This window comes from Sorex fumeus, unplaced genomic scaffold (genome assembly GCF_029834395.1).
Source record: "Sorex fumeus unplaced genomic scaffold, SorFum_2.1 ptg000007l, whole genome shotgun sequence".
Lineage (NCBI taxonomy): Eukaryota > Metazoa > Chordata > Mammalia > Eulipotyphla > Soricidae > Sorex > Sorex fumeus.
The window spans coordinates 12,120,312-12,192,400 of record NW_026606064.1 but is presented as its reverse complement, the minus strand read 5'-3'; the positions used below and the strand labels follow the sequence as shown (position 1 = coordinate 12,192,400).

At 44.8% G+C, this 72,089-nt stretch overlaps 1 protein-coding gene across 2 annotated transcripts; it reads left to right on the top strand.

The window, feature by feature from the left end:
* Positions 1–31,892: 31,892 nt before the first annotated feature.
* API5 (apoptosis inhibitor 5) lies at positions 31,893–69,293 on the top strand. Of its 2 annotated transcripts, none has more exons than XM_056133048.1 (14): positions 31,893–32,106; positions 43,702–43,863; positions 45,012–45,105; positions 45,885–45,950; positions 46,560–46,711; positions 51,017–51,223; positions 52,572–52,676; positions 54,103–54,192; positions 55,938–56,119; positions 59,079–59,172; positions 60,256–60,312; positions 63,296–63,372; positions 64,158–64,294; positions 67,217–69,293. In XM_056133048.1, the coding sequence occupies exons 1-14, from the start codon at positions 32,038–32,040 to the stop codon at positions 67,237–67,239; spliced, it is 1,515 nt and encodes a 504-aa protein (XP_055989023.1). In that variant the 5' UTR covers positions 31,893–32,037; the 3' UTR covers positions 67,240–69,293. The 2 variants fall into 2 exon arrangements, with proteins under 2 accessions (XP_055989023.1, XP_055989014.1); XM_056133039.1 differs by having other exon boundaries at positions 67,212–69,293.
* Positions 69,294–72,089: the final 2,796 nt, after the last annotated feature.

Here is a 72,089-nt window from a genome sequence, read left to right as displayed (position 1 = left end):
CAAAAATTTGTAAGTCTACAACTGTACCTCATGGTGTTTCACTAATAAATATTTTTAAAAAGACGTAAGAAAAAATAATAATAAAGTGACAAATATGTAATTCAAAATGAAAAAAACATTTGTGTTTTACTAGTCTTCGCTCTATCTGACAACTTCTGATTATTCCGTTATAGTCATAGTTTTCAATTTTCCAGAATGTCATATAAGTGGATCCATACAATATTAAGCAGTTGTTTTTTATTTGTTTGTTTCTGGCATGGCTCAGTGGTTACTCCTTGCTCTGCTATCAGGAATTACTCCTGGTGGTACCCAGGGGACCATATGAGAATTCCAGAGATGGTACCCACATTGGCCACATGTAAAGCAAGCACCCTACCTGCTGTATTATTGCTCCAGTCCCTAAAACTTTTTTATTCATTTAAAGAACTGTGATTTACAAAGTTATTGATAATTGAGTGTTAGGCATAGAATATTCGAGCATCAATCATTTGTGAACGTAGTCCCGACCTACATAATCCCATCAATTTCTTAGTACAGCTCTACCAGTCTACTCAAAGGTGACCTGGGTTAGGCTGACTGGGCCATTTCGGTGACTGAGGCTGAGAGGTGGTTGGGGCAGGGGCATGGTTAGGGCAGCTGGGTGGCTGGAAGGTGGCTGGGCAGGTGAGTGACTGGGCAGCAGGGCAGCTGGGGCAGGGAGCTACAGGGAGAGAGAGTTTTCCACGGCCTTCTCCAATAGCACTAATGTCAAGTTCAAAGCTCAGAAACTACAGTTGATGTCAGGAAACAAGCTGAAAGCCCTGAGCCCTGAGAAATGAAGTGAATGAAATGGGAGAAGATCATGGTGGCTGCATTTTCCCCTCAGCTAGCCTACGGTCTTCCTCCTCCTTTCAGGGGTTCAACTCTTGAGAGGTAGGGGAAGCCATGTCTGAAGGTGCTGAGAAGCTTACTCCAGGCTCTGTGCTCAGAAGCAAGGCATGTTGGTGAATGATGGGGCCATACGTGGACTGGATTATATTCCTGATAACAGCCAGGAGTAAGCCCTGAGCATCGCTGAGTGTGGCCCCAAAATAAAACAAACAAAAATAATTCTATCCATCATTATGGAATGTCATCCTTGCGCAAGAGCCATCCCATCAACGGCCAAGACTCAGAGACTATAAAAACCAGCTCCCGGAAGAGAACAGTGCAGTCTCCTGCCCCCATACCTGGCTGTCCTCGCTGGGGCCCCTTGGAGGGGAGCGGGTTGAGCTTTCCTCCCCGCCCCGACCAGGGCTCCTGCAGCTGAAGACCTCCAGGATCAGCCACCACCATGCTGAGACCACTCTCCGCACACCTGAAGGTACCGGCAGAGGAACAAAGGCAAGCGGGTCCTGGGGCTGAGATCTCCAAGCCTACTTGGATTAGACTACTCCAAGCCTACTCGTACATCTTATTATGACATCTTATTATCTCATTCCTACTTTGGACAAACTGGCAGGCTACCAAATGTAACCTGCCCACACGGCAGAGTCTGGCAAACTCCCCGTGGTGTACCCAATATGCCAAATACCAGTAACAATGATGGGTCTCATTCTCCTAAAGAGCCTTAAATATAGCACTTTCTTAAAAATCTCGGGGCTAGGATGAAGGAGACGTTACTGGGGCCTGCTCGAGGCAATTGACAAATAACAGGATGGTCGTGATTTGTGATTATGGAATGTGGGCTGGAGCGATAGCACAGCAGGTAGGGCGTTTGCCTTATACGCAGCCAACATAGCCGACCCGAGTTCGATTCCTCTGTCCCTCTTGGAGAGCCCAGCAAGCTACCGAAAGTATTTCGCCTGCACGGCAAAGCCTGGCAAGCTACCCGTGACATATACGATATGCCAAACACTAGTAACAAGTCTCACAATGTTACTGGGCCTGCTCAAGCAAATTGATGAACAACGGGAGGACAGTGACAGTGACAGATTATGGAATGCATGATACAGAACATTTCCACCACCTTAAAAAATCATTTGCATTTTTCCTAGTCTTCCTCCTATCCGACAAGTTCTGATTATTCCGTTACAGTCATCACTGTATCACTGTATCACTGTCATCCTGTTGTTCATCGATTTCCTCAAGCAGGCACCAGTAACATCTCCTTCATCCTAGCCCTGAGATTTTAGAAAGTGCCAGATTCAAGGCTCAGGGAATGAGACCCATCATTGTTAATGGGTTTTGACATATCGAATACACCACAGGGAGTTTGTCAGACTCTGCCGTGTGGGCAGGATACTTTCGGTAACCTGCCAGGTTCTCCAAGAGTAGCTCTAGCATGCTCTTGGAGAGCCCAGTAAGCTACCAAGAGTATCTCGCCCGCACAGCAAAGCCTGGCAAGCTCCCCGTGACATATTCGATATGCCAAACACAGTAACAACAAGTCTCACAACAGAGACGTTACTGGGCCCACTCGAGCAAATCGATGAACAACGGGAAGATAGTGCTACATAGTGCTAGTGCTAGAATGCCCTATAATTAGAGCCATACAATATGTAAGTACCTGGGGGGAGGGGATGCTAGCTGCTTGCAAGGCTCCTCTGTGGCACTCCTTGATAGGGACTACTTATGTGATCCTGAAAAGCAGCACCATGCCTGGGAAAACATATCCCACACTCAAGTTCCAGGTCTGCCCTCACTGGATCTGAACTTGGAGAAAGTCTGTGAGTCTCACCAGACCTCCAGTGCTCTATCTATGAGTCCCAACAGGCAGAGGGAGGAGGGCTGACTCCGAGGAGAGCCAGAGCAGGGTTCCTGCTTAGCTTTTCTGAGCATTCCATTTTCATCACTCCAGAGGAGAGCAGCAACCCTCCCCTGGTGGGCTGCTAAGAATATTACATGGGGCTGAAGTGACAATAAAGGGGCAAGGCGTTTGTCTTGCACCCAGCCAAGTACCTTCAATCCTTTGCACTGCATATGATTCCTGAGCACCAGCAGGAGAGATCCCCGAGCAAAGTCAGGGGAAGCCCAGAACACCCCTAGATGTGGCCCAAACACCCCAAGAGAGGAAAAGAGCATGACATGAGCTAAGTCTCTAAACCACCAGATCTCTAGGAAATGCATTAAAACTATCATACTTCAGGGCTGGAGTGATAGCACAGCGGGTAGGGCATTTGCCTTGCACATGGCTGACCTGGGTTCAATTCCCAGCATTACATATGGTCTCCTGAGCATCGCCAGGAGTAATTCCTGAGTGCAGAGCTAGGAGTAATCCCTGTGCATGACCAGGTATGGCCCAAAAAGGAAAAAAACTATCATAGTTCTTTTATTGATTATTTATGATGCACTTTGAACATTTCCCAGTCCACCACCTGACACAACAAAGAAGCGTAATGTGAATCCCATGAGATGCCCCTCAGCCCCCCTACCCTCTACTTAAAACATTCAGCACAAGTAGACTATAGACCAAACATGATTGCCACTCATTGCCTCTTTTGCAAACCACAACACCCAATAGGAGAGAGAGAACAAAAGGGAATGCCCTGCCACAGAGGCAGGGTGGGATGGGGGGGTGATGGAGGGTGGGAGGGATACTGGGATCCGTGGTGGTGGGAAATGGGCATTGGTGGATAGATGGGTATTTGATTGTTGTATAATTGAAACCCAAGCACAAAAATTTGTAAGTCTACAACTGTACCTCAAATTTAAAAAAATAAAAATAAATAAAAAAATAAAAAATTCAGCACAGAGGTATGGGAAACCTCTGGTCAATACATATATATATATATATATATATATATATGTCACTGTCACTGTCCTCACGTTTTTTCATTTTTTATAATTTTATTTATTGAATCATTGTGAGAGCAGTTACAAAGCTTTCAGGTTTAAGTCTTGGTCATACAATGAAACACCCATACCTTCACCGGTGCCCATTCTCCACCCCAAAAAACCCCAGTATACTCCCATCTCACACCCTCCCCCTACCTGTGAGGCAGATGATTTCCACATTACTCTCTTTCTACTTTGATTACATTCAATATTTTGACACTAGATCCACCATTATTATTTGGGATTTTACCCCAACACTCAGATCTGCCAAAAAGGCAACAGCAGACAATTTGTGTTATATTGCTGGTTATGAATAACATGATGCCGCATGGCTTCAGTAGTGGCCACGTGATTATGAAATTCCAAAATTTTTACAATTAAATATGGACGGATTTCTGCCCAAACCGGCTGGGTTCTGAGATTTCTTCCTGAGTCTCTTGGATCACAGTTGTTAAGCAGCTTGATCAGGATCCAGAGAGGCCGTTCGTGGGCAGTGACTCAGAGTCTTGTTGGGATGGGGAGGAAAAAGTCGGCTCCAACCCCATCCTGTGAGGCCCCATGTGTCTTGTCACTGAGGACCCAAACCTGACTGTTCAGTGGCCTCTGGAGGATGGCGGCCACCGGGCCGCCAGGGGGAAAAGGTCAAGGCATGAAACCTATTCCCACCTGGGGTGACCCATCGCTGGTAGCCTACTGCAGGGACCGGATGCATTTCTGCCAAAAGCTGCTGGGTTCCAAGATTTGTTTCTGAGTCTCTGGGATCATGGCCATTAAGTGGCTTGATCCGGAGCCAGAGAGTCCATTCATGGGTGGCAAGTCGGGGTCTCGCTGGGTGGGGAGGAAAGGACCGGCTCCACCCTCATCCTATGAGGCCCCACTTGTCTCATCACTCAGGCCCAAACCTGACTGTCCAGTGGCCTCTGGAGGATGGCAGCCACCGGGCCACCAGGGGGAACAGGCCAGAGCCTTGGCTTCTTGCTTCCCTATTCCTTCTGCCATCATTTTCCTCACCTGCTGATCCTCGGGAATTTGCCAATGGAAATTCACCAAAGCAAACCTTCTGAGTCTGCTTCCTAGGGATTTTCTTTGCAATGCTTACCTGTTGATCCTTTCCAGCAAGACCTCATGTCCCAGGCTGTTTCCTCCCCACCAGCCATAAGAGAGGCTATGAAACCAACTCTTTCTCTTACCAGTCACTCTGGGCCTTTGGCAAGGGTGTCTGAAGACTCAAGATGAGGGGAGGAGTGGCTGTCTTACATACATAAGGCTACACGTTCAATCCCCTGAAGCATGCACATCACCCCACATTCCTGAGGGTAATCCAGGCAGAGCTGTTGCCGGGACCCCCATGGGTGTTAACTCTGAATATGGCATCAGCGACAAGAAGAGAGGAAGGGAATAAATAAAAATAACTGAGACAATGTTTTAAAAAGACCTCCCACTCCTCCTCTCTTTCCTCTCCTTGACAATTTAGATCAATAAGCATAACCCTGTATGCTCCAATGTTACTGCCCCAAAAATGAGATACGGAGATGAGATCACTCCAGGAAGTCATACAAATATTCTCTAAAATTCTAAGGAATCAGGGACCTTAGATATGGAATTGATTAATGGTTGAGTTATTAATCCAAACAGTCCCCACTTATTGAATATGCAGTCATTGCCAGGCACTGTGAGAAATACTTCTGAAATACTGTAGGGAGGGTACTCAGTAAACTCAGAATTGAGCTCCCATATGACCCTGTAATTCCATGTTTGAGTATCTATCTCCAGGATGGAAAAAGAACCATTCAAAAGAACGTATGCACACAATTTTCATGGCAGCACTCGGTATAATAGCGAAGATTTGGAATCAATCTAGATACCCAGTGAGAGGATCAGTGGATGATGAAGATGAAGCCAGGTATATATACACAATAGAATACTACGCGGCTATAAGGAATAATGAAATCATGCAATTCGCAGCAAAAATAATGGAACTGGAAAACATCATGTTAAATGGAGTAAGCCAGAAGAAGAACAAACACAGGACGATCTCACTCATCTGTGGTATTTAGAATACCTGGATGAGGGAATGCAACGTTTTAAAGGGGGAATTCCCTGATGATCCTTGGCCCAAGTGTATTGGGAAGAGAAGGAAAGAAAGAGTGGAGGGGAGAGAAAGGAGAGACAGATGAGAAGAAACCAGGACCAGGTGAGGAAAGTCAGGTACAGAGGTGGAGTTAAGGACTGGCAGAGACAAATACCCAAACCACAGAGTCAACACACTGAAATCAAAAGACCCAAACTTCAACAACCAAACTTAGAAAGGTGCCTGACAAGAAGGCGGGCTGAGCCGAGTGAGGGGCAAGGGAAGGGAACCTGGAAACATTGATGGAGGGAAGTTGACACTTGACACTGATGGTGGGATCAGTGCTGCAGTATTGTGTGTCTAAAACTCAACTCTGAATAACTTTGCAGATCACGGTTCTTTAATTATAAAGAAAGGTAGGGCTGGAGCGATAGCACAGTGGTAGGGCATTTGCCTTGCATGCGACCGGCCCAGCCAACCCGGGTTCAATTGTTCCACCCCTCTCGGAGAGCCCAGCAAGCTACGAAGCTACGAAGAGTATCTTGCCCAAACGGCAAAGCCTGGCAAGCTTCCCGTGACATATTCAATATGCCAAATACAGTAATAACAAGTCTCACAATGGAGACGTTACTCGGCCCGCTAGAGCAAATCGATTAACAACAGGAGGACAATGCTACAAGTGCTACCAATTATAAAGAAAATTGTGGACAAAATTAATTTTTAAAAAATGAGACACTAAAGCTGGAGAGCTTGTATTCAACAGGGTGTCTGCCTTGCACTCAGCTGACCCGGGTTTTATCCCAGCACCCCCTCAAGCCCTGCCAGGAGTGATTCCTGAGCACAGCCAGATATGGCCCCAAAAAAAAAATCAAAGATCAATTTTTTAATTCCTAAAGGTAAATACTACTATTCTCACCTGCATGTAGCCAAGGAAGCTGGGGATTAGAGTGGAGATAGATTTGTTCTGGGTCACGGGCTTATGAAGTCTGGGAGGCAGGGCTGTGGCCTCTAAGCAGACCGACAGTTCCTTACCCAGCAGGTGTTTGTTTTTCTTTTTGGGTCACACCTAGCAATGCTCAGGGATTACTCCTGGGTCTGCACTCAGGAATTACTCCTGGCGGTGCTTGGGGGACCATATGGGATGCTGGGAATCGAATCCGGGCCAGCTGCGTGCAAGGTAAACGTCCTACCCACTATATGTCCCTCTATCCCCCTTACCAGCAGTTGAACTGCCAAAAAGAACTTCAACTTCACAAGGCTCAATTCACTCTTTCCTGAACGATGAACCCTTCACTTAGGCAATAGCTCTGAGTTTGTGGGCTTTTTTGTTAAGAATTTTAGAATTCTAGGAATCCTAGTCAAATTCCAGGAAGTCTGAGACTTCTGGGCAGTATGTAGATGTGTGGGTCAGAAGTCATGCTTTCACGGGACACCAAGTCTCTCCAGTGACAAGAAGAGCCATTACACGGCTGTCAGGCCAGAAAACGGCATGACAGAAGCTGAGTCTCTGATGGCCGAGATGCCCTCGAGCCCAGGGAGGCGGGAGGCTCCAGGGTCCAGGCCTAGAAATTGGCACCTTCCAGGCCCACAAAACATGTCCACCCTCCTGGACCCTTTCCACAGGGAAGTGGGAACAATTTTTCCAGGAGCAGCCCTGAGAACTCAAGGCATTTACCACTACACACACACACACACACACACACACACACACACACACTGTACTTACACACACACACACACACACACACACACGCACACACTCACACACACGCATGGGTCAGCAGACATGTCATGGGAACAGTAAATGTTTGCAGGCATGAGGGCACCGGGAACTAAAAGCTGATAACAACAGATCATTTCTGGGATCCCTGTCACCAGACTGAGGGACCTAAGATGGAACCAGTAAACTAAACGGTCCCCCGTGGCACTTGCCAAAGTTTTCTCAGAAGACAAACACCCCTGTTTGTTTAGGTGGCTTGTTTCTCTGCTGGCGGAGGCAAATTTCTGGGATGACTAGGCCCTGCCTGGAACAAACTGTTTGTTCTCTGGCCCTTTCCAAAGCTTGCTGACTGCTGATTTATTTTCTATTTGCTTTTATATTTATTTTTTTTTTAGTGTTGCCATTGCATTTTTTGTTTGGCCTGTGCTGCTCTGTGGAGATTACCTTGCACCTGGCCAACCAGGGTTTGATCCCAGGTACCACATATGGCCCCCCGAATCCCGCAGGAGTGATTCCTGAGCAGAGAGACAGGAGGAAGCCCTGAACACCACTGGGTGTGGCAAAAAAAAAACCTGTTTCATCAAAAGCTGGAGAGTTTTTGCAGGGGCAGCCTGGCTAATCCCTGGCACCACAGGATTTAGGCAGCACTGAACTGCCTTCACAAGTGGCTGAAAATTGCCAGGAGGGTCCTCCAAAACTGTTTACCATCCCCCAAAAGAAACCTGAAATATTATCTCCATGGTACCCGGTTGATGAGAGGAAATCACACTGAAGGGAATGATATGGAAGTTTTTTCCACTTTCCAGAGCAGGTATGATGGTGTTGATTCAAGACTTAACTCTAAAGACAGGTCCTCTTTCCCTCATTGCTATCCCTTAGGGCCACCACTAGTGGGTGACTCCTTCTGAATGGGAGGACCATGGTTCTCAGACCTCATCCTGGCCCTCCAGTTGCTAGATTAGGGGAGGTGTTTGCACTTGGAAGAATAACCCTGGTTTGATCCCAGCACCGCATATGGTTCCCTGAGCAAAATCAAGAGTGACCGCTGAGCATAGAGCCACACCACTGGGTGTGGCCCCCAAATTAAACACACACAAACACAAACACAAACACATACTATACAACGTCAAAATTTATTGTTCACCAGACATTGTAGAGCTTGCCAATATCCTCCCTCCCTGTGCCTTTGGAACCAAGAAGGCTCACACTTCTCTACCGTTCGCAGCCAAATCGTTTGTTCTGGTCCCGAAAATAGGAGCAGAGGATACTTCCAGGTGGAAATATCAGATCTGTAAGACTCAGCTCTCTGCATCATCCTGCCCCCGGCAGAGGGAGGCCCACGTGGTGGACCGAGCATTGCCTATTAGACACCCAGGCTGCAAAGGGCTGGGCTGGGCAGCCACTGAGGCTTCAGTGATTCGTGTCACTCCAGCAGAGCCAAACCCAGAAACCCTGAGGAACCCAGAGTTCCCAGTCACCTCGCCAGAGCGTTTTAGGAAAACGGTTCTGTGCTCACACAGCAAAGGAGTCTTCATGACTCAATGCAGACAACAACGCGAAACATCTGTGCTCCAGAGGAGGGAAAAAACAGTTCTGCTCCAGAGAGAGGGACTGGGGAGGGAGGGAGGGGGAGATGGAGGGAGGAAGGGAAGAAAAATAAGGAATCAAGACAAAGCTCAGGAAGCTGGAGCACAAGCCTGGCATGCATTAGACCCAGGGGAAAGAAAAGACAGACTCAAGTCACAGAAGGGCAGGGGTGGAGAGTCACAGACATGTAGGCGGAGGTGAAGGAGCAGGGACTTTGGATATCAAAACCACAGATGCCAACACTGTTGGAACCATGCTGCCTAAAATATCATTTTTTATTTTTATATTTATTTATTTATTTATTTTGCTTTTTGGGTCACACCCGGCGATGCTCAGGGGTTACTCCTGGCTCTGCATTCCGGAATTACTCCTGGCGGTGCTCGGGGAAACATATGGGATGCTGGGAATCGAACTCGGCTCGGCCGCATGCAAGGCAAATGCCCTGCCCACTGTGCTATCATTCCAGCCCCAAAATATCATTTTAAAAAATAATGATAATAATTTATTTTAAAAGATTTGATTAAAAGGGATTTTTTTTAAAGAAAGGAAAAAGAGACCCGTAGGAGATGGAAATTGTGCATGTGAGTATAAGCTCTCATTGTACTCTCTCCAGATCCCAGCTTTTATGACTGCTTAGTAAGAAAGAACTTTTCATTATTTACAAACGTCACGTGTGTGCATATGTGTGTGTCCTGCATATGTTGGTGGTGGTGGTTTTGAATATGGGACCATGCCCCATAGTGTTTGGGAGTTATTCCTTGAGTGATACCCAGGGGTCACCCCCTGTGATCCACTGCAGAGGACAACTGTGCTGCAGAGATAGAACTCGGGGCACCCACGTGCCATGCAAGCATTCAGGAGCTTTGTGCCAACTGCCCGGCCCCAGTCCTGACTCCTGGCTGTGTTGAGAGAGTGAGAAATTGGCCTTCGTTGCAATTCAGTAGCTGACACAGTGCCACACACAAGGACTGGAGCAAAGGGATGGAAAGAGAAACGGCAGGCAAGCCCCGGAAAGTCTCACTCTTACCAGGAGCAGTCCCTGCAGCCTCCGTGGCAGCTGACGCTTACTAAGCAGTTCAGTGAGTGACACAGCTTACTAGGTGAGTTCAGGTAATCCTCATGATAACACCTAAAAAATTTAAATGCTCCTCTGAAAAACAAGGGTTGAGGCTGGAACTATAGCACAGTGGAGAGAGTATGGTCTTTGGCTGGCATGAAACCCACTTAAGTTTGCTCCCTAGCATCCCATACGGTTCCCTGAGCCCACCAGACGTAATTCCTGAGTGCACAGTCAGGAGTAAGCCCTGAGCATCGCTGAGTGTGACAAAAAGAAAGAAAGGAAAGAAAGAGAGAGAGAGAAAGAAAGAAAGAAAGAAAGAAAGAAAGAAAGAAAGAAAGAAAGAAAGAAAGAGAGGAGAAAAGAGGAGAAGAGAAGAGAAAAGAGAAGAGAGGAGAAGAGAGGAGGAGAGGAGAGGAGAGGAGAGGAGAGGAGAGGAGAGGAGAGGAGAGGAGAGGAGAGGAGAGGAGAGGAGAGGAGAGGAGAGGAGAGGAGAGGAGAGGAGAGGAGAGGAGAGGAGAGGAGAGGAGAGAAAAAAGAAAAGAAATAACAAGGGACAAAGTGCATTGGTGGTGTTAAGGGATGAAAGAGTTAAACGTCCAAACCACTGAGTTAACAACACTGAAACCCTGAGACCCAATCTTTAATAACCAAACTTGCAAAGGTGCCTGTCAAGAGGGCAGGTTGGAGTGGGGTGTAGGAGAGGGAACGTGGGGTCACTGGTGGAGGGTAGTTGACCCCTGGGGATCGGTGATGGGACATTGTCAGTCTAAAATCCAGCTATGAATAACTTTGCAAATCCTGGTGCTTTTTTCATTTTTTCATTTCATCATCCTGTTATTCGTCGATTGCCTCGAGCAGGCCCCAGTAACGTCTCTTTCATCCTAGCCCTGAGATTATATTCAAAGCTCTTTAGGAGAAATGAGACCCATCATTGTTACTGGTATTTGGCATATTTGGTACGCCACGGGGAGTTTACCAGACTCTGCCCTGTGGGCAGGCTACATTCGATAGCCTGCAAGTTTGTCCAAAGTAGGAATGAGATAATAAGATGTCATAAAAAGATGTCCTGATAAGATGCCGCGCAGCCGCAAACATGGCCGCGTGGTTCTGGGAGCTGGATTTTATAGTCTCTGAGTCTTGGCCGTTGATGGGATTACACGGCGCCAGGGGGCCAGGTGGTGGGTGTGACCCCCGCCTACTGGAATTTGGAGGATCTGGGTGGAGGATGCTCGACTCCAATCCGAGTAGGCTTGGAGATCTCGGCCCCGGAACCCGCGTGGCTTTGTCCCTCTGCCAGTACCTTCATGTGTGCGGAGAGTGGTCTCAGCATGGTGGTGGCTGGTGCTTTAGTAAAATTAAATTTAGAGGGAGAAAAAAGAGGTTTCCATTTGACAGATTTTATTCTCTCCCTCCTGTTCCCCTATCTTGTGAGACTTTGGATGCTGCTTTGGTGACACCTGGAAATATTTGCCCCTGCATTGGCTGCAGGGTCCACTGAAGTTGCACATGGATCCCATCCCTCACTGGGACCTGCGGACTTTGAGTTTTGGACTTGCTTGCTCGTGTACTCACGGGGCTCAGCATGTTAGTCAAGCACTGGGTTGTGGTTCTGGGGCTGACCTGGGTCCGTGTGTGGGTTTGCTCTTCTTTCTGGCTGCCATTCTTTCAGTTTGTTTGAGGACCACACCTAAAGATGCTCAGGGCTTAGTCATTGTTTGTTTGTTTTTTTCCTGGCTCTGCATTCAGGAATTACTCCTAGAAGTGCTCAGGGGACCATATGGGATGCTGGGAATAAAACCAAAGTCAGCCGTGTGCAAGGCGAATGCCCCACCCGCTTTGCTATCGCTCCAGCCCTCAGGGCTTACTCTTGACTCTGCACTCAGGGATCTCTCCTGGAAGGCTCAGGGGACCCTATGGGGTGCCAGGGATCAAGCATGCTGGCTGCGGTGCAGGGAGGAGTAGCTCATGGTGCTCGGGAGCACTGAGAGTGGAGAAGCCAGGCTCTAACAAACAGAACTGCCAGGAGGGCCAGAGATAAAGTACAGTGGGTAGGGAACTTGCCTTGTGTGTGGCCAACCTCAGGTTGACTCCTGACATTCCATATGGTCCCCTGAGCACCACCAGGAATGATTCCTGAGTGCAGAGCCAGGAGTAAACCCGGTGCATTGGCAGTGTAGAGCAAAAACCGAAACAAAAATTAACCCCCACCGCACCCCCCCAGAAAAAAAAAACAGCATCTTGCACATGTGGGACCCCAGATACCTGAACTCATGACCATCTGCTTGAAAAGCGGGTGCTCTATGCAACTCACTATTCCTCCAGGCCCCTTTACCCTATTTCCTTTCAACTCAGTGCTAGGGGCTTTGCATGGAGCCAACCTGGATTCTATCCCTGGCACCACATAAGGTCCCACAAGTCCACCAGGAGTGATTCCTGAGCATAGAGCCAGGAGTAATCTCAGATCACCGCCAGATGTGGCCCAAAAGCAAACGAAAATAAAATTCTAAATCCTCCGTGCTTTTGTTGGCCTCATTTCACCACCGAAGATGCTGAGGCCCTGGGGGAGAATTAGATAAAGTGACTGTACCAGCAGCTCTTCTTTCTGAAACACGGTCGCCATCCACAGCTCCTTCTCAGCCTTTACACAGCCTTGTCCTCACAGAGATCTTTCTGGGACCCCACGCCGTACTCTGCCACAGTCACAGTCATTGTTGTCGTTATTGTTTATCCATGGAAATGCATGTGTTGTTTTCCTTCCTTGGCTGAACTGCAGGAGTCCCGCCTGCCTGGTTTGCTGCCTTCATCCCACCTCCAGCTTAGGGCAGCCCTGAAGGAATGCGCACAATGTAAAAACATGAGCGGAGGGTCACAGGGTTCTCGTGGGAGGCAAATCACAATGATTTCAGTGTCTATCACAAATTGCTGAATTAAATTGACATGAAAAATCAAATGATTGGGCTGGAATGATAATACAGTGGGTAGGACGTTTGCCTTGCATGCAGCCTACCTGAGTTTGATTCCCAACATTCCATACGGTCCCCTGAGCACCGCCAGGAGTAATTCCTGAATGCAAAGTGAGGAGTAACTCCTGTGTATTGCCAGGTGTGATCCAAAAAGGAAAAAAAAATCAAATGATCACTTACTTTTCTTTTCCTATAAGAAAAGGTCCAAGATGGACATTTCCGGGTCTAGTTTACCAATGGTCAGTATGTGTCTAGAGATATCTGGACCTAACCCGCACCTCCAAAATCTGGCTTCCAGAGTGCCACAAACTGTGTGGGTCCCCACAGAATTCCAGGAAGGGGCTGGAGAGATAGCCCAGAGGTTAAAGCACTCATCTTGCACACAGCTGACCGTGGTTGATCCCTGGCAGTCCTTATGTTCTCCTGAGTTCCACCAGGAGAGATCCCTGAACACAGAGTCAGGAGAAAGCCCTGTGGAACACAAGGTGTGACCCCACCCCACCCCCAAGGCCAAAAGAAGAATCACATTGAGAGAATGGGAGAAACAGGAAGTCTTCCTTTGATTAGGATTAAAAATCTTTCTCAGAAGACCCTCGGAATTACCTTCCAGTCCCATTCTACGGGATGCACCATATGTCCACATCTTCTTATCTGGGAAAATGCCGAGTTAAAGATGCGGAAAAAGAAATTGTTCCTAGGAAAAACACACTGACAGGATCCTAAAGTTCACTGTAGCACTGTCCTCCCACTGTTCATCAATTTGCTGGAGCGGGCTCCAGTAACATCTCCACTGTGAGACTTGTTGTTACTTTTTTTGGCATATTGAATACACCACAGGGGGCTTGCCACACTCTGCCGTGTGAACAGGATACTCTTGGTAGGTTGTTAGGCTCTCCAAGAGGGACGAAGGAATCAAACCCGGGTCAGGGGCATGCAAGGCAAACGTGCTACCCGCTGTGCCATCGCTCCAGCCATTCGAGATGCCAAAAACAGTGACAACAAGTCTCACAATCCTAAAGTGATTAAAAATAAAATAAAATAAAACTTTTTCAGGAGCATTCTGGCAATACGACCTATGAACCTTGAAATGTTAGAACAGCTGTTCTCTTAGGGAATTCCATGAGCAGTAATGAATCATGAGGAAATGACCAGCACTGTAATCCAAGATCTGTGTACAAGGGAGCTAACCAAGCACTATTTCTAACCGTGAAAAATGGAAACAATGAAATGGTAATAATAGTCGAATGATGCAATAAATTATGATATAATGGTCCAGAGAGAGAGCTCCGTGGACTGCGCATGCCTGTGGGAGACCGAGTTTCAGTCCCCAGCACCTGATGCTCCCCTAAGCACCTCCAGGAGTGACCCCAAGCACTGAGGCAGGAGGAGCCCTGGGCACTGTTGAGTATGGCCCCCAAAGCTTAAAAAATGAAAACAAAAGCAAATTTTAAAAAATGATGGGATGATGAGATAACAATGCAACACCCTATGGAGGGGCTGGAGGCAGGCTGCTTGCCTTGTAGGCTGCCATCTAGCTTTGATTCTCAGCACCCAAGTTGTTCTCTGGAACACTGCCATGTGTGATCCCTGAGTACCAGAAGGTGTGGCTTTAAAACAAACAAACAAAAAAAAAAAAACAATGAAACTTGATACAGTTAAGCATAGCTGATTTTATAGAAAAATGCTCATGGTCTGTCACTGTCACTGTCCTCCCATTGTTCATCGATTTGCTCCAGCAATCCCAGTAACGTCTCCATTGCGACACTTGTTAGTGTGTTTGACATATCGAATACATCATGAGTAGCTTGCCAGGCTTTGCCATGCTGGCAAGATACTCTTGGTAGCTTGCCAGGCTCTCCGAGAGGGGCAGAGGAATCGAACTCAATTGCAAGGCAAGCGCCCTACCCGCTGTGCTATTGCTCCAGCCCTTTAAAACAAACAAACAAACAAATAAACAATGAAATTTGATACAATTAAGCATAGCTGATTATATAGAAAAATGTTCGTGGTCTATTTTGAGTAAAAAAAAAAACAAGTTTGGAAATTATGTACCCATAATACAATTTTTTGTTTGTTTTTTGGGCCACAGCCCACAATTTTTAGGGGTTAAAAAATCCTGGCTCTATTCTCAAGAATTACTTCTGGTAATGCTTGGGGAACGCTATGGGATACTGGGGATCAAATCTGGGTCAGGATCATGCAAGGCAAGCGCCCTGCCCACTGTCCTATCTCTTCATCCCCCAGAGTACAAATTTTAAAAAATGTTCATGTAAACAGGACAAAATTTTTCCAGCAAACACACCAAAGTGTTACCAAGGTTATCTCTCAAGGTAGGAAGCTTTTATTTTCTTTCTTGGGCTGTTCAAATGTTTTGGCTGTTCAAATTTCCTTTGGTAATAATGCTTTACATTTGTAATTTTTAATGTACATGAAAAGTATTGTCAAGTTTTTGAATGAATTCTGGGATCATTTTCCCCAGTTACTTCACTTCCTCAGAATAAAATTAAGCCAATATCAGCCACATTACTTTACACACACTAGGCATTTCTACATGCTTTTTTTTTTCTTTTTTGGCTTTTTGGGTCACACCAGGCTATGCACAGGGGTTTACTCTTAGCTCTGCACTCAGGAATTACTCCTGGTGGTGCTCAGGGGACCATATGGGATGCTGGGAATCGAACGGGGTCGGCCGCGTTTAAGGCAAATGCCCTACACGCTGTGCTATTGTTCCAGCCCCTCTACGAGCTTTTTTTTTTAAGGGGAGGAGGACGAGGCTTTTGGGGTCACACTTGGCGATACTCAGGGGTTATTCCTGGCTCTGCACTCAGGAGTTACTTTTGGCAGTGCTGGGAGGACCATATGGGATGCCAGGAATTGAAGCCGAGTTTATCACATGCAAGACAAATGCCCTACCGGCTGAACTATAGCTCTGGCACATCTACACTTTTTTTCAATATATTTATTGAATCACTGTGAAATAGAGCATTACAAAGCTGTTCATGATTGGGTTTCAGCTGTACAATATTCCAACACCCATCCCTCCACCAGTGTAATTTCCCAACACTACTGCACACTTTTGTTCAGTTGATTGTTTGCAGGTGGGGTCGGGGAATAGAGTCCACAAGTATTAGTGCTCAGGGGCTCAAGAGTGACCCCTATCTGTGCTCAGGGCCATTTTTGGTGCCGGGGATTCAAACCAGGGTCAGCCACATGCAAGGCAATCAAGCACCTTACTTCCTGCAGTATCAATCTGCCAGCATTAACTAATGAAGGGGATCGTATTACAGATGGGGAATCTTCTCTTCTTCATGAAAGGAAAGCAAAAGGAAGAAAAACTCTCCTCATCAGCTTCAATTGATTGTGCACAGTAGAGACTAGGGGAGAAGACGTCAAGCCATAGAATCCAAGGGCTTTGATTTTGAAGTCAGGTGGGTCTGGTTTCAAATCCTCCCTCTGCTACCAGCTGAGCTAAAGAACCTGGGAATTACTGTAATCTTCCAATTATACTGATAGGACAGAGAATGAAAACCTTCACAAACCCAAAGGGAGAGAGGGGAAGCACTGAGCACTGTGTCCCAAGGCAGACAGAAAGCGCACCTGCACTGACTGGTGTTTTGTGGCCACCATGTACCTTATCGGCAGCCTCAGCCCCAGGGGTTCTGCTTCCTCCTGTGCATGCCCCCTGAAACCCTAATGGGCTGGCAATCAGTCGGTGCTAGAAAGGGCTGGGAATGTGCAGAACCGGAACCGGTGCCTGCCCTCACTGCACCTTTATCACTGTTAGTTCTCCAGCTGTTTGTGATGGAGTGTAGACCTGGATATTGATGAAGCATTTTGCACTGGATAAAGTGCACCCAAAGCCTTTTGCAGAAAGCGCTATTGCTCAGACAAAATGGATTTTCTTTCACTTAGGGAGGAATTCTCAATGATTCCTCGGAGTTTTACAAACTCCAGAGTTGGTTGAGAAATCTAGCGCTTGACTGAAGAGGTAGGCAGGGCATGATGGTTTAATGGGCCAGAGAGGGAGAGCTCCACGGATTGAGATAGCTCACTGGGATGGAACCCAGGCTTCGAAGGCGGGAGCCCCAGCTTTGCCCTGAGCCGGGAGTAGCTGCTGAGCGTCACCCAGTATGGTCCTCTCCCTCCAAAGGAAAGAATGATCACGATCATGATCACGACCATCCTGTTATTTGTCGATTGCCTCGAGCAGGCCCCAGTAACGTCTCCTTCATCCTAGCCCTGAGATTTTTTAAAAAGTGCCATATTCAAGGCTCTTTCAGAGGGAGTTTTGCCACAGGGAGTTTGCCAGACTCTGCCGTGTGAGCAAAAGGAAAGAACATCTAGAGCCAAATTCTAGAATGTTAAGCATGTTTTAGATCACTGTGACTCTACAAATGGAAGAGATGTTCCAAGTTATCGGTTGTTAATAAATCAAACATGAGCCCAGATTCCTTCTAATACAACTGATCATTTTGCAAATGCTCTCCATCTAGACTCTGAATCTTCACAATACATTCTTGTAGAAATTCCGTTTGTTATTTTGGGACCCACTCGGCAGTGCATAGGGGCTTCTCCTGGCAAAGTGCACAGGATAAGGCCAAAGCATGTGGGCAAAGAATGTTCTTAAGATTTTTTTATAAAGTTGTTCGCAATTATGGATTACATTCAATATTTTAACACCAGTCTCACCACTATCACACCTTCCCACCACCATTATTTTGAATATCCCACCACCACTCAAACCTGCCAAACAGGCAGATGCTAGAGAATTTATTTGTATTGCCCATGATGAATAACATACAATGTTCTAGAAATCTAAAATTTTAGATAATTAGGGTCTGGAGAAATCTCTGCAGTGAGCTGCTCGCTTCCAAGATTATTTTGTATGTCTCTGGATCATGGCCATTAACGAGCGTAAATCGTCCCCGGAGACAGCTTGTGGGCTTGATATCCAGGGTCCCATGGGGAGGGAGGGTGGGATAAGAAGGACCGGTTTATGCCCTATCCCTTGAGGCCTGGAGTTTGCAGTTACTAATCCCGAGTACCTGGGCTTTTCATTGGGTTCTGGAAGATGGCAGCTGCCGGGATTCCTAGCGGGCAGGTGGAGGGACAACACCAGCTCCCAACTGATGTACCCGGTGAAATTGGCCTGGCGCAAAGTCCGGAGGCATCTCTGCAGTGAGATGCTTGGTTCTGAGATTCTACTGTGCATTTCTGGATTGCTCTCAGGTTTTAGGAGTCATCTCTCCAGGCCTCTAGAAATTATTCACAGATTTTTTAAAAGCGGGGGGCGGGGGAGAGGGGGTGAGGGGGTGTGGCACTTAGCTATATAGCCAGAGATAATATAGTGGGGAGGGCACTTGCCTTACACGCAGCTGACCCAGTTCGATCCCCAGCATCCCATATGGCCTCCTAAGCCCCGCCAGAAGTGTGATTCCTGAGTGCAGAGCCAAGAGGAAACACGAAGCACCATCAGGTATGCCTCCCCCAAAAAAGAGCCCACCCTCTCCCCCCCCCCCCAAAAAAAGAGGCTGAGAAAATGAGGGAATAAAACTAGTGAAGACGTTTTAAGAATTACACCAAGTGATGCCTTTAACTTCCACTGGTCTTAGCAAGCATCAACCTCGTCATGTCACTGTAGAGTGGGCCTGCCTGGGGACATGTTAGAGAGAAAGTCTCAAAACATGGGAGGAATTCTCATCATCGTGTTTGTCATGATTCGGCCATGTGGACGAGACTCTGGATCACGTGATCTCTCTCTAATATTGACCTCACAGCAGTTCTAGGACATGGCGTTGTATATAACGCAAACGCTGAGGTCTGAGGCAGTTTACTAGCTTGCTCAAAGTCACAGGAGTTGAAAATGTTCCTGGTGGCCTCTGCCGGGCTTCTAACCCATTGCTGCTCGTCACGAGTGCTGTCTCTCCCCACTGCCCCTCTATCACTAGGACCACACTGGGCAACATCTAAGGCTACCCGTTGTCTAAGATTCATGTTTCATTTTTTTATTTCCTTGGGCTTGTGGGGGGGGTCATACTTGGAGCTGCTCTGGGGCTATTCCTGGGTCTTTGATGGAGGGAGGGGTGTGGCATGACCCTGGGGGTGTCCAGAGGGCTATGCAGGACAAGAGAGTGAACCCAGTTATGCCACCCACAAAGCATGATACAGCCAAATAAGGTCACTCTCCTTCCCAGAATTAACATTCCTATTGATGGTCTTATTAATTAATTAATATCAATTATAGCACAGCGGGTAGGATGTTTGCCTTGCACGCAGCTGACCCAGGTTCGATTCCTTCGTCCCTCTCGGAGAGCCTGGCAAGCTCCCCGTGGCGTATTCAATATGCCAAAAACAGTAACAACAAGTCTCACAATGGAGACGTTACTGGTGTCCACTAGAGCAAATCGATGAACAACGGGAGGACAGTACTACAGTGCTACATTAATTGATATTAACAGTATTGACTTTTGATTAATATTCTTATTAGCAAGAATAAGAGGAGCTTGGGAGATAGTACAGGGCTTACGTTGCTTGCCTTATGCACAGCCAATCCAGTTCACACAGCTGATCCAGTTTGATCTTCGGCAACTTATATGGTCCCTGGATACTATCAGGAGTAACGCCTGAGCACAGAAAGAGGAGTAAGCTCTGAGCACAGTGGGTGGGGCCCGAACAAACAAGCAAAAGAATCAGAAAGAACAAAGTTGATGGTTCTCCCTAATCTGGGTGGGTCTCATGCAGTCAATTGATCAGGAACAGATCAGTCCTCTCCGAAGAAAGAAGAAAAGTCGATCCTTCCCAACTAGGGATCAGAGAGAGTGCAGGGGTGAGGCACTTGCCTTGTACATGGATGACTCCAGTTCAATCCCCGGAACTGCTTAAGGACCCCCCAAGCACTGCCAGGAGTGATCCCTAAGCACAGAACCAAGACAAAGCCCTGAATACTACCAGGTGTGGCCCCAAAACCAAAAAATTAAACAACACAAGCAAATCTCAGCCAGTAGGGAGCAGCACTGGGGTTCAGTAGCAGGGCAGGCATCAGGCATGGGAGAGGTCATGGGTTCCATCCCCAGTACTGCCACAGCAAAGCAACCACAATTGTCCAGCCGTTGCCTCTGGTCAGAACCATAAGCTCCCTTGATCTAGCTTTCTGCTCCTAATTTGAGATTTGGTCGTGCCAGTGTTCATAATCACGCGAACCAAATCCTTTTAATAAATCTCTCTCTTCATGTACACAGATCCTATACTTCTCCGAGGGAAAATAGCCAGCCCCGAGCACCTCCGGGTGTGATCCCAAAACAAAACAAGCAACAAAAAAAATTTTTACTGAAAGTTGGTGGCTGGAGAAGAAAATACCTCCTCTTATATTCAAGAAGACATAATTATGTGACTTCTAATGAGGACAAGATTTTTGACGAAGGCGTTTATGCCTGGTTTTGTGCTTTTGTTATATGAGAGTGGAGACCACGCTTGATCACTTGATCACTTGACTTCCCATTAATCATTGATTTGCTCGAGCGGGCGCCAGTAACATCTCCATTTTTCCCTGTTGCGTGCTAGTGTAGCCCAATGGCGTCTGTTCGTTCTAGGAATGCTACGAGCCTCAAACCGATCATTCATGGTCTTGATGAAGAAGTCTGACCATCTGGTAGGTGGGCAGCCACGCGGTCTTTTGACATCCCGTGGAATCCAGTCGGTAACGGCTCGAGTCCAGCGGTCGTCACTAAATCTCATTACGTGACCAGCCCATCTGATTTTTGATGCCTTGGCAAATGAGACAGCGTCCCTGATTCTTAATCGTCGACAGATGTCGGAACTCCAGATTCTTTCTCTCATTTGAGTGAAAAGTGATATTCCAAGCAAAGCTCTTTCAATTCCTCTTTGGGAGACCCGAATAGCATTCTCATCCTGTTTGCGTAGGGCCCAGGTCTCTGAGGCATATGTTAATGCAGGAAGAACAGTGGAATCAAAGAGATGTGCCGGAGCCGAAGGTTCTTCATCCTCTTAGCTATTTCTTTGACGCTCTCGAAGGCGTTTAAAGCCGCTCTTTCCCTCCTGCGCAGCTCGGGTGCCAGATCATTTGTCATGTTGACTTCTCGACCTAGGTACACATAATTGTTGCATTCAGAGATGGTTGTTTCATTGAGAGCGAATGGAGCATCAGGAACAAGGCTGTTTCTCATAAACATTGTCTTCGTAAGATTCAGCTGTAGTCCTACCTTTCCACACTCATGGTCGAAGTCGGCCAGCATTTGTGCCGCTTGGTTAATGTTTGGTGTTATTAAAACAATGTCATCAGCAAAGCGGAGGTGGTGTAGTTGCCGACCATCTATCTTCACTCCCATTCCTTCCCATTCCAGTCGTCGCATGATATTCTCGAGGATGGCACTGAAGAGTTTCGGTGAAATGGTATCACCCTGCCGAACCCCTCTCTTGACATCAATGATTACTTCTTTGTAGAATGGTGAGATCCTGGTAGTGAATCCATAATATAGCTCACGGAGGATCCTGATGTATTGAGTTTGAATGCCCTGATTGGCTAGGGTTTCAATGACCGCTTCCATCTCAACAGAATCAAAGGCCTTCTTTAAATCAATGAACGTGGGGGCTGGAGCAATAGCACAGCGGGTAGAGCGTTTGCCTTGCATGCAGCCTACTGGATTCAATTCCCAGCATCCCATATGGTCCCCTGAGCACCTCCAGGGGTAATTCCTGAGCGCAGAGCCAGGAGTAACCCCTGTGCATTGCCGGGTGTGACCCAAAAAGCAAAACATAAAAAAATAATAATAAATAAATCAATGAATATTAGACAGAGCGGCATCTTGAACCCCAAGAAACCTCAATGAGCTTGGTTATCGTGTGGATCTGGTCGATGGTGCTGAATCCTTTGTGGAACCCGGCTTGCTCGCATGGTTGTCCTTCATCTAGTGTTCTGCTAATCCTATTCAGGATGACTCGAGTGAACAACTTGTAGATGACAGACAATAGGCAGATCGGGTGATAGTTGCCAATGTCGTGGATGTCTCCCTTCTTGTACAGTAGTACAGTCCTGTTGGTTTTCCATTGGGACGGAAACTTGCATTCAGACAGGTAGCGTGTGAAGAACCTAGCCAGCATTTTGTGCTTTTGTTATATGAGAGTGGAGACCACACTAGAGACAAAATATTGCTACTCGGCAAAGAATTTGGCTTAGATGATAGGGTGAAATACCAAGTCTTGGCAGGTGATGGATCTTTGCAACATAATCAGCTATGTGCTCTCTGTTCTGCACTTAATGTTGAACGGTGAGAAATAACAAGGCCCGGGGCCAGAGTGATAGTACAGAGGGTAGGACGTTTCCCTTGCACACAGCTGACCCTGGTTTGATCCCTGGCATCCCATATGTTTCCCTGAGCACTGCCAGGAGTTAATTCCCAAGTTCAAAGCCAGGAGTAACCCCTGAGCATCACTGGGTGTGACCTAAAAAGAAAAAAAAGAGAAAGAAATAACAAGGCCCTTGACAATCGAAGTGTTTGACAGTGTAAAATTTTTTGTTACCCAGTGCAAAATTGCAAACACACACCCCAGTACTGAGAAACCTAAACTTCTGTATTCATTCATTTATTTTTCACTTATTTTGGTTTTGGGGCCACACCCAGTGGTGCACAGGGCCTTCTCCCAGCTCTGTGCTCAGCGGATCATGCAATGTAGGGATGAAAATTGAGTCTCGGGGTTGGAGAGATAGTAGAGCAGGTAGGGCCCTTATTTACCCTGGCTAACCCTGGTTTGATCCCCAGCACCATATATTGTGGCACCCCAAGCCTGCCAAGAGTGATCCCTGAGCACAGAGCCAGGAGTGAATCCTGAGCACCAGAGTCATGATCACAATCACCCTGTTGTTCGTCAATTGCCTCGAGCAGGCCACAGTAACATCTCCTTCGTCCTAGCCCTGAAATTTTAAAAAGTGCCATATTCAAGGCTCTTTCAGGGTTAGGAGAATGAGACCCATCATTGTTACTGGTATTTGGCATATTGGGTACGCCACGAGGAGTTTGCCAGATTCTGCCGTGTGGGCAGGTTACATTCGGTAGCCTGCCAGGTTGTCCAAAGCAAGAATGAGATCATAAGATGTCACTTCCGGGAGCTGGGTTTTATAGTCTCTGAGTCTTGGCCATTGATGGGATTACAAGGCGGGGCAGGGCGGGGTGGGGGGTGGAGGAGGGGGTGTCGGTGGGTGTGACCCCCGCCTATTGGAAGATGGAGGATCTGAGTGGAGGATGCTCAGCCCCAAGCAGGCTTGGAGATCTCAGCCCGGGACCCGGATGCCTTTGTTCCTCTGCCAGTACCTTCATGCATGTGGAGAGTGGTCTCAGCACCAGAGTGTGGCCCCAAAATCAAACAAACAAACAAAAAACAGATCTCCTGCTTGCCAAGCGTATGTTCAAGCACACTGAACTATCTCTGCAGGCCTCCAAACCCTTTCTCTGTATGTATGGAAGAGTTGGGGGCAAGGATGAGGGAGTATGCCTAGTGCTCAGGGGCTACTCCGTGTTCTCTTCTGGGACATGGTAGTGGGGAGCTGTTAATCTGGTGGTAAGCCCTGCCACAGAGACAGGGGGGATGGGGGGATGGGGGTGGGAGGGATATTATCCATGGTGGTGGAAAATGGGCACTGGTGGAGGGATGGGTATCTGATCATTGTATAATTGAAACCAAAGCACAAAAAATTGTAAATCTACAACTTTAAAAAAATAAAATAAAATAAAGGGAAAAAAAAATCTGGTGGTAAGAGGATAGAACTCGGGCCTCTTGCATGCGAAGCACAAAACCTCTCTTAAGGAAGACATGTTGGGGCTGGAGCAATAGCAGAGCGGGTAGGGCGTTTGCCTAGCACGCGGCCGACCCAGATTCGATTCCCAGCATCCCACATGGTCATCTGAGCACCGCCAGGGCTAATTCCTGAGTGCAGAGCCAGGAGTAACCCCTGTGCATCGCTGGGTGTGACCCAGAAAGCAAAAAAAAAAAGAAGACATGTTATTGAAAAAGAAAAGGAAAAATCTATTATATCTTATTAGTGGTCCTCTTCTTTTTTTCCTTCTTGTGTCACACCCAGCGATGCTCAGGGGTTACTCCTGGCTCTGCACTCAGGAATTACTCCTGGCAGTGCTTGAGAGATCATATGGGGTGCTGAGGATTAAACCCAGGTCAGCCGCGTGCAAGGCAAACACCCTACCCACTGTACAATCACTCTGGCACCAAGTGTTCCTCTTTCAGTACACATATATTGTTTGTTTGTTTGTTTGTTTGTTTGTTTTGGAGCCAACTCCTACCTCTGTGCTCCAGCATCACCCCTTACGGTGCTCAGGGGACCCTTTGAGTGCAAGGTAAACGTCTTCCCCGGTAGTACTATCTCTCCAGCCCAATTTTATCTTCTATGGCAAAGTGACTTCATGGCCAAGGAGCAATCCAGCAGAGACGTTTGCAGTGAAGAAGTTAAGACTTATCAATTTGGAACTGCCTGGCAGAGAGCAGCCACCAGCCCAACTGGTTTCACTGTTACTGTAACACGCATGCTAGTAAGCACCAGTGAACACGCAATGCATCGTTGCTATTATTATCATCATTAGTTCAATTAAGACCCAGCTAGACCTTAATCTTTCTTTCTATTCTCCGGAGTCACGCTCTTTTTTTTTTTCCTGCTGGAACTTAAAAAGCCTCCATGAAAGACAGAAATTCAGTTACGATAAAGGCTCTCAGAATGTAATTTCTCAGATAGAGCCAGAGTACAAGACGTGCAAAGCATGGCGGAGAGGGGGTGTTGTCAGTTTCTTAACATATATTTACTAGTGAACTAAACTCCATTTCAGACTTCCAAAATCAATAGATTCAATAAAATCACAGCCCCCCAAACCCAAAATAGTTAAAGATCTAGCAAGAAGGGAGGTAAGGAGGAAGGAATGCTCATCCTAAAAATAAAATAGCACTGTACTGTAGCACTGTCTTCCCTTTGTTCATTGATTTGCTCAAGTGGGCACCAGTAACATCTCCATCGTGAGACTTGTTACTGTTTTGGGCATATCGAATATGCCACAGGGAGCTTGCCAGGCTCTGCCGTATGGGCGGGAGACTGTTGGTAGCTTGCCGGGCTCTCTGAGAGGGTCGGAGGAATCTAACTCGGGTCAGCCATATGCAAGGCAAACGCCCTACCTGCTGTGCTATTAGTAAAAATAAAGTAAATAAAAATAAAGGCTGGAGCAATAGTATGAGGGTAAAGGGCTTGCCTTCCATATAGGCAACCTGGGCTCAAACCCCTGCACCCCAGATGGTCCCCCTGAGCACCACCAGGTGTGATCCTTGAGTGCAGATCCTGGAGTAAGCCCTGAATAAACAAAAAGAAAAAAATAATAAAATAATAATAAAATATGGGATCAGAGTGGTATTACAGCGGGTAGGGCATTTACCTCGCGTGCAGTTGATCCAGGTTCAATTCCTGGCATCCATATGGTTCCCCAAGCACTGCCAGGAGTAATTCCTGAGTGTAGAGCCATGAATAAGCCCTGAGCATCACTGAGTGCGACCCAAAAGCCAAAATAATAATAATAGTAATATCAACAACAATAATAACAATAATAATAAGTAAATTAATTTAAAAATTATTAAATGAATTCGTGAAAAAAATAAAAGAGGGACCCGAGGGATAGTTTAAAAGCTGGAGCACATGTCAGGCCTGGACAGGGTTCTGGGTTCTAGCCTTGACACTTCATAGTCTTTCCCAGCATCATGTGTTGTAGCCCAGGTGGCCCTTGGCACCACTGGGGAGTGCCCCCAAGCAAAAAGTATGGCCCCTTGGGTGGGAGGGGGGTATACTGGGGTTCTTGGTGGTGGAAAATGTGCACTGGTGAAGGGACAGGTGTTTGATCATTGTATAACCGACCGAGACTTAAACTGAAAGGCTTTGTGACTGGTATCACGATGATTCAATAAATTTTTTTTAAAAAAGTATGACCTCAGAGAGCTAGTATATGGGTTAAGGTGCTCCCCTTGCATGCAGTTAACCTTGGTTCAATCCCCAACACCATGTGGTCCCCCAAGCACCACTCAGAACTGACTCCAGAAGAAAGCCCCGCACTCCAATGCACATGGTCCAAACAAAACTCAAACCAAAACAAGCAAAAGTTGTGTTTGTTCGTTTTTTTTTTTTTTAATATTTGTCGGAGGAAATATAAAGTCTCTTTTGCCAGGAAACTACGAGGCGTTTTCCCCATACTGTAGTAAACGGCAGTCAGAAACATTCGCTTTGCATATTCCTTGGTTTGCATCTTCATTTATGGAGCACTTCCTGAACAGTAAGAGCTCCAGTTTAGCGTCTGGGGGGGTGAAGTACTCAAACTGCAGTGGAGGCCAGAAAGAACTGAATTTTGCAGAGAAACACTAAATGGGCCGGGAGGGGTCTATCAGGGATGAGACCCCAGCCTGCTGATCTCTCCCATCCCTGGAAGGCTGATTCTAACCCAGCCTGGCCCCCGGGCTGCTTTAGTCATGATTTTACGTTTATAAACCATGTCTCTCTGTTTGGTTGCTTGGTGGATGTCTGGGGCATACCCAGCTGTGCTTAGAGATTCCTCCTGACTCTGTGCTCAGAAAATCACTCCTGGCGGGACCCAGGGACTACATGGGGTGCAGGGAAACAAACCAAGGTGGGCCTTGTGCAAGGCAAACACCCTACCCAATTGTCCTATCCAGCTCTTTGGCTCTAAGCCATACCAATTTTACTTGTGAGTCTTGTTTATTATTGTTCTTTCTCATTTGACTTGGCTGTGTGTTAGAACAGGGACTAGCTGGGGAGGAGGTGTGCTGTGGGTCAGGGGGGCGGGGGATGGATAAGGACACAATTCCCACTCAGGCACTGAGCTTGACACCCTTTGAAATATTCTCATTGGTAAGAGGGTGTCTGAGGGACAGTCCCCAAGGGTGCTCCTTTTCTGGGAGCAGGCCCAGCCTCCTCCAGCTGTTCTCCGGCAGCCTTGTGTGCCTTGATGATGTTGCTTTTCTCATCTGTTGACTTGTTTGTCCTTGAGGGAGGATGGGGGAGATGTTCCCAGTCAATGCTCAGAGAATTTGGGGACCAGTCCCAGGGATACTCAGTCCACAGGGTCAGGTGAATCAATGCTCGGGTCTGGCAGTGTGGTACTGCTCAGGCCCAGCGTGGGCCCCTGCCAGTGCTCTGTGGAGGAGACCATGAGGTGTCTGGGGTCAAGCCCAGGGCTATACATTTGCAAGTCAAACACTCTGCTGCTGAGCTACTGGGGGTGGGGCAGTCATGTGATCTGGCCTGAACCAATCAGTTCTTTTCCCTGGGACCTTTTTTTGTGCCTTTCCAGAACAAAAGGGGGCTGTCCAAAAATACCCCCTGAACTGATTCAGAGATTGAATGCTGGGAGAGGAAATAGTACCAAATTACTACACAGTTTATCGAAAGGCTGGATGATGCAGTGAAGCACAAGGAAAGAACTAAAAATCGCTTCTTTGGGACTGGAGAAATAGCTCAAAGAACTGGAGCACAGGCCTCGCACCTTTCAGTGCCTGTGCTACAAACCATAATGCCCAAAAGGAGAGGAGAGGAAAGAGAGGAAGAGAGAGAGAAAGAAAGAGGGAGGGGGAGAAAGAAAGAGAGAGATGGGGTGGGGGGGAGAGGGAGCGGGAGAGAGGAGAGGACAGGAGAGAGAAGGTGGGGACAGAAGAGGGGAGGGGAGTGGGGGAGGGGAGGGGAGGAGAGGGGAGAGGGGAAAGAGGAAGAGGAGGTGGGAGGAAAGAGAGAGAGACAAAGAGAAAATGCCTGTGATAGAGCGGGATAGACACAGAAAGATTGCATTCATCTGGGGAACATAAAGCAACAAAAAGGGAGACTAACACCCAGAAATGGCTGAGATTAGTACCAGGAATTTTGCTCCATGACTTGAAGGCCAGCCACACGTGCTAGGGGAAAAGGAAGCTCAGATAGAGAAGAGAGCACCAAATAAAGGGTGTTGTGAGGACCCTCCCAAGGTGGGAGAAGCATGCTAAAAGTAGTCTATAGACCAAACATGATTGCCACTCAATGCCTCTCTTGCAAAACACAGTACTCAAAAGAAGAGAGAGAGAACAAGGGGGAACGCCCTGCCACAGAGGCAGGGTGGGACAGGGAGGATGGGGGGTGGGAGGGATGCTGGGACCCATGGTGGTGGAGGATGGGCACTGGTGGAGGTATGGGTACTTGATCACTGTATAACTGAAACCCAAGCACAAAAATTTATAAGTCTATAACTGTACCTCATGGTGTTTCACTAACAAAAAAAAATGCCTGTGATAGAAGTAGGCTGGGGGGGGTGGGGCAGAGGGGGAAGGGGAGGGAAACTGGGGACATTGTACACTGGTGATGGCATAGGTGGCGGAACATTGTATGACTGAAGTCCAATCATGAACAACTTTGTAAATATGTATCTCAAGGTGATTTAATTAAAAATATTTTAAAAATTTTAATAAATCACCCATTTATTATCGGGCTGGAGCAATAGCACAGGGGTACAGCGTTTCCCTGCATGCTTCTGGGCGACCCGGCTGATCCGGGTTCGATTCCTCCGCCCCTCTCAGAGAGCCCGGCAAGCTAACGAGAGTATCTCACCCGCACAGCTAAGCCTGGCAAGCTCCCCGTGACGTATTCGATATGCCAAACACAGTAACAAGTCTCACAGTGGAGACGTTATGCCAAACACAGTAGTAACAAGTCTCACAATGGAGATGTTACTGGACCTGCTCGAGCAAATTGATGAACAACAGGAGGACAGTGACAGAGACCCATTTATCGGGGAAATAATGAAAGATAGGAAACAATTTACGTATGCCAAAAGAACTGGATAAATTGCCAGATAAAAAAATGGCGCAACAGCAGAGACAGTCTCTGCATTCAGGAGGTCTAGGTTTGATCTCCTGAACCATGTGGTCCCCTGACCCTAACATGATCCCGGATGCTCATCTGGGAGTAGCCCCCTGGGCACCCCGGTGTGTGGCTCAAGCACCAAATGGGGCAGGCCTCAAAGGACCAGAACGGATGTTTTGCAAGTAGCCCCAGATTCTATCCCTGGCATGGTCCCCTGAGAACTGCTGGGTGTAGGCTCAAACCAACTAAGAAGAGTTCACAGGCAAATCGAGTCATCCAAATTGCCTTGGGGAGACAGAGAAGCAACTGAATGAGACCATCTGGTCTGTTAAATGAGATTTGAAGGAATTAAGAGGATTGGCTTTGTTTTTTTTTTAAGAAAACAAACGCACAAGTAGAATCCTTTTCCTCTCCCTAAACTTGTATCTATTCTATTTTATTGATGAGGTGATTGGGCCACACCTGGCAGTGCTAAAGAGTTACTCTGTACCCAGGGGTCACTCCTAGCAGTGCTCAGGGGCCCATATGTGATTTCAGGGATCAAACCAGGGTCAGCTGCATGCAAGACAAGCGCCTTACCCACTGTACTATCTCCCCAGTCCTGAAGTGTATGTTTAGAGATCTCACTATGGGGACTAGGAGGTGGCTCATGGCCAAGGCTCCTGCCTTGCCAGCATGAGGTCGTAAGTTCGATCCCCAGTGATGCCACCGTATGCACCAAGAAAAGTCTAAAAACTTCTGTTTGCTATTTCAGCACCATCCCAAGGGATTACCAGGCACACGTACCAGGGTGTGTAAACACCAAAGGTGTTGGGCACCACCCTCAACTCCTTGAGGGTGCAGCGAGGAAAAAAATGTGTGAGCACTACAGCCAGGAACTGCAGTTGGCATAGAATTTAATTTTAACAATTTTCTCCTGTGCACATTTTGTTTGCTTTTAAATTTTTTCATAAAAGACATCTTTTCCTACCTGTTTTTGAATCATTTGAACCATTTCTTTTCCAGCTTGAACAGTATATCTGTACATTAGTGACTCCTTTAAGTATGTACATGCAGTTTCATTTATTATTATTACTTAGGGCTGGAGCGATAGCACAGCGGGTAGGGCGTCTGCCTTGCACGCAGCCAACATGGCCGACCCGAGTTCGATTCCTCCGCCCCTCTCGGAGAGCCCGGCAAGCTACCGAGAGTATTCGATATGCCAAACACAGTAACAACAAAGTCTCCAATGGAGACATTACTGGGCCCGCTTGAGCAAATCGACGATCAACGGGAGGGCCTTTACTTAGGGGGAAGAAAATTTGAACTGCACTGAGTGGTACTCAGGGGCTTTTCCTGACTCTCCTTAGGAGTGACCCTTAGCCATGCTGAGGGAACTATATGTGATGTAGTGAGCAAATTGGGTCCAAGTAAATTCAAGACAAGCAACTTACCTGCTATAGTATCTCCCTGGTTCCCTGATTTACTATATCCTGGATATTAGACTCAAATGGCTCTGACCTTCTACGCTGACAAAATCAAAGATAAGCAGTCCAGCAAGCTACACATACCTCATAGACATAACTTACTTAGCATGGTAGACACGGAAGGTTTTTTGTTTTAATGGCAGGCATTTGCCTTTTTTGTTGTTAAAATTTAAAAAACTGAACCTATGGTCACCTGTTGCCTCAGATTTGTGTTACTGACCCTGAATTAGAAGGAAATACAATTTTAAGCTTCTCAGGCTATTTGCTCCTACTCCCCATTCCATTTCTCTCCCTGCAAGTTCACTTTTCTGGCCAATGTGAAATCTTTGAGGGTAGAAAATGCCGTATTTGAATTTTCCTCCCATTGCCTCCAAGATTTCCCTACCAGACACAATTTTTCAGAAAAAGGAAGTGGGATGCGGTGGGAGAATTCAGAAATAGTGCAAAAAGGACCTCAGTGCACGATTTTGTATGCAGGAGACCCAGTTCAATCCCCCAAGCATTGTAGGGAGTGACCCCCTGAGCAGAGAGCTGGGAGTAGCCCCAGGCATCGCAAGGTGTGGCTCCAAAACAATCAAATTAATAAGTCAATCAAGGTGGGATGAGGGGGATGGGAGTGGGAAGGATACTGGGATCCATGGTGGTGGAAAATGGGCACTGGTGGAGGGATGGGTATTTGATCATTGTATAATCGAAACCCAAGCACAACAATTTGTAAGTCTACAACTATACCTCATGGTATTTAACTAATAAAAATTAGTAAAAAAAAATAAGTCAATCAAGCAATAAAACATAGAGGGAGGCTGTGGCAAGGAAGAGGGGCAGGTGTGGAGGCTGGCGGGAGGGAAACTGGGGATATTGGTGATGGTGAGGGGATGGGTAGAGGAGCCTCGTATGACCAGAACCCAATTATGAACAACTTTATAAATGCGTCTCTCACGGTGATTCAATTAAATATAAAATTATTTGAAATCAAACGTAAATAAGAGATGAAGCTTGCCTTTTATTTGGGCGGGGGGAGGAGGGGACAGCATTCCCAGCAATGCTTGGAGTCTGGTCCATGCCGGGGTGGGGGCAGGTAAAGAGGAGCCGTGAGGATTGAACCCAGAGCTCCCAACAGCAAAAATTTTTTCCCCCGGGCTAGCTAGGCACCAGCCACCCCTGAGCACACCCGCGAGGGCCCTGCTGGCTGCACTTCGCACCTCCAAGCGTTAGGGGGCGATAGCGCCCGCGGGCGGCGGCTGCAACCGGCCCAGCGCGGCCGCTCCCGACGCGCGCACGCCCCGCCGTCGACGCGGGGGGCGGAGCCACGCGCTGCGCGCTGACTGGCGGCGCCACAGGCGGCAGCTGGAGGCGTAATAGTGCGGGTCGCGGGCTCGGAGCGGGGGAACTTCAGGAGCGGCCGTGGCGCGGCCGGCGACGACGACGTCGACGACAGCAGCAGCAGGCGGAGCGCGGGGCCCGGGGCTTGTGGCGCACCATGCCGACCGTGGAGGAGCTCTACCGCAACTACGGCATCCTCGCCGACGCCACGGAGCAAGTGGGCCAGGTACGCCCCCGAGCGGCCTGCGCGGCCCCGCGGCCCCGCGGCCTCGCGGAGGGAAGCGCCGCCCGGGGCGCCGGCGGGTCGCGGCGGCCGCGTTTCAACCCCTGACGGGGTTCCGTGTGCGTGTGTGTGTGTGTGTGTGTGTGTGTGGGAGAGAGAGAGAAAGTGAAAGACGGGGTGGTGTGTGAGTGTGTTTGAGACGGGGTGGTTGTGTGTGAGAGACGTGGTGTGTGTATGAAAGTGAGAGACGAGGGTGTGTGTGTGTAAGAGAAAGACGGCGTGTGTGTGTGAGAGAGATGGGATGGTTGTGTGTAAGAGACGGTGGTGTGTGTGAAAGTGAGAGACGAGGGTGTGTGAGTGTGTGACGGGGTGGTGTGTGTGTGTAAGAGAAAGACGGGGTGGTGTGTGTGTGTATGTGAGTGAGTGACGGGGTGAGGGTGTATGTGTGTGTGTTTGTGACGGGGTAGTAATGTGTGTGTGACCCCGTGGTGTGTGTGTGTGTGAGCGTTTGTGTGAGACGGGGCGGTGTGTTGTTTGAGGGTGTGATGAGGCGGGGTGTGTGTGTGTGAGTGTGAGTGACGAGGTGGTATGGTGTGTGTGTGTGTGTGTGTGTGAGAGAGGGAGAGAGAGAGAGAGAAAGTGAAAGACGGGGTGGTGTGTGAGTGTGTTTGAGACGGGGTGGTTGTGTGTGAGAGACGTGGTGTGTGTGTGAAAGTGAGAGACGAGGGGGTGTGTGTGTAAGAGAAAGACGGCGTGTGTGTGTGTGAGAGAGATGGGATGGTTGTGTGTGAGAGACGGTGCTGTGTGTGAGAGAAAGTGAGAGACGAGGGTGTGTGAGTGTGTGACGGGGTGGTGTGTGTGTGTGTGTAAGAGAAAGACGGGGTGGTGTGTGTGTGTATGTGAGTGAGTGACGGGGTGAGGGTGTATGTGTGTGTGTTTGTGACGGGGTAGTAATGTGTGTGTGACCCCGTGGTGTGTGTGTGTGTGAGCGTTTGTGTGAGACGGGGCGGTGTGTTGTTTGAGGGTGTGATGAGGCGGGGTGTGTGTGTGTGAGTGTGAGTGACGAGGTGGTATGGTGTGTGTGTGTGTGTGTGTGTGTGTGTGTGTGTGTGTGGCCGCAGCCGCGCGGGTCGCCGCCGTGAAAGCGACACGGGTTTCCCTTGAGTCTCTGTCTAAGTACTCTATGTCTATGTCTGTGTGTGAGGGGGGAAGACCCCCGTTGCTCCGCCTCTTCCTCCCCGCCACCAAGCCGTCCCTCCACCCACCCCCCACCCCCCGCGGGCGGCGACTCTCCCGCAGCTGGTGGCGGGGCGCGGGGTCTTCCCGCCTCGGGAGGTCCCTCCCGGCCGCCCGGCGTTTCCCACACAAGTTTGGTCCCTGACTCCCGCGCGGGCTTGCTTTCTTTTTCTTTTTTTTTTTTTTGGCCCGTTTTCCTCCTCGTCCTGTTGGTTTTGTTGTTGTAATTATTCAGTCATTCGGGGTTGCTGATGAGGGTGGGTAGGGACCCCGGGCGCCCCTTTTCCTCTCCCTGACCCACCAACTGCCACACACACACACACACACACACACACCAGCGTTTGGACCCCGGGCGCCCCTTTTCCTCTCTCTGACCCACCAACACACACACACACGACCCCGGGCGCCGCTTTTCCTCTCTCTGACCCACCAGCACACACACACACACACACACACGCAACACACCCGCGTTTGGAGCAGGAAACTAGGGTACCCCGGAGGGTTTGGAGCAGGAAACAAGGGTACCCGGGAGGTGTTCCCAGCCCTTGTGTTACAAGTTCCAAGCCCTGAAGCTTGAGCACACCACCACCACCACCCAACCCCAACCCCGGCCCAGACCGACTTGATGTGGCTGTCACTGGGGGGTGGGAGAGGAGTCTGGACTCTACAGCAAGGGCTGGGGGGGGGGGGAACTCTTGCTCCTGACGCTTGCGTTTTTTCATCTAGAGCGTCGAATGCAGCAGTTTCTCACTTATCCCTTCGGAGGGGAGTTGGACATCACCGGCTTATAAAAAAAAAATAAATTAGATGAGAAATGGTTGCGGGGGTCCAGGCAGCATGCGCGCTTGGGGGTGAGGGGCTTAGACGCCACACCGAGAGGCGTTTTGCCCTTCCAGCGAGGGTGACCTGCCCTGGGTTCCATCACGGGTTGCTTTGGACCTAGTTTGTGCCTGGAAAGAAGCACCCCCTTGCCTTGTTGGGCTGTGCTGTTGACTGCCTTAGAGGGCTTCTTGGAACCTCTTCCGTGCTTGCTTAAAGCTCCGCCGTGGGGGCTTTAGGAGACAGGGTGCTGACTCCAGCGAGGTGTCCAGAATCTTGCAGGGAAAGATCCCAAAGACTTGTGCACCGGCTGTCCAGGCACCCCACACTTTGCCAAGAAGGAGGTACCAAGGTTGTTGTCCTCCTCCCTAGAGGATGTTTAGGTGGAAATAGACACCAGACAAGTTTGTAGATACACACACGTGCACACCTGTGTAGGTGTGTACTGTAACTAGTTGACAGCTGCTTTTGTTTCCTTCTTGAGCCATCTTCTGTGGTGAGTGCCAGATTTGGTTGGGAGTTCTCTCTCAGAAGGTTGTTTCTGTTTTTTAAGTGCCCTGCTTGGGGAGAAATCTGCTGATTGAGAACGATTGCTTGGGAGACAGAATTCTGAAAGAGAAAAGAGGCTTTGCCAGGACTGCCACATACCCATCACGGCTAGGCACTAGGACTGGACCAAGTGTAGCCGCAAGGTGATGGGACATTTCTGTCCTGGAGCCAACTGTCGGTGGTTTGAGACATGACACCCCTTCATCATCCTGAACAGGGACTTCTTTGACTTCTAACCTTGTTCTAGGAAGGCTTAAGGCAGGCTTAAAACCCTGGCTGCAGCTGCTGCTGCTAGTTTGTCTGATTTTCTTTGGGGACCACAGCAGGAGGAGGTCAGGGGACCACATATGGTGGTGAGGGACCACGTATGGGACCACACACTGGCAGTGTTCAGGAAACCACATGCAGTATCAGGGATCGAACCTAAAATTTAGCTTCTTAAACGGGGATGGGGACCCCTCATAGGGTCTGATAAGTGAATGTGGGGAGTGTGAAAGGTCTGTCTTCAAATATTACTGTGTGGTTTATAGTCAGTAATTGGTTTGTATACCTTCAGATCACCTTAAAATCTCTCAGGCAAAAAGGAAAACCAAACCATGATGCAGACTAACTCAGTAACGTTGTGTAGTGTTTATTCCCTCTTAAAGAAAACTTGAGCCTAAAACTGAGCACCCAAGGTGGGTTTTAGGTTGTTGCCAGTGAATTTCAGCCTCTGAAAACAAAAACTAGATTAGAAGAAAAGACACTATTTAGGTTTCTTGGAGGAAAAAAGAAGTTATTTACACTCTGTGTGTGTATGGGGGGGGGGGGGGAGCACATTTGGCTATGCCTGGGGGTTACTCCTGGCTCTGCACTGAGAAATTAATTCTAGAGGCGCCAGGGACCATGTGGGGTGCTGGGGGTCAAACTGGTGCAAGTGCCTGCCCACTGTTTTATTGCTCCACCTAACTTGTTTACGTTTTAACTGTTTCGGTTTCCTGGAAAGAACCTACCCCTGCGCTTATGAGACTCTATTTGCCTTATTTACTCCAGAACTTTCTTCTGACTATAGTTGCTGACTTGGCAGGGGAAGTACCTTCTCTGCGATTGTCTGGACCTTCTGCCTTCTCAGCACAATACTCAAATCCACCCTTTCTGGGTTTTATCGGCTCATTGCCACCAAGCAGATCTATATTCATTAATAGTGCTGCAGTTTGGGAATTTCATGTGGGAACTTTTCTTCCCTTTCTAAATAAAGATGGCTCAAGAAGGAAACAAAAGCAGCTGTCAATTAGTCACAGTACCTACCTGCACAGGTGTATGTGTGAGGTTGAGAGCTAAATCCTTTCACTTTTCGTTTTTCTCCATGAGCTGTACTTTGTCCTTTAGTAGACATTTTTTCCTCCAGGCTAAAGAAACTCAGAGAAGGAATATGAATATTCACACATGCACAGGTGCCCATCTGCAGGAATTTGCTCTTAAGAATGACGGAGGAAGCTTTCTACACACGCTCACATGTGTTAACTGTGACCTTATCTTTTCCCATAAGCAAACTACAGATGATAAATTCTGTTATTTACTGTCTCTAGACCTTCAGTCCCTTTGTCTTTGTAGCTTCTGAGGTCCCACCTCTGAGCCAGCCTTCTCCAGGTCATCTTCCTCTTCTGCGCAGCCCCTTTCCATGGATTCTGCCAAAGAAAGAACTCAGCTGACTAGAAGAGAGCAAGCACTGCCCCACCAGGAATTTTAGTTCAGTTTTATGAATTCTTGTTCCTTTCAAAGTGAGGTTACATGATTTTGTTATGTAGTCAAAACATGTAAGTTGGTCCAGAGTGATGGTACAGAAGGTAGGGTGTTTGCTTGTAGCAGATCCATGTTCTATCCCCGGCATCTCATAAGGTCTCCCATGCACCGCTTAAAATGGTTCCTGAGTGCAGTCAGGAGTTGACCCTGAATACTGCCAGGTGTGGCACATAAACCAAACACGTAAGTTTAAAAAAGTCCAGCCTGTTCAAGGCCTCAGGCTGCCTCCGTGCACAGCATGGATTTCGATTTATCCCTCATCCTGTCGAGTACACTTAGATTCAGGGGGAGAGAAGAGCTCAGGTGGCACACACTTCATGGAGTCACAACTCTTTGGAGCAAAAGTTAATCCCGGCCAACACCATAAAGCCGTAAAGTGTGGAAATACTAACTTCTTGTTGAATGTTAGCTAGATGTATTGAGTCTGAGGAAGAAAATAGTATAGACTGACTTTCCCTTTTCCTCTTGTCATACTTAAAACATTTGTTGAAATTACCTTCTCTAGAAATAATGCTTTAGTTCTTATAGGCATGTGCACTCTAGACCCAAATTTGGCTGTCCTGAGCAGATCATTGACCTCTTATGTGGAATAGTAGGTTTTGCACACTTCCTGTCAATTTATTTTCTTTTAGGTTATTACTAAATGTGAATCAAATGTTAATTGATATTTTCCCTGTTTTGTTTTTGGGCCACACCCAACATTACTCAGGACTTGTACCCAACTCTGTGCTCAGGGATTATTTCTGGTGTGGTTTGGGGGACCATATGGGTGCCAAGGAACAAACCTCAGTTCAGCACGTGGAAGCAGACTCCCTACCCACTGTGCCGTCTCTCCAGACCCATAATTAATGTTTGAAGTAGCCTAAGGATTTGCTAATAATTTGTTTGCAAATAATAAAATATACAGGTTTAGAAACACGCTAAAAGAATTTACAGTTATGCTTCTTATTAAGATCAGAAATTTATTTTCTCAGCTAAAATACAGTTGTATTGGAAAAAAATAGGTAATGTTGCGGGTATTTGTTTTGAACTACCTCTCCTTGTTTGGGGCATTGTGGTTTTCAACTTGCCGCTGAATCACTATGGTGAAAAATATCATTTACATCTTCGTATCCTCCTTTGAAAAGCCTTGCCTCTTTGAAAACAAATTCAGAGAACTGGCAGGGAAGAATATTTATTTTGCAACTATAAAGGGTGGCAAAATCTATGAAATGTGATGCCTAGCAATGGTGGGAAGTGAATTTCTAGAAATCTGTTCAAGTGTCTCAACTTTCCAAAGGACTTCCTGCATTTGGGATACTGCATCCAAGTTTTTATGATAAAATAGAGTCTGTTTTTGTTTTGTTTGGGGGGCCAGTGCTCAGGGCTTACTCCTAGCTCTGCACTCAGGAATCACTACTGGCGATGATCAGGGGACCATATGTGGTACCAGGGATCAAACCGGATGGGCCACGTGCAAGGCAAACACCCTACCTGCCCATTGTACTATCACTTCAGCCCTTGAATTTAGACTTTGAACACGATGGTGATCCTAAATCTGGCAAGGTTTCCATTTTTTATATTATTAGCATTATTATTAGGGTTTGGGGGAGTGGTCCACATTCAGGACCAGGCAGCACCTAGGGTTAACTCAGGACTCCTGTATTCAAACATATGTCCCAGCCCTTTGGTTAGGGCATCATGGTTCATGATAATGTTAATGTTTGTGCCTTGGCTGTACAAAATACCTGCCCTGCCACCAGCATCAGAGTATCTGACTCCACCATTGTCCTGATCACTTATCAGCCCCCAGCCCTGTCTTGATAGCCAATAGTCTTGGTGTTTGTCATGATTTTTCTTTCCTTTGGTTTTTGGGCCACCTGGCAGTGCTACCAGATTGGTGTTGAGGGTCACTTGCAGTGCTGCTGAGGACTGAGCAGAGCTAGAGTTACACCATGGCTCCCACACCCAGAGGTTGCCCAGGGAGCCATCTCCCAGACCCACCCAAAGAATTTCTCTTCATTGCCCTTGGCCATTGCCTTTGATATTTGGGTTTGGTTTGCCGGCCACACCCAGTGCTGCTCAGGACTAACTCCTGGTTCTGTGCCCAGAAATACCTATCCGTGAGGCCATATGTGGTGCTGGAGAGCAAACTTGGGTCTGCCCCCACTTGGGACAAGCACCTTGACCTTTGTACCTTCTCTCTGACCCATCCTTCTTTATAGACTACGGCTGAGTGACACCATCAGACATTTTTCCTTCTCGCTCTGGTTTATTTTGCTTGTTTTTTTTTTTCCTTTGACTCTATGGTGGTCTTTTATTATTTTGCTTGTTATAATGCCCTCTACACCCACCCAGACTTCATCTTAGAGTTCAGTTGTTAGAGTTCCATTTTACACGGAAATCTTTTCATTCACCTACCATAACTTTATTTCTTGGATATTTAGGTTATTTCCAAGTCTTGGCTATTTTAAGTGGTGCTGCATTAAACATAGGTGTGCATAGATCTTTTTTGAGTTGATGTTTTTGTATTCTTGGGCAAGAAGTAGAACCCCTTGGTCATATGATAGGTTTGCTTATTTATTTTGGGGGGGGAAGGCCACACCTGGCTGTACTCAGGGATCACTCCTGGCTGTGTTTGAGCATCATTCCTAATGGTGCTCAGGGAATCAAACCAGAATTAGCCTTTTGTCACATGTAATTGTTGTTTGTAGGTATTTTTTCCTGTTTGATAGGTGGTAATATAGTAGTTCTTTGATTAGCAGTGCAGAAACGTTTTGGTTTGCTCTAGTCCCATCCGTTTTTGCTTTTGATTTCTTTGCCAGAGGAGTCAAATCATTGAAGACTCCTCTGAAGTTGAGATGTCTTCAGTCATTCAATGATGTTTTGAAATGAAAATACATTGGCTATAGTTTCTTATACATTTTATGGGTCGGGGTCTAATATGGAGGATATTCGATCCTGTCAGTCCACTTAGATCAACCCGTTTTTAATTATATACGAATCTGGCGTGATTGTGTTTTTTTCTCCATGTGTCCCACAGTGCCCTTAGAAAGGTATTGGGAGGGCCTAGGTGGTAACTGGGGAGTGTGTTACCTGTCCACCCGCCTATGTATAGTGGTTGAGGTTGATAAACTCCCGCACCTTTATATCACTGTACCTTCCCTCTGGATTCAAGTGTGCATGACTTCTCCTCAGTGAATGCTTTGGGGGGCACAACCTGCCTTCTCGCAGAGGCTACTGGCCCAGGGCAGGTCAGACTGGATTGGCTAAATCAGGTCCATCACTGCAAGCCCTCAGATGGGTGGAGCTGTCCCAGGAATGGCGGCCCCTAGCCCCACAGCCAGTGGCAGCACATATTGCCCAACTCACATAGCTCCAGCTCAATCTTCCTGATCTCAGTCACTCACTTCCCTGTTCAGAGGGTTTGAAAATAAAAGCTGAGCATCAGAACCTTGGGTGTACAGCGAAACCTCCGTCCATTCTTCTGCTGCTTGGTTCCTCATCTGTTGGCAGCCATGGTGATCCACACTCCCCTGGTTCATATATTGGCTGCTACAGCGGGTTATACTTCTACAGTGGATCCCCTTTCCTCGAGGCGGTGGGGTGGGGGGCTGCCTGGCATCATTGATAATTGAAATGTTCGCAGTACTCTCCAAAGCTTTCGGGTCAGCTGCTGCCCTTCTTCCACTGTGGAGATCGTCCTGGAGATGGCAGCTGGGATCCTCAGTGAGCTGTCAGAGCAGAGCCCCACAGGATTCTTTGTTCCGTGTGGTCTTGAATGTGAGGTCCCAGGAGCACTCTGAGATTACTCCCTTTTCTACCATCTTGGCCCTCCTAGGTTTCTCCCTCTCTCTCTTCCCTCCCTCTCTTCCTGTCTCTCCCCTCTACTCTCTCATCCCTGGTTCTGCCAGCTGTGTAGCTCTAGATAAATGATTTCACTTCTCTGAGTTAAGGCTTTCTGGCTGCTTTTGTTTGTTTTGGGACCACACCCTGCAGTGCTGGGATGGAGGGAAAGGTCTGAAGCGGCTTCAATGTTCCAGGGACCATGCAGGTGCCAGGGATTAAACCTAGGGTTCCCACATGTGCTGCAGTCCTGATCTCTACAGCTCAGATCTCACAGGCAGATCACGGTAACACCTCACACACAGAGTTACTGATACATGTACAGAACAGAGTTAGCAGAGGGATTTTAATAAATGGCTAATAATAAAATACCTTTTATTCTAGTCTGTATTCCCCAAACCCCTTGGTTGGAGGATAAGTTGTTGCAAGTGGGGGTTCTTTGTTTTGTTCTGTGTTTTTGGCCACATCCAGCTGTAATCAGGGTTCACTCTTGGCTCTGCTCAGGAATCACTCCTGCTGGTTCTTGGAGGACCCTTTTGTGATGCTGCACATAAGTGCCTTACCCATTCTACTCTCTTTTGCACTCAACTGGAAAGTCTTTAATATTGGAAATGTCAGGGGTTTCTTCAAAAGGGCTAATGAGTAAAGCTTAAAGTCTAAGACAAAAGAAAGTGATTTGTGATATCTAGCACTTTGATTTTATGAAGTCCACCTGAAGTTTTGGGGCCAAATTACAGGAATGGAGAGCAATCAGGAAGTCAGCTGTGTTTTGTCAAATCTTGGCACTGAAGTGTACTTTTACTTTCCTACCTCTAGAATACTCTTTCACCTCTTCTTTATAAGAGGACGCAAACCATATTCACAATTCTTTTGCTGTTGTTATTTTAGGAGTTAGTTTTACATTTAGGATATTTTAAGATGTTATAATTGAGTTGATAGAATTTGTTTTTTTGTAGAATGTGTGTTTATTAAATGGGTTGATAGCTGTGGACTTTAAACATAATCAGATCATTGTGTGGGGTATATTAAACCCTGTGCTTTGAAAGGAGTGACTATGGTCATAGACCTTTGATACACTGAACACCTTCTGATTAAAAAACAAAAGTGTATTTACTTGAGATTTTATTGTACCTATATGACTTTGCATCCTGCTTTATTTTATTTGAACTTGTAGGATAACATTGGTTTGTCTTTTCTGCCTTGCCACAGGGAGCTTAGGTTTATTGGATTACTCCCATCACAGTGCTCCCATTTCTGAGATTATTTGTAACCTCTTTGTGCTCTGCTTTCCCAAGGGTTAGTCACCTTTTTCTCCTAATCAGACTCTGTTAACTTGTAAATATTGCTTTTCACTTCTCCTTAAGTTCTTTGCATAGTTAATTCCGAGCAATTTCCTTTTTGTATAGACAAAAGAAGACAGTTAATGCTATGCTTTTTGTAACTTTTGTTAATTGACTCCGAATGGTATTCATTCTGAGCATCTATTCTCTCGACTTAAGCCACAGTTGCCCTTCCTAGAACCCCAAAAGCAGGGTCCCAAGGAGGACCTGAATGGACCCAGAGCAAGTCGTGAGCTACCCTGGCAACGAAATGGGCCAGGCCAAAGTGCCACGGTACTTAACTATAAATTAAGAGTATGGTCATAAACAAATTCTGTCATGATCCAAAAAGTAACAGCTGGATTAGGACTCTGCTAGAGTTAGGAAAAATTAATCTGGCTTGAGCACTGTAGTCTGAGATCTATAGAAGAGATGTCCCCAGGAGAGCCGCCCTACAAGCTTAATGTATCTCTTACTATGTCTGTATAAAAATAACTAATATTAAGAAATAGAATTAAGATGTTAAGTTATTGGACTGAGGAGAGGAGAAACACCCCTAGGTGATATTTCCACCCCTTATCCCCCTTGAGCTAATAGACCTTCAGAGGGGCTTTTGATATGTTGGTTGAATGTGCTACTGGAAGGGATGTGGTGGCTACCCCTAATGCGGGGTAGTTGGAGAGAGACTAGAGAGAGAGACCAAGGTGGCAAGGGGAGTGCAGAGAGATGAACAGGAGAGACAGGGGGAGAAGGGAATGAGGGGCTTAGTGAGAATGGAACAGGCACACGGGGAGAATGGAATAAATGGCAACTCATCACCAACCAGCCTGGCAGCCTCATTTTCTCCTTTGTCTGCCCATGGCATTGGCCAACCCTGGGTGGGGAAGTGGTCCAAGACCACCAAACGCAGGTGGCGAGAGAGAACCACACGGGCTCCCTAGCCTCCTGGAGACTAAACAATTATTCATGTAAAAAAAAATCATAAAAGTTAAATTTTTGGTAATTCTTTGACTCATTGTTTTATCACATATTTCAGGAATCTATGGCATTAACTTATACAAGCTAAAAATTGTACTTTGCTGAAAAACTAAAATTAGTGTCACCATTATCATTTCTATGTGTTATTCTGGGAGTCAAACCTAGGGCCTCACACATGCACAGCAAGTATTCACCACTTAGCTACATCCCAACTCTCATGATAGTTTTAAGATAACCCAGTGATTAAACACTTTACTATCACTTCCTGTAAGTGTTTCTGTAATCTTGATGTCACTATTCTCCAGATTTTTTGGGGGGAGGGGGGAGGTAGTAGTATATGAGTATCTGAGGAAATATATTTCTGCATTATTTCAAGAAGGAAACACATGAACTTTGAGCAGAGGGCATAACTATGGCAGTACACATGCTCTTCCTTTTTAATTAGCGAGGCCCTGGGTCCCACAGAGCCAAGGAGGGCACCTCTGAATACTGCTCCCATATTGGCTAGCCATTTCGAACAGAACACCATTGTCACAGGTTCAGATCTGCCCAAAACTTTAAGGCCAGAACTTCAGGCTTAACTTAATGGTTCGGTTTCAGGGGTGTATCCTTCCCACCTTCAAGATACTTTAGGAAACAAATATTTTTATTTGCTTTGAGAATTTTGCAGTGTTTGTCATGATATTTTAAGTCTGAGAGCACAAGGCTAGGGTCAGTGAATAGTGGAATTGGGAACTATTACTGCATCAGCACTTTGCTGTTCGAGCAACGCCTGTGTTGAGGAGCAACTCCAGGCTGTGCTTGGGGATTGTCCTCAGACCTCCTGCATGCAAGCATGGACTCCTCCTGTTGAACTCTCTCTTGGTGCAGATACGTGTCTTTTTTGGGGTTGTTTTGTTTTGTTTTGGTGAAGAACAGGAGATCAGGTGGTAAAAAGGTAGGTGTCCAATTTAAGAAGTAAAAATCCAAAAATAGCCTTACTTCTTAGCCAGTGTGACATTTTACTAGTATAAATCAGACCCAAACAACTTTGTTTCGATTCCTGTCCTTCAAAGTTGTGTTTTATTTTCTGCTCAATTCTTTCTTTCAGCATAAAGATGCCTATCAAGTGATCCTGGATGGTGTGAAAGGTGGTACTAAGGAGAAAAGATTAGCAGCACAGTTTATTCCAAAATTCTTTAAGCATTTTCCAGAACTGGCTGATTCTGCTATCAATGCACAGTTAGACCTCTGTGAGGATGAAGATGTGTCGGTGAGTTTATGAGTGATACTTACAAAAAGCTCTCAGATGTTTCTCTTACCATTTCCACACATTTTCTGCAAGTAGCTAACAGAATTATAGTACCGGTTGCATCAGTGCACAATAAAATACTGCAGTGTGCCTAGTTTAGGGTTAAACTGACATTTGAGTAAATGCATTAGCTCTCGCATCACCTTTTAAATGTGGGAAGTAAATAGTCACAAATAAATAGGTTAAATAATCAGAGCAGGAGAGAAAGTATAGGAGTTCAGATACTTGCTTTATATGAGGCCAGCTCCGTTTCATCCCCCGCACCGCATATAGTTCTCAGACACCACTAGGGGTAACCCTTAAGGACAGAATCAGGAATATTGCTGAGTTGACCCGAAATCCACAGACACTCCCCCCCCCAAATAAAATAGTTTTAGATCATAAAATACTATTCTATCACCCCCTAAATATTTTGCATAGCAGAAGCATAACTTGTCTGTATGACTACTTGATAAGAAATCATTTTCCTTAGATCCAAATTAACCGTTAGCATTTCAGATTACTGGTACAGGCAGGTTTCTAAGAATTCTTAGCTGTCAATGCCTGGCCTTTCAGATGAAGTTAGTGGATTGCCAGCAGTTCTTGCAAAATTCGCTAGGATAGAACTCCCCATATATTTTTACATTCAGTAAGCCAGGACCATGTATTTGAATTAAGTGCTTAGGTGCATGTGACTCGGCTATGTTGTATAAGTACTAGGAATTCTAAAGTAGTTTTTGTTTTGTTTTAAAGTAAATAGTTAACTAGATAGGACATTGCCATTATAGCTGTTCTTAAAGGATACTATTATAAGCCCAAAGTTAGAATGCCAGCAGTAGAATATGATCAACATTTTCTTGTTGATCATGTAAGTCTTTATTGATTACTCAAAACTGTCTACTCCAGTTGGATAATTGTATTTAATTGTGCTTCATTCCACCCTGATAATATTCTGTGAAGACTATTAGAGCAAATTATTTTCACAACTGTTATAAGACTTTGTGCTTTATATTTTTGTAGCTTGTTTGCCCCTAATTATCACTTCTTTAGTTCAGCTTTTGTTAAAAATTAGGTTTCTTGCTTTTAGTGATGTTAGTATTTAGTTGTTTTTTCTTTTAAATCATATCCAGATTCGACGGCAAGCAATTAAGGAATTGCCTCAATTTGCCACTGGAGAAAATCTTCCCCGGGTGGCTGATATACTAACCCAACTTTTACAAACAGGTAAGGACTTTTATTTTGTAACTATAACTTTCCTCTGATATAGGTACAACTTGGATTTTTAATAGTTTTTTTCTCTCAAAGTGCTATCTTTGATGGAATTCTTTTTATTCAGTTCTAGCTTAGTGATTCATGGCTAATTCTTAGTGTTTCAGTTTTTGATGTTGTTCATGACAAGGTTCTTTGGGAAATTTTCAGACTGTTATTCTTCCGTTTACCCTAGTAACTTGCACCTTCTTAACAAAAACTCTCAGGAAAGGGGCCAGAGAGCTAGTACTGTGGGTAAGGCTCTTCTTTGCACATGGCTGACCTGGGTTCAATCTCCAGAAGCACATAAGTCCCCCCACAAAGGCTTACTCCTGGTGGTGCTTGCCGCGGGGGTGGGGGTGGGGTGATAATTTGAAAAACTGGGGATCAAACCCAGGTGCAAGGCAAGTGCCATAGTATCTATCCTGTCCCTCTGGTCCTCAAACCAGGTTCTAATATAGAAGTTATGAGACTGGATAGTTACAGGGCTTGCCTTGCACAAATGGCCAGCCCTGGTTCACTCCCTACACCAGAATTGATTGCTGGGCCCTGCCAGAGTCCTAAGCACTATTAGTGTGACATCCTTCCCCACCTTTCCTTCCCCCCCCCCCAAAAAAAAGGTCATATTTTCTTGTTTTTTTTTTTTTAAGAGAAATGCTTAGTTATATCTTTTCTATGCAATCTGTGAGAAATTACTGAATCTGGTATGAAAATCAAGAGAATTTTTTTTAATTTTATATTTTTATTTTATCTAGATGACTCAGCAGAATTTAACTTAGTGAACAATGCCCTGTTAAGTATATTTAAGATGGATGCAAAAGGTAAGGCTGCTTGTTCCACATTGCGTTTGAAAGCTAAAAATGGGGGGGGGGGGGGGTTCAGATAAGGATAATGTCAGAGATTTCGCCCACTGGTCTCAGTATTTCCTGCAAGATTTTTTGCTGCTCCAGCCAAGGTATTTGTGACTCAAAGAACAAACAGAGTCACACAGAGTGCTCAAACCTTTCCAGTAGAAATCTGTTGGGAAATCCTGGGTCTAGCAGCCAGAGTAGTACCTCTGCAGACTGAGCACGTGCTTTGCATGTAGGAGACCTGGGTTTTATCCCAGCACCACATGGTCCCGAAACACCAACAGGTGTGGCCCCAGAACTAAAATTCATCAACAGAATATCTGGGTTTAGTTAATATTAATAATTAAGATTTTTTAATGATATTATTTATTAGCTATCAGTAATTTTCAAAAAGAAAAGTCAACACTTAAACTAATTCTGAATCCATAAGCAAAGCATGTAATGCTTTTCATGTGGCTGGGGCTCTAGAAGTAATTTAATGCTTATTGGAATATTAATTCACTTGGCAAGAAATACTCTAATTGGAGTAAAGCTTAGAAAGCAGAATTTACTTATGACATACAATGGTTTGTTTTGCAGGGACTTTAGGTGGCTTGTTTAGCCAAATTCTTCAGGGAGAGGACATTGTTAGAGAACGAGCAATCAAATTTCTTTCTACAAAACTTAAAACTTTACCAGATGAAGTCTTAACAAAGGAAGTAGAAGAGCTTATCCTGACTGAATCTAAAAAGGTAAACTGTGGTCTTCATTTAACAGAACTTTTATGAAACACGATGTATTCGAAGTGAGCAATATTCATAAGTACCGTATGTCTCCTCTGTGTAAGTAATAAAATCCCAGAGATCACTAGAGGGCCTTCATTTTTTTTCCTTTTATGATGACAAGTCATAATGTTAATCACTTCACTTAATCACTTAACTTCCGGTTAGTCGTCGATTTGCTCGAGCGGGCGCCAGTAACGTCTCCATTTGTCCCTGTCGCGTGCTAGTGTAGCCCAATGGCATCTCTTCGCTCTGGGAACATGGAGGGCCTCAAACCGATCGTTCATGACCTTGACAAAGAAGTCTGACCATCTGGTAGGTGGGCGGCCACACGGTCTCTTGACATCCCGTGGAATCCAATCAGTAACAGCTCTAGTCCAACGGTCGTCTTTAAATCTCATTACGTGACCAGCCCATCTGATTTTCGACAACTTGGCAAATGAGACAGCGTCCCTGATCCTTGATCGTCGACGGATGTCAGAACTCCGGATTCCTTCTCTCATTTGAGTGAAACGTGATATTCCAAGCATAGCTCTTTCTATTCTTCTTTGGGAGACCTGAATGGCGTTCTCATCTTGTTTGCGTAGGGCCCAGGTCTCTGAGGCATATGTTAATGCAGGAAGAACAGTGGAATCAAAGAGATGTGCCCGGAGCCGGAGGTTCTTCGTCCTCTTAGCTATTTCTTCGACGTTCTTGAAGGCGTTCCAAGCCGCTCTCTTCCTCCTGCGCAGCTCGGGTGCCAGGTCATTTGTCATGTTGACCTCTCGACCTAGGTACACATAGCTGTTGCATTCGGAGATGGTCGTTCCATTGAGAGCGAATGGGGCGTCAGGAACAAGGCTGTTTCTCATAAACATTGTCTTCGTAAGATTCAGCTGTAGTCCTACCTTTCCACACTCACGGTCAAAGTCGGCCAGCATTTGTGCCGCTTGGCTGATGTTTGGTGTTATTAAAACAATGTCATCAGCAAAGCGGAGGTGGTGTAGTTGCCGACCATCTATCTTCACTCCCATTCCTTCCCATTCCAGTCGTCGCATGATGTTCTCGAGGGTGGCACTGAAGAGTTTCGGTGAAATGGTATCACCCTGCCGCACCCCTCTCTTGACATCAACGATCACTTCTTTGTAGAATGGTGAGATCCTGGTAGTGAATCCGCAATACAGCTCACGGAGGATCCTGATGTATTGGGCTTGAATGCCCTGATTGGCTAGGGCTTCAATGACCGCTTCCGTCTCAACAGAATCAAAGACCTTCTTTAAATCAATGAACGTTAAGCAGAGCGGCATCTTGAACTCCCGAGAAACCTCAATGAGTTTGGTTATCGTGTGGATATGGTCGATGGTGATTTCATTTAAATCCTCTGAAGGACTGGGCAGAGAGTACTGCGAGAGGTTCTTGCCTTGCATGTGACTGATCTGGGTTTTATCTCCAGCACCATATATGATCCCCCCAACCCCCTCTAGAAGTAAGTCCTGAGCACAGCTGAGTCGGTGTGCTGCCCCCTCTCCCACTTCAAGAAAAAAAGAAATCCTCTTGAGAGGAACAAAAGTACAGGGTATAAGGTGCTTGCCTTGCTTGCAGCCAACATGGTTCAATTCTGATAGTCCTCCATCACTGTAGGATAACACTCTTTTTGTCCTTCCTCAGGTAGCTTAGGTTTGTCAGGTCACACCCACCTAAGAACACTGAACTTGTATTGTAAGCAATGTCCTTTCTGTGTGGACACAGGAAGACAGTTAATATTATGCTTTGTAACTTGGGAGTTGATTGACTCCGAATAATATTTACTCCTGGGCATCTGATTTCTTGACTCAGTTGCCCTTAGTTCCTAGCACCCCAAAAGCAGGGTCCTGACGAGGGACTGAATGGACCCAGGGCAAGCAGTGAGCTACCCTGGCATCGAAATGGGCCAGGCCAAAGAGCCACGATACTCAACTATAAGTTGGACCCTGCTGGAGCTAGGAAGATTAACCTGGCCTGAGGACTGCGAAATGTATAGTGAGATGTTCTCAGGAAGAACCAAACTAAATTTATATCTCTTACTGTGCTCATACAGAATGACATTGCTAGAAATGTTAGAAGTAGATTTATTACAACTAAGTAGATTACTAACTGAAGGAAGAACACACCCTTGTTGGGATCCCACCCTTGGGTGGATCTCCTAGTAATCTGAAGTAATCTCTGTAGATGAGATTTTATCCTTGAGTTAATCTCCTGGAGGAGTGGTTTTACCTCTCTTTGTTGATTCATCAGTATTCAACCCACCCTTATTTCACCGCCTTATGTGACTGCTATTTAAACTAATACGTAAGCTCGGAAAAGGGGGGTGAGAAGTGAGAGAGCTCGGGCTCCAGAGATCCAGAGTCAAAGCCAGAAGGAGAGAGCTTCCAAGACTGGGGCCCAGGAGAGAAGGAGACAGAGAAAGACAGGAGTGAAGATGATTGGAATAAACTACTATTGATATAGACCGGCCTGGCCCCCGTTTTTTCTTCCGTCTGCCCTTGGCCAACAGCCGTTCCGATCCAGGCCACACACAGTGGCTCAAGAGCACCGAACGCAGGCGGTGAAACAGTGCCGTCCAGTGAGCCCGTGAACATACAACCTTCGGCGTGATAAGATTTTACACATCACCACTAGGGATGATCCCTGAGTACAGAGCCAGGAGAAACCCCTGAGTACTAATGGGCGTGCTCCCAAAACTCCCCTACTTCCTCAAAAATAAATAAGTCCTCTGTGATGCTCTCCCATTGCCCAAGACTGGAACTAACTTTCCTTGGGTAATTTTTCTGATTTCCACCTCTCTTCCTGACTTTAGAATGTTTTCCAATGTTCTGGATTTTTTCAAAATGAAACTACATTGAAATGACCAGTTTTTCATCCTGTCCCAGTGACACTGTAGGCCCAAAAACCATGTTTATTTGTATTGCCAGCACCTAGAGCAGCTACAAATGCTAAGATTCTCAGAATATGTCACAATGTTTCAGTACCAAAATTTGGGGATTTTTAATATATGCTGAGGAAAACTCAGATTTTTCTATATTAGCACTGTTTCATTAGCTGATTAAGATTTCTTTCTTTTTGTGGTTTTGTGGCCACATCCAGCACTGCCTGGGGACTAAGCCCACCACTACCTTCAGGGGATCCCTCCTGGCAGTGCTCAGGGGATTTTTGCAGTGCCAGGGATTGAACCCTGCAATCTTTGCATGCACTTAACCATATTGAACTCTCTCCTCCCATCCTCTCCCCTCTTGCTGGTTAATATTTTTTCAGTGAGTGAGAAAGGAGGAAACTCCCCGTGGGTATATCGGCACATTATACCTATGTCCAGCAAGTCTCTGTGATAGATTATGGTATGATTGTTCTTTAGTTAGTCAACAAAAAGACCATTCCTCCCAAACATACACAGTATACTGTCCTCCCATTCATTGATTTGCTCAAGCGGTCCCAGTAATGTCTCCATTTTGAGACTTGGTGTTACTGTGTTTGGAATATTGAATACGTCATGGGTAGCTTGCCAAGCTTTGCCTTGCTGTGCAAGATACTCTTGGTAGCTTGCTGGGCTCTCCGAGAGAGGTGGAGGAATCAAACCCGGCTCGGCCAGGCTGGCTGCGCGCAAGGCAAACACCCTACCGCTATGCTATTGCTCTCCCTCCTAAACATAAACCACTTAAAATAAGATTTGTATGGTATCCTGTTTCCAGTTTCATCTGAGGCTGCTTTCAAATAAGGATACTGAAGCTGGTGATATAGTTCAGGTCTATACGGAAAAAGCTGTGGGAAGGGGACTAGAGAGAGCTCAGTGGATTGAGGGTGTAGAGAACCCCAAATGGTGGGTTCAGTCCCCGGCACTGCATCTCCCCTTCCCCACAGCACTTACCAGACTCCTCCGCCTTTCGTTCACTAAAACAATTTTTTTTTTTTTTTTGCTATCTCCATCTCCTAAAGAGCCTTGTTAAATATTTGTCCTTAGCCAAACTCCTCTGAAATTGTAAGGCAGCTTATATCCTATGTTTATGTCCTGGATCTGTGCTTTAGATATAAAATGTTAAAGTTTTCAAGAAGCAGATCTGCCTCCCTGTTTGCAAGTGTCTTCCTTGAGAATGTGTGCTACATGCTGGGAAACTGGCTGGCATGAGCTTTAGGTGGTCTTCTCAGCAGTGTGTCAGAAACATCCATCACACGTCCATGGGAATTGGCTCTGCTAAGTCTCTCTCTTGATCTTCCTTGCTGTGCAAGTGACTCAGATGCAACTCTGAATTCCTTGTCTCTTACCAGGTTCTAGAAGATGTGACTGGTGAAGAATTTGTTCTTTTCATGAAGATCCTGTCTGGGTTGAAAAGCCTCCAGACTGTGAGTGGAAGGCAGCAGCTTGTAGAGTTGGTGGCTGAGCAGGCCGACTTAGAACAAACCTTTAATCCCTCGGACCCTGACTGTGTGGACCGCCTCCTGCAGTGCACTCGACAGGCAGTTCCCCTTTTTTCTGTGAGTTTATTGTGCGATGAAACCAGTATTTTATTACTCTGTTAGCTTATGTTCCTGCAAATACTAGCTAGCTTGAAGGGTTGCAAATTTTCCTAGGGAAATAGTAAATAATTTTACTCTTTGGAGCCCTGAGTGTGGTTGGTTAGAACCTTTATCAACTGGTGGGTCATATTGTCCCCTGATATTTCAAGGGGTTCGTAGGTGTACATTGACCATGCACAACATTACTGAGGCCAACTGTGGTAGCACAGGAGCACCAAGGAAGGAAACAAGGCCAAGAGGCAGGGGGCCATTGTTAGTGAAAGACTGAGAAACACTGGCCTAAAACTGCAAGAAATTTCTTTGAAGTCTTGACTTTTTATTTGTTTTGGTCTTGGGGGTGGAGCCTCACTTGGCAGTGCTCAGGGCTTACTCCTGGCTCTGCACTCAGGAATTACCTCTGGCTTTGATCAGAGGACTTTGTGTATGGGATGCTGGAAATCACACCTGCGACAGCCACATGCAAGGCAGGCACCCTGCCCACTGTACTGTCGCTCTAGTCCAGCCCTGTGTCATATATTATAATACTGAATCTGAGATTCAGATTTTCCTTTTTCCTTTTTTAATCCTGAAAAAAAAATTTTCTGGGTAAATGTTTCATCTCTTGCTTTGTTCAGCTGTCTGCGAGTCTTTAGTGATGTGCATAGCATAGTTTGAAAACCAGTTTAAAGAAGGGGATTTTGTGGGGGCGGGGAGGGCCAGTAGGTGGGAGAGGAGGGAGGTTGCGCTTGGCTTTGTGCTCAGTGGACACTCCTGGTGGTGGTACTGAAGGAACCATATGTGATGCCAAGATTTGAATTAACATGGCAGCCATAGCTATATGCTAGGCAAGTTCCTGAATCTGCACTCTTCTCCAGCCCAAGAATCTTATCCTTTTTGAGAAATGAATAGCCTGACATTCAGTACTGAAAGGACCAGTTTGATAATACATTGGCATGGCTGGCATGAATTCAATCCCAGGCACCACATATGGTCCACCAGGATTAAGCTCTGAGCATTAACTGGTGTGGCCCAAAAACAAACAAACCATTGCTAAAATTTTCACCAAAATTTGACCTTAGAATGAAGAAGGAGCTCAGAAATGTGTAGGTATCCTGATGTTCCAGATTACTTTGTACCTTAAGTGTGTTCTTTCTGGAGTATGCACTCTGTTGTACTTGTAATCTCTACTTGGTTTTGTGGTACTCAGTGTTTGTCTGTTGTGGTACTCGGTGTTTGTTGAATGACATTCTGCTATTTGAGAACTTTTTTCTTTTTTCTTTTTTTTCTTTTTTTTTTTCACAACTCAGTGTTCTTTGGATTTTTACAGAAAAATGTGCATTCCACAAAGTTTGTGACTTATTTCTGTGAGCACGTTCTTCCTAACCTCAGTTCCTTGACTACCCCAGTGGAGGGTCTTGATATACAATTGGAGGTAAGGCAAAATTTTCTGCTTTTAGCCTAAAAAAGGCATTCCCATACTTTGTGATGACTCATTAGTAATATATCCCAGGATTAATTATATAAAAATGCTTTATGGATTTAGCAAATAGATGAGAAAGCACTGCTATAGTTCTTGATTATAGTGCGTGTTCATTTTCATAGTGTCAATATTTTAAAATCTTTACTTCATGATAGTGCCGCTCTTAATCCACAACCAGCATATTTAATCGTAATTAAAATATAGGGGCCAGAGAGGTAATACAGTAGAGAGGTCGCTTGCATTGCACACACTGACTCAGCTTCAATCCCCTATACCACATGTTGATTCCCTGAATGTCACCAGGAGTAAGTCCTGAGGTACCTCTGGGTATGGCTCAAAAACCGAAACCAAAAAAAGTGTAATACACAGACACATTTTCACAGCATGTCCAATGCTTACCATTTGTCTGCCTCCCCATGTTGAGCCTGATTCGTCTCTGGTGCAGAGCTTGACTATGAAAAAGGCACAGAATTAATCTTTGATCAGACTGAAATATGGAACTGTGAGTCCCTCCTCGTTCATGGGGTAGCATCGCATCTCACAGGACACTTTGCTCCAAACATCTTGGGTTTGGCTTTTCAAACTGAAAAGCCTGTTGACTGTTTGAGTCAACAGGAAATTAATTTCAGTAGCTGTTAGTTACCAAAACATTGAGTTAGTGTCTAAGAATAAATTTAATAGCAGTGAGGCCCACCAAAAATGTTACAAAATAATATTTTAAATCATTTCTTCCTCTGTTACTAAATAATAACATGTTTATTACTTCTTCCTCTATGTTTCTTCATAGTACGTTAATTGGGGAGATTAGGGATATCTCCCAAACTGTGCTCAGAATGGGTCTCCCCAGTGATCCCTAGTCAGCCCTTCTGGTGGTTCAGTACTAAGGCCCAGGGATGTAGCACTGCTCATGGTCTGTGGTTTCGGGGGACACTGGGGGGTCTACCAGCACACACACCCCCCTTCAGTGCTCAGGATCCTTCAGGGCTGCACCCAGCAATGCTTCGAAAATTGTGTGGTACCAGGAACCAAACTGGGTTAACTGCATGTTCTTAATCCTCGTACTGCCACTCTGGCCCAAGTACGTGACTCACCCATAGCAGAAAGTGTCCTGTGGATTCTTTTCTATCTCTCAAGCTTGAGATCTAGAGCCATAGGTGTCGGCCTACCATGTATATGCATTGTGATTTTTGCCAAGTCACATAATGCCTCTGACCTTCATTTCCGCACAGTGAGCTATAGGGCTGCATCTCCCATGCAGACATGATTCTAGAAGAGCATAACTGAAAAATAACTAGTTCTAGAATCATTCTTAATTTATAGTCGCTGCTTGTTCATTTAAAAAAAGATTGTGCTAATAATCCCGAATTGTTTGTTTTAGGTATTGAAACTATTGGCAGAGATGAGCTCATTTTGTGGAGACATGGAAAAACTAGAAACAAACTTAAGGAAACTCTTTGATAAGTTACTGGTAAGAAAGTTGTCTTTCCTTCTTCCCTAGTCAATATAGAACCCCAAAGTCTTAACTATGTAGTATTAACTTCTGTATCATGGGAAACTAGATTTCAAACAAGTGGTGTTAGATGCTTAAACCAGGACTCTGTCTTTGTTTTTGTTTTGGGGCCACACCTGGCAGTGCTTTGGGGTTACTTCTGGCTCTGCACTCAGGAATCAGTCCTGGTGGTGTTCAGGGGACCATGTCGGATGCCCAGGATAGAATTGGGGTTGGCCGCATGCACGGCAAAAACCCTACCCTCATTTTGGCCCCTGTCTTTATTTTTAATTATTGGACCACATCCAGTGGTGCTCAGGGGTTGTTCCTGGTGCAGTGGTCAGGAGTGACCTCAATAGAATCTTGCATATGTGTTACTGGGGATTCCAAGCAGAGTTGGTGGGAAGCAAGGCAAGTGCCTTAACCTCTTCCTCACCCCCTACCCCCACTTCCCTTTCTTGAATGTTTTCATCTTGGACATTTCATCTGTTATTGTTGCTTTGCATAGAATGTAGGAGGTTCCTATTACAGGGTATGATGCAGGCCTATTCCCCAAGGCCAACTAGCTTGAAAAAATGGCCCCTTAAGTCATACTTATAGATAAATAATCCATTCCATAAAAATCGTTTTCAGAATCAAGTGATCTTTGTTGATCTAGGAATCAGGTTCAGAGCATTCATGAATAGGAATTCATGAATAGCATTCATGAATAGGAATCGAGCAACTATTGTTCTGCAGACTCCTAACAGCCCTAATAGCCACAGGGGTGTCATAGTGTCACTTACACAGTATGGATCCATGCTCAATAACAAAGTCTTAAAAAGTAGAAGTGTCTTGCTGAGGGTCGGTGCTAGTTCTAAGACGCTGGGGGGAGTGCCATAAAGTTATGAAGTTAGGCTTCCTGACCTGGGTACAGGTGGCTCCAAGTGGAGTGGTCAGAAATTACCGAAGTCAGAGCTCAGAATAACAATCACCTTCCCTGCAAGCTTGGGACCTGTAAGGCTCTATAGTGAGCTTGGCTCCAACACATATTTTTGGGTGGTGTGGCCTCAACTCTGCTGTTTGGGATCCCAGGTGCCACAGCAAAGTGTGAGAATTCCAGTAGGCCACAGCCAAGTGTTCGAGTGCTATAGCTTGGCCTGTGCAACCTTCAGTCTGTGCAGCAGCAACACATCAAGGACATGGGAACAAAACAGTTGTTTTGGGAGGCCAGAGCGATAGTACAGCAGGTCGAGTGCTTGGGTTCAAACCCCAGCACCTCTGATGGTCACCTGAGCACTGGCAGGAGTGATTCCTGAGTACAGAACCAGGAATAACCCTGAGCATCTCCAAGTGTGGCTCAAAGACCAAAGGGTGGGGGAAGACCAGTTGTTTGGGAGCTCATATCATGTTGGTAATACTTGATATCAAACATAGATTGAATCACGACTCTTTCTGAGTTGTCAGAACTTTTGTTCCCTTATCTGTGTATGTATGTACTTAGTAAATGTTAGCTACTTCCTTTGACATTTTTAGTAGCAGCAAGAACAGCCATAACACAGGTTGATAGGAGGGTTCATGTTTTTGATCCCAGTAGATAAAAGGGATGCCTTGCCATAAATTTCTGATCTTCGTAGTATTTAATGCATTGTCTCTTAAAAGCATGCCCTAGGATATGCTTAAATATATGTTTAGAATTAGAATATTGAGAGTAGGTTGCAAACGTCATTATTTTTGTCTCTTAGGAGTACATGCCTCTTCCTCCAGAGGAAGCAGAAAATGGGGAAAATGCAGGCAATGAGGAACCCAAGCTGCAGTTCAGTTATGTTGAGTGTTTGTTGTACAGCTTTCACCAGTTGGGACGGAAACTTCCAGATTTCTTAACAGCCAAACTGAATGCAGAAAAACTCAAAGATTTCAAAATCAGGTGATGTATCATTAAAATGACAAAGGTGATAGTTACCGTGAATCTTGCCCAGGTTTATGTTTCATTTCATAAAAACTTTTACCCCATCATGCTACATAACCTAGCTGAACAGAAGGGAAAATCTGCAAACAAGAACAGATACACATATATGATAGTTATGAAATAATAACTATAAGGGATAAAGAACTTCTGGAAAATGTGCTCTGGTTTTCCACACTTTATTTTAATGGTGTTGGGCAGGTTCCCTCAGCTCTCTAACACTCTCTCACAGATCTTCCCAGTTGTTTATTGACAGTAGCACCTGTTTCACAGAATTGTGAGAATTAAATGAGAAAAAAATAGAAAGCTCTGAGCACAATTGCTAGTACTTAGTGAGCACTAAGTACGCTCTAGTGGCTATTATTATTAAGACAGTGCTGCTGGAGAACCTCTCAGCACTGGAGAAATCAATACAAGAACGCTTTCATAAACTTGGTTTGTATTGGCTTTAGTAAATTCTTACCCATTTTTTAAAATTAATATTAAAAATACCGTGATTAACAAAGTTGTTCATTATACAATTGTTTCAGGCATTTAATGTTCCAACACCACTTGTGTGACCTTTCTTCCACCAGTATCCCCAGTTTTTCTCCCAATCTCAACCTATCCCCCTTTGACACATAACAGATTTACTTTATATTGCTTATTACAACAAAACTTTTTAAGAACTGGCAAATAGATAGCATGCCCTATAATGTACTTTATAATCAGAAAATAAATCAGTGTGAGTGAATTAATGGTTACTATTTGATTTAACCTATATAAATAGAAGATTAAAACCATTTAATACAACATAAAATACCTGTTCACATTTACATATATATGTTTCCAACTCTGGAATCTAAAGTATATTACATTAAGTTTTTTACTTGAATCTCATGATAATAGTCATGAGATCACTTATCCTGGCTCTGCACTCAGGAATCACCCCGGTGGTGCTCAGGGTACCATATGGGATGCTGGGAATTGAACCTGAGTTGGCCGTGTGCAAGGCAAACACCCTACCCTCTGTACTGTTGCTCCAGCCCACATTGATAAAACTTTTAAAACAATTCTGTGTTAATAAATTTTGGAGTTGACATGAAATAGGTAATGCCTATTTCCCCTTACACTTTATATATAACACTGTGATTTACAAAGTTGTTCATGATAAATTGTTACAGGCATTCAACATTCCAACACCAATCCCACCACCATTATACCTTCCCTCTACCATTGTCTTCGGTTTTCACAATTACCCTTTAAGGCCGCCCCTATAGCAGCCCCTCAGTAATTTATTTTACATAGCTTGTTATCCATAATTTGCTAATATAATGATTAAAAATGTTTCCTTAGAAAAAAAGTTAGTGGGACTGGAGAGATAGCACAGCAAATAGGGTGTTTGCCTTGCACGCGGCCCACCCAGGTTTGATTCCCAGCATCCCATATGGTCCCCTGTGCACCGCCAGAAGTAACTCCTGAGTGCAGAGCCAGGAGTAACCCCTGTGCATTGCCAGGTGTGACCCAAAAAGAAAAAGAAAAAAAGTTAGTGAAAACTGTTATATATCACCATGGAGCCATTCAGTCCTTATATAAGAGATTATTAAGATGTTACAGGTTAAGCTTTCTGTGTTTATGTTTTGTTAATCGAGATTGGTTGTCTTCTATGTTACATCCCATGCAGTCTGGTGTGCTATCAGTGTGGTAGAGTTTGAGATGTTTGAGATGTCACGTGGCTGAAAATATGACTGCACTTTCCAGGAAATCCAGAATTTTTAATGGAGTGATATATAGCTGAAGTTAAAGTCTTAACTGGGTGGCAACTTTGGTGTGCATGACTGTCTCGGTTTCCGGAAGTACAGGGAGAATGGAGGTAGCCCATCCCAACTCCATGAAAGCCTGAAGATTTCTGTCACAAAACCCACATGCCAGAATTTTTTCAGCAGGTTAATTTCTGGATGAGGCTCGTCCCAAGTTAGTGAAGTCCAGCTGGGGGTATGGTAGCTATTGTGGAGTGTGGGAGCACTGGGCTGCCGGGTCTCATTTAGGTCGGCACTGGACTGACCCCACCCTCCTCTCTGGGGTGCCCTGGACAACTCAGCTATGTGCAGGTGTTCTGGGGAATCTTCTGTGAAAATTGCACATCCTTTCGCTTTGAAATGCACAGCCACTATTTATTCATTGTCCTTTATTCTGGTAAGGCAGAGGTTTAGTACTTGATAGTCAAAATTTTGATCAGAAGATGCCTATTCAAGAGATTTCAAAAGAAGACAATACCTGGTAAATTGCATTCCAAGAAGTGAACAGAATGGAGTTAATGGTGCCAACTGTCCTCACATACTGCTTGGAACACTTGCAAAGAAAGATGAAGAGGCTTTAATGAGTTTCTCATACAGCAGGATTCTCAGCCTTGGCGATGAAGTGACTTGTCATTTTAACCTTTGGTCGGATGTGGAAGAATAGAATCCAGGCTACCTGCTCCTTAGTACTAGCGTCTGAATGTTTCACTCTGAGTTAGACATGTACCTGCCCGGTTAATGTAACAAGTATCTCTAGCACAGCGCTGTATGTCTTTCCCTTCCCATATGGAGTGTGGATTTATTCAAACTTTCAAATAAAAATCTTAGTAATTCATCTTCACTTCACCTAATTGTACATCTTTTGTGATCATGAGTTAATGATTTTAGGAAGTTCTCCCCCCAAAAGTACTCTTTGATTGTAATGCTCATTTAGTGGTAAGACACTTTTCATTATAGGGCTGGAGAGATAGCGCATAGCATGCTCTATAAACAGGAGGCTTGGTTTAATCCCTGCAACTGCATCGTCCCCTGAGTGCCATCAAGGTTGACCCAAACGACCTTCCACCCCCCATCAAAAAAGAAAAGATGTGTTGAGTTTAAAGCAAAATTGATGATTTCCTAACAACAATATTTTCTTTTAGGCTGCAGTACTTTGCACGGGGACTACAAGTTTATATTAGACAACTTCGCCTGGCTCTCCAGGGTAAAACAGGGGAGGCCTTAAAAACAGAAGAGGTAAGAATGTCATATCACATGTCATAAGGAAATTTTACATTAGCTTTCATCTATTAAAATCAGGCTGACTTCATACACAGACTTGTGGCAGTCCACTCTAAACTGGTGACAACAGGTCTGTGTTGTAAGGCACTAAATCACCAGCTTACTTCTGAGTCATATTAATAATGTTGAAGTGTTTTGAATGTTTTCAGTGATTGTGAACTGTTAATATATTTACATTTCTACTAGAGTCTCATTAGTGGTATGTTTTGGTTAAAGATTTGGTAGTTGTGATATTTTAATTTTCTCTTTCTAAAGACTTATTAACTTACACTAGGAGACAGGGAGGGTGGGAGGGCGAGAGAGAGAGAGAGTATGTTAGAAAGAGAGTTAGAGAGTTTTATGTGTTGGAAACAACTATGTGTGTTGGAATTTGGGGGTTTCCCTGAACTCTTAATTCAGACCTTACCCTGGTCATATTGTTTTATTATGTCTTCCTGTAACTTAAACTGATTGCTTTTAATTTTTTTTTTTCTTTTACTTTTTGGGTTGCACCCGGTGATGCACAGGGGTTTCTCCTGGCTCATGCACTCTGGAATTACTCCTGGCAGTGCTTGAGGGACCATATGGGATGCGGGGAATCGAACCTGGGTTGGCCACATACAAGGCAAACACCCTATCCACTGTGCTGTTGCGCCAGCCCCAAACTGATCGCTTTTAAAACAGTTTTTGTGTCCATGTACCTTGTCTCTTACACATTTTCCAGGTAAAATTTAGATAACATCAGTGAAACATAAAGACTCTTTTCTGTCTTAGCTGATTTGAAAGTCAAGAAATAAGCATTTCAAGCATTTTTCTATAGATGTTAATCAAGAAATTCTGTACCTATAAAAGTCATCCTGAGGAGCTGGAGAGATAGTACAGCAGTACTTTCCTTGCACATGGCCAACCCGGTTTTGATCCCTGTACCCCATATGGTCCCCAAATCCCTTCAAGGAGTAACACGAAAAGATTCTAAAAGTATTCTCTTTCTGTATAGGAATAGAATATGTGTCTAATAAAAGTTATTGGCATCTTACATTTTTGTTTTCCTTTTTGCAGAACAAGATTAAAGTTGTTGCATTGAAAATAACAAATAATATCAATGTTTTAATCAAGGTAAGTAGTCCCTCGCTACCCAGTCTCACCCGCTGAGTCTTCAAGAGATTGTTAGGGTTTCCATACACCTTTAGATTTGTAATAGTGATGCTTAAGGGGAAATGCTGTTGTGTTCCACGTGTTTGTTTCAACATTGAGCCGCTCCTAGTTGTGATCAAGGGTCCTTTCTGGCAGTGTTGGGGCATTGTATAAATGTGGTGCTGAGATCATACTGGACTCAGCCATATGTAAGACGAACACCTTAACTCCTGTACTCTCTGACCATGTTGGCCCTTTTTCTTTTTTTTTTTTTTTACATCACTGATTTCTGAAATCAATGATTTCCAAAATCATTTATTATAAAATTCTTAAAATATTGCATAAAGGAAGTCATGCAGATTTGCTCTGTGAATCTGTTTCAATGCTTTGGAACTATAATTTGGGACAGATTTACATTTTATTTTGAAGCGAAGCCATCCCCTGCATTGCTGGTCTCATCAGAATTTCACCCCACAGTAAGTTACATATTGCCAGGATGAAGTTTGGGCCAGGCATAAACTTCAGGTCTTTGACTGTCTCCTGAGCTCCAGATCTACATTTCATCTGATAAGTAACTGACTTATGTTCTGCTGGTATTTGTATTATTGGGCCACCTTTATATTTGTGCATTGCCTACACTAAGAATTACATTATATATATTCTTCATTTTTATTTATCCTGACACACATATATACACGTAACGAGGGAACAAATAAAGAATCACAAGGAAGCAGCCGTTTTTTAAGTTAACAATCTAGGGGGGTGACAAATGATATAACATGCAGAGCATGGGCTTCATGGTGACAGAATTGACACCGAAGGTATACCTTAAAACTGAGCTGATAAAAGTCTCACGGAATAATTCCTTTTTATGAGAACTTTAGGAAGAGCAGCTTTTCAGAGAAAGCAGCAGTGTGACATTGAGGGGACGGGGAAGCATTAGAAACAGAAGCGGTGAGAAAATAAAATTGCACTAGATTCTGTAGAGAATTTATGTATTGAAACATGAGACTTTATTTGAACTAATCATTTTAGTTGTCTTCAACTACTCTTTGATGTTATGGATATTTTAAACTTAGCAGATTCTGGGTCAGAGAAATGCTACAAGGGTTAAGGTACTTGCCTTGTATGCAGTCAACCTTAGTTCCATCCTCAATACCTCATGTGGTCCCCAAGCTCTACCAGGAGTGATCCCTGAGCACAGAACCAAGAGTAAGCCTGAGTACTGCCAGATTTACTGCTGCCGCCCCAACCTCCCCTGCACACCCCCCCCCCAGAAAAAAAGTAAACCATAATGCTTAATAGATATTCTGGATGCAGTATGTCAGCAAAAAAGTTTCCTGTTTAAGAAGCTATGGGAGGGGCTGAAGCAATAGCATAGCAGGTAGGGTGTTTGCCTTTCACACAGCCGACCTGGGTTCAATTCCCAGCATCACATATGGCCCCCTGAGTACCACCAGGAGTAATTCCTGAGTGCAAAGCCAAGAGTAACCCCTGAGCATTACTGGGTGTGACCCAAAAAGCCAAAAAAAAAAAAAAGCCATGGAAAGGTGTATGGGGAAAGTGATGAATAGAATCCGGTTCGGCTGTGTGTTAGAGGGCTTTGAAATATCCTGAAATAGTTTTTTGAATGGGGAAGTAGTGTATGTTCTGGTCAGTTCTTTGTCTTAGAAAATGTAGAAGAAAGTATGTTCTTTGGCCATGCTTGCTATTTCGTCGCTTCAGTTCCAATTAGGATGATTCACCACAGCTCACTTTCACTTATATTTTAATGAACCCACAAACTAGAGATGCTCAAATCTCACCTCGTCGCCTGAGGTTGACATGTTTAAAATTGCTGTCTTTTCCGTTTTCCTTTCCCCTTCCTGTTGTCCTTTCCTTAACTAAAAATACATACCATATGCTGTCATTCCAGCTAAAAACCTTAAGCATTTTGTCCAAAGAATTTCCCTGCAATTATTTGATACACGGTGAAAAGGTTTTTGGTTTTTTTTTTTTTCATCCTGAATATGAGGCTGCAAACCATTCTTCACGCCCACAGGTCTGAGTATAGAAATAGCCACTTTCTCTGTGCCTTGCTGTCACCAGTGCAGTCCAGCAGCCATGCCTGTACTGTTGAGCTTGGTGTGTACAGGTGTGATTAAGTTTTATACAGCAGGAGGTGATTTTTATTAGTCTTTTTTTTAATTGAATCACCATTAAATATATAGTTTTAAACTTGTTCATGATTGAGTTTGAGTCATACTTTATTCTCCTCACCCCAGTGTACATTTCCGGTCCACCAGTGCCCTCAATTTTCCTTACGCCCTGTGTCTATCTCTCTATCTGTCTCTCTTCCTCTCTCTCCCTCTAGCTCTCTATCTCTCTCTCATTTTTCTTTTAGGCACTGCGGTTTGTAGTACTGTTACTAAAAGGTTATCTTGCATATCATTGTACCTCCTTTCAGCACTCAGTTTGTGTCCAGAGTGATCATTTCCATCTATCATTGTATAGTGGTAATTTTAACTTGGGAAAAGTTAACTCACTTTTACCTAATTTTACCTGCATATAAAAATTATAGTAAGCATACTATGAAATGTTAGGTTAAGGGTCTAAGAATAAATATATTTAGAAAATCAGCAAGTATTTGCGTTACCACACAATAATTTGCTGTTTAACTTTTATTGGATTTTTCATTATGGGAATAAATGTGTAAATATTTAGAAAAATTTGATTATCCAGGCCTTTAAATAAAACTCAGAAACAATAATAAAACAGGCATAAGTTGTAAACAAAATTGTCCCTGTTCACTTTTTTTTTTTTTTTTTTGGAGAGAGGGAACCTTAAGCCTTTTAGTCTCCGGCACGGGAGCAGGAAGGATGAAGTAAAGCTTTTTTCTTAAAACTAATCTTTAAGATGTGCTTCTTATTTCCTGCCTACATGCCAAAAGATACATTAGAAATCTTCTTTAATTTTGTCTCTTCAGGATCTCTTCCACATTCCTCCTTCGTACAAGAGTACGGTAACATTATCCTGGAAGCCTGTACAGAAGGTTGAGATGGGGTAAGAAATACATTCAAAAAAATATTGAGCACTTCAAGTATTTATGATGTAGAAATATGAAACTGAATTGAGGCGCCATTCAAACTATTATTGACTCCACTATTTGCTTTGTGTTGGGCTACACCTGGTGGTGCTTGGATGTCACTCCCAGTGGTGCCGAGGGAATACCAAAGCTGGGCCCTACTCTGTGAGCCATCCCTTTCTCCCATTTCCCCCACCCCCACTGCCTTTGTAACGATCTTCCCATCACCTCCATCCTCCAACATGATTGTTGCTGAGATGTCAAAATATGACTATGACTATTAGAAGCATTACTTAAAATGCAAATTTTCATCAATTACAGAATAAAGTTGTGGACCACGTCCCTGAACTTTAAGACCAGTGGTTTAACTAGGTTTTTTCTGCCTGTTTCACAAAATGTAATTGCTTGCATATATTTTATGAAGTAACATGCTTCATATTATTTTGAAGCTTCTTAAATGGGCTCTGAAGTCTGTATAGCTGAGGGAATAAATTTGGTACCATCATAATGTTCCTTTTTTTTCTGATATGATTCAATTTAGGGTGTGTTTAATAACCAGTATGCTAAATTATAAATGTGTTGATAGTTGAGGCCAGAGCCATACTAAAGCAGTTCTCAACATCTCATATGGTCTCTGAGTGTAGAGCCAGGGGTATGCCCTGAGCACTGCTGGAGTGTGGCTCAAAAACAACCCAAATAAGGTATTAGTAGTCTCTGCTATAATGTTTTTTTGTTTTGTTTTGTTTTGCTCTTATTGTTGTAGGCAAAAGAGAGCCAGTGAAGATACAACTTCAGGTTCACCACCCAAGAAATCTCAAGGAGGACCAAAAAGGGATGCCAGGCAAATCTATAATCCTCCTAGTGGGAAATATAGCAGCAATTTGGGCAACTTTAATTATGGTGAGCGTTTCCGTTTGGGCATAAGCAATATGAGAGGCTGTATCTTTTTCAGGTACCTTTACTTAGTTTGTGGGACCAGAGTTGTTGTGTATAAACTTGGAGGTTCTTTTCAGCCCTGTTAGACGAGCACCAATGGGTCATGAGGTCTGCTGTGGAAAACTACTGATAGAAACAGCTTATCCCATTTCTTTCCCCTCCACCCCACACTCCCCTCCCCCCCCCCCCCCCCCAGAATTGAGTGTGCAACAGGACAACCATAAAAAAAGAAAAATGTGCCTCTTGTATGCCCTAAGAGCCAACAGGGGTAAAGAGGAAGTTGACAAGAACCATTTATTTCTTGGTGTTTCATGTTCTATCTTCAAAAAGTATTCTCCCTCAGGGGATGGATGTAGCTCCTACCTAGTGTAGTTTTAATGATTCTCCTCTTTGTGTCGGTGTCAGCCAGCCTATGCTCATCCTCTCATCATTTGTACACATTGAAAATGAAGTGGAGTCAGAGGCTAAAGCATCCTGTGGCATGAGAGGCCATGCCACTTATAGTCCAGTGTTCCTGTCACCCTTAGTAGACTTTTCTCGTCAGCTTCAGCACTGGGTGCCAGGAATGCTTCCTAATAAGACGGGGTCTACTGGCACTGCCAGGGCCAGAGAGAAGTGTGTCACCTATTGGATTGTTTCCTCATTGCTCCTTTTAAAGAAGCATGACAAAAATAGCACTGATTGATCCCCTTCGCCTTCCTTAGTATGAAGTTTAAATTTGTAGCACCCAAATGTGCTTATGTTTGATCTTGTAATTGATCAAAATCAATTCTGTAACAGTTATTTCCAAAGAAGTATATCCAGTTTCTGTAATTTGTTGCCAAGATAATTGTGATATTTTAAAGATTAATTCCTCCTGTATTATGTAAGTGCTTCTAAGCAAAGAAAAATTTGAAAAGGCAATTTTGGATGTCAGATGTGCTTTTCTACTCAAACTCGTTGAGGCAACTTCGTATGTGAAGATTACTAAACTCTTGGGCACATCGCAAATGCACCTCTCTTTGAAAACTGAGGTGAACGAAGCTCCACTAAGCTTCACATAGACATGTTTGCTAGAAGCATTTAGTGAGTGGGGAGGACTGTTTCTTCAGTGTGTCCAGCGTGTTGTCCATCACTCCAGTGACAGTAGGGTGGCACCTCACAGCATCATCAGCTGAATCACAGATGTTCTCTTCCCTTCAGATTTTATCACTTGCCAAGTAAATTCCTCTCTTTTTCCTTTAGAATTCTGCCCTGTGTGAGAATGCCTGCATGATGATTAGAAGAATACAGTGCTTTGGGACAAAGAGATGTGCACAACACAAACCTTATTGCGTATAGGCAGTCTGAGCTCAGTCCCTGTCTCCATGCACACACACACATTCTCTCACATCGTAATGAAGGCAGGAATCACTACCCTCACTGGGTACATGCAGGAGCACTGCACAGATCACTGCAACATTCTGTAGTCCACTGCTGATTTTTTGATGGTGTTCATAGATAATAACATGATGCTTTCCTGTGAATGTATACTGATGGACTGAAGAAAAATGTATTATGACACAAGTTCTTGCTTCAAATCCAATCCCATTATATTACATACAGATACATGTTGGCCAACCCCAGGAAAGGTCTAATTACTTTTCTTAGAGTTGATTTACTTTTCTTCTGGAGGCAGGGTGCAGGGGGCTGGCATGAATCACGTAAATATACTAACTATATTTCTAGCCATAATTGCAATAGTGGATTGCAATACTGAGTAATAGGAATTATTCAGGCTTCCTTCATTATAGATCAAAAATGGCAACATCAGGTTCTCTTGTCATTGCTCATAATAAGATTGCTACAGTGAAGATGTTTGAAAGTTCAGTGAAAACATTTGATCTTTGAAATCAGAAGTTTGAAGCTCCTGAATCATTGCATATGATGAAAAGTCCAACTTTTCTGGTCACTCTGTTGTTTTCACTGGAAAACTCTAAGAGATACTGACTAATGAATCTGAGATTTTTTGAATCATGACAAAAGTGATTTGATTTTTCAGTAAGAGCAGTAACCCAGATTCTGTATGTAAACATAGTACCTTTTTGGCAGTTCTCTTTTATAGCTAATAAGCAGAGAGAAAAGCTGGCATAGCTACAGTTTTTGAGTTCAGTGTTTCAAGTATTGTGACTTAAACGCCTATTTGGTGTTTAGGGGAGGGTTTTGGGTTTTGTTTAAAGGCCGTTCCCAGCATTGTTCATGGCTTACTCTTTGCTCTGCACCCAAGGATCACTCCCTGTTGCTTGTAGAGGGAGACCATATAGGGTATCATGGTTCAAACCTGGGTCAGCCACATACAAGGCAAGTGCCTTGCCCACTGTGCCATCTTTCTGGCCCCCTCTTCATTGCCTTTGAAGTGTATGTTTTTCAGTCTCGTCTAATTTTCCAAATTGACCTTAAATATCTTTTGCTATGGCACTAACTTTTGAGGACTGACTTTGGTCATTAATAATAAGTATAAAGTAAGAATTATAATATTTTAGTAAGTTTATATTTTAATATTTTTATTGATAAAAATAAGTATGAAATACTCGTCTTACTATTATTGCTTAGAGGAACAAAAAAAGAGAATTAAGAAATGTAGTAATCCTACATTGTCGCATTGAAAAACCTTTAATGGGATCCATTTTAATGAGTTCCTGTATATAATTGTCTGAATGTTTCAACTCCTTAACGTGATGCGATTCAGTGTGTGTGATACCCTGATTTGATGCACAGATTGAATTTTCAGAGGGATTAGAAGAGTGCCAGAGGTTGCTTTTACAGGGCCTACCACCGCACGCATAAAGGGTTACGAGTTGTTTCTTCTATGCTTGCTGTGATACCCTGAGCAAGACCTAAATTCCTGTTCGCTTTTTCTTAGAGCAGAGAGGAGCCTTCAGGGGAAGTAGAGGTGGCCGAGGCTGGGGAGCACGAGGAAATCGAAGTCGGGGAAGACTCTACTGAATCCCATCACATTCTTCAGCATTGTTGTGAGCTTAATAATATAAATTCTACTACTCATTGGATTGCCGGGGATGGCCCTTTAAAAGGACTGCTGCCTTCAGCTAAAAACTTAATGTTCTTTATACCTTTGTATGTATGATATACTTTTGTAACAGACCATGGTTGTGTCCGAGGTAAAACCACAGCGATATTTTTGGATGCTTTGTCCGCAATCTTGACTTGTTTTTGCAGTATCATTATTCAGACTTTCATCTTGTGAATCTTTTAAACATCGTGGTAGTTTGTTATTGAGAGCTATCCGAGTTGAAATGTAATGCAGTTCGGTCCAGTCCGTTTCTGGTATGCAGGTGATCAGTTTTGAAAGGTTATTGAGTTTTCTCTCCCTTATGTCTTTTTTTCACCCAACATATGGAGAAGATTAACAGTCAATCTTAAGGTTTTCTTTCTGTTTTCTTTTTTAAAGCTGCTAGGCAATGGTGCACATTTTTACCTAGTGTCATAAGAGCAAAATACCAGCTTTCTAAAATGTAGAAATTACATTACATTTTTAGGAGAAGGTAAGTTGCTTTGCACTGCGTATTTAACTCTTCTCCATATGTTGTGATAGAAATTTTTGAATACGGGATCTTACTATACAAATATAAATGTGTATGTATTACATACATACGTAAGCATATATGTGTGTATGTATATATGCATGCTGTAAAACTTGACTACACAACTTAAATCACTTTCTTAAATTCCAGGAACGGGTAGTCTGACACAGTGATTATCCTTTTGAGGCAAAATCCATTATTAACTTGTTAAGTCAGTTTTCTTCCCAGTAGTGAGGAATTTTTAGTCAGTTGCACTTACATGATTATTATTTAAAGATAAACAAAAGGCTACATTTTCAAAAATAAATTCAGAGAGCCCTGTTGGAGAAACAGCCAAAATATTGCATCTGATGTACATATAGGTTTCTACAGGACAAGATAAAATAATTTAGAATTTGAGGATTTAATAACCAGGGCAACTTGGAAAAGGTGATGACATGGTGTACCAGTGAGTAAGGGATGCTCTCTTGATTTGCTTTTGCCACTTACAAGATTTTTTAACTTCTCAGGTTATTAATCAAAATTATTATATAAGTTAGCTAATAGAAACTTTAGGTTAAAACAACAGATGGGGGGTTTGTGGAGTGGTGAATGTCATGGGCATTTTTTAGTAGCATAGACTCTTTGCATTTGAATGTTTCTTATATTCTGTTGTTTCTGTTCATCTTTCCTTTCCATGTTCACTATTCACATCCAATGCCTGGATGATGTTTTGTAGTAGTTTGACTTATTGTTTTTGAGGAATAGTTTGTAAATGTACTGCAGGTGTCTTCCTTACTGTTAACCTCTGCATTGGGGAAAAGAACAAAACCCCTTTGTTAGAATTACTGCACATTTTAATAGGAAAAATATTTTTTTTAAGATTAAAATGATACAAGTGAGCAAAGGAAGTTGGTCAGCTTGCCTATGGAGTGATGGCAATAATCTGTGAACATTCCAAAAGACTATGAGCTGAACCTAAGCTCCCTTGGACTCTGAATAGACATAGGAACGTGGAATTCCATTTGACAATTGTGACCAGGTAGTCTAGACCTTGAAGGTAGATCAGCCAGTGGCCTCAAGCCATTTCAAGTACAAAAACTAGATGCGAACTAGTTATATAAATTTGAACATTAACTGTAACTTTTTTTTTATTTTAAACTTATTTGTAAACTCAAAGGTGAGCAGAAGTGACTTTGCTTTCTCAAGTTTGATGCTGAGTTGTCTGTGTTCCTTTACCACCTCACTGTTCCCTTTCCTAAGGCAATAATGCACAACCTGGGTTATTTTTGCTTACTGTTTTTGAATGAAAAACCCATGCCATGGATTTGTTTTGTTCTGTTTTGCAAGACACCTGTTTATCACCTTGTTCAAATGTAAATGTTCCCTTATGCTTTTGAAATAAATTTCCTTTTATAATTTTGGTTTTGCGTCTTAATGTGTTTATAATTCTGGTAACCGAAGATTGTTGGATGTTGTTGATTGCTTCTCAGATGCCAGGCAGTGTGTTTTAGGGTATGGACGTTTAAAAGAAGACAGTGACATTGCTTTGCCTTCAGGACTTTCAGGCTACAAGCTGTTACCCGTGGGATTTATTCCCAGGAACTAGTACATGCTGCTGATGAATTTGTTAATAACAGCAACACATATTTGCCAAGCATTATAAAATACATAATTCTGTCCTTGGAAAGCAAGTTGGGATTTCCTACCAGCCTTTATAAAAAGCCTGTCCATATGAGGCACCAATGATGTTTTTATTCTCTTTTTCAAAATATACCTAAGATTTTCCATTATTGTCTTTCGGAGAAGTATCATTCCACAGTGCTCAGGTCTTCCTCCTGGCTCTGTTCTCAGGAGTCATTCCTGGTGGTGTTGGGAGACTGTGGTGCCAGAGAACGAACCAAGGTCCATCATGTGTAAGAGAAGCTACCCACTGTTCTATCTCTCCAGCTCATGTAGAAGTGTTTTAAAGCCATGAGTTAAATGGGTTAAATTAGGCTGGAGCGATTGCACAGCGGGTAGGGCGTTTGCCTTGAAAGTGGCCGACCCCATCGACCTGAGTTCGATTCTTCCGCCCGTCGGAGAGCCCGGCAAGCTACCGAGAACAGTTAACAAGTCTCACAATGTTACTGGGCCACTCGGGCAAATCGATGAACAAGAGAAGGACGATGATAATGACAGGGTTAAATGGATCAGGACTTGGATAACATCCAGTCCTGTGTATGCCACCTATGTTGAGGATTCCCACATGTCTCTCCCCAGGAATTTGACATTAACTTCCAATTATGGTCTCCTTGCTTAGACTTGATCATCTGCAGTCTGTTCTAAACACAGCAGGAAAGTGGGGCTCTCTGGGCTAGAGCAATAGTACAGTAGGTAGCATGTTTGCCTTGCGGCTGACCAACCCAGGTTCCATCCCCAGCATCCCCAGTATGGTCCCCCGAGCTCCACCAGGATTGATCCCTGGACACTGCAAGTTGTGCCCCCTCCAAAAAAAAAAAATGTAAAACATTTTTTAAGTTCTTAGCTGCTTCTTTCCCCACACTCCCGCCCTTCAGTTGGTTTCATGTCTGTGACAGACATTAAGTAGTGAGCCACTCATGAACTGTAGAACTCCATCTCCTTTAAACCCTCAGATTACATCCTCTGCTTTCTGCCTTGTCAAGTCTCCACACAGTGCTGTTTTCTGAATCATTTGCCAACTTCAAACATACTCTGAAATTTCTGCTTACTGTCTCTCTCTGCTAGAATGTAATGCAGCTAAAATGTCCCACAGGCCTACAGAGCTGTGTGAAGGGGTTTCCAAGCGCCTGACCTGCCAAGCGCCTGACCCTAACACAGCAGGACCTGAGTGACCAGCCTCACATTCTCAGGTCCAAGAATTAAACTACAGACACCCCCGTTGGCCTGGATTCATCAAGAGCACCACTTGGGAGGCCCCAAAATAAAATGCCAGAAAGATTAAGCATTTGTTGCAGTTTGCTCTCAACCCCAATTTCTATTGCGTGGTACTTAGTAAAGTTCACTTAAAATAGTCGAATGTAGTGTTCTAGGATCCAGAGCAGAGGTTCTCAAAACTTACGTGACTTATTACTCAAGAAAAAATCATTCCTTGGCATCCCACTGAAATAAGCAACAAAAGAGAGACCTCTCCCTTGCACAGAAGTTGGCTCTGGCCTGCATAAAGCCTGGGAGTGTGGTCAGAGATGTATCACCCAGCAAAGACTGTTTTAGAGATCATCCAGAAGACAACAAGCTACCAAATTTCACTCATAAGCAACACCATAATCAATGGGTCAAAGGTATTTTGGAGTTTTAAGTATCAAAATATGGTTACATATCCCACTTTTTTACACAGACCTCACCCCCCACAACCTCCACATTGGCAAAAATCTGCAACCATCATACAGTGAGACAGAGTAGGCACTCGGCAGTTTATGCTCCATGGTGCAGAGCCTGGTAAACTTGATTTCAGACAGAGCAGTAGTGTCAAGAGGACACTGAAGCATTCAGGTGGGATCTATTTGATAGCAAGAAATGGAAGGACAGAAAAGACCTTGAGGGGCTGGAGCAATAGGACAGGGCGGAAGGTGCTTGCCTTGCTCACAGCTCACTTGGGTTTGATCCCCAGCAACCATATGGTCCCCCAGGTACCACCAAGAGTGACTGCTGAGTGCAGAGCCAAGAGTAATCCCTTCACATCAGTGGGTGTGACCCCAAAACAAAAAGTTTGAGTTAATTTGGGCTGAGTCCTGGATGGTAAGGAGCCAGCCAAGCAAAGACCTCAAGAAGCATTTGAAAACCTACCCAAAAAAAAATTTGCAGGCTTTCGGGGCTTCATGGGATGGGGGCAGAGCCAGCCCTTCCCTCCGCCCCCATGAGACCCCAAGTTGCCACCCACTGGCTGCTGATCGAGCTGCTTATAGGCCATGTCCCAGAAACTCAGAAACAAAGGTCCGAACACAGCAGCTTTTGGCAGAAATCCTTCAGGTTTAATTAATAAAACTTCAGAATTCCGGGGCTGGAGCAATAGCACAGCGGGTAGGACGTTTGCCTTGCACACAGCCGACCCGGGTTCGATTCCCAGCATCCCATATGGTACCCCGAGCACTGCCATGAATGATTCCTGAGTGCAAAGCCCAGGAGTAACAACTGAGCATTGCCGGGTGTGATCCAAAAAGCCAAAAAGAAAAAAAAAATTCCAAAATTGCACGGTCACT

Coding starts and splice junctions, on each gene's coding strand:
- API5 (XM_056133039.1), top strand. CDS start 32,038: ATGCCGACCGTGGAGGAGCTCTACCGCAACTACGGCATCCTCGCCGAC. Junction 43,864..45,011: donor GTGAGGATGAAGATGTGTCG/GTGAGTTTATGA, acceptor AATCATATCCAG/ATTCGACGGCAAGCAATTAA. Junction 46,712..51,016: donor TCCTGACTGAATCTAAAAAG/GTAAACTGTGGT, acceptor GTCTCTTACCAG/GTTCTAGAAGATGTGACTGG.